The sequence below is a fragment of the Myotis nattereri genome, assembly GCF_964212035.1.
Source record: "Myotis nattereri genome assembly, chromosome: X".
In the NCBI taxonomy this organism is placed as follows: domain Eukaryota; kingdom Metazoa; phylum Chordata; class Mammalia; order Chiroptera; family Vespertilionidae; genus Myotis; species Myotis nattereri.
In genome coordinates, this window is record NC_138078.1 from 7,532,735 (window position 1) to 7,604,823 (window position 72,089).

General features: G+C 41.6%; 2 protein-coding genes and 1 pseudogene across 5 annotated transcripts in view; all 3 read right to left on the reverse strand.

Annotated features, from left to right (window-relative positions):
• Positions 1-32,733: 32,733 nt before the first annotated feature.
• ASB9 (ankyrin repeat and SOCS box containing 9) lies at positions 32,734-53,975 on the reverse strand. Of its 2 annotated transcripts, none has more exons than XM_081081198.1 (7): positions 53,726-53,975; positions 47,162-47,241; positions 44,121-44,228; positions 40,740-40,890; positions 39,746-39,880; positions 37,780-37,971; positions 32,734-33,364 (listed from the first exon to the last, which is right to left on the reverse strand). In XM_081081198.1, the coding sequence occupies exons 1-7, from the start codon at positions 53,817-53,819 to the stop codon at positions 33,240-33,242; spliced, it is 885 nt and encodes a 294-aa protein (XP_080937324.1). In that variant the 5' UTR covers positions 53,820-53,975; the 3' UTR covers positions 32,734-33,239. The 2 variants fall into 2 exon arrangements, with proteins under 2 accessions (XP_080937324.1, XP_080937325.1); XM_081081199.1 differs by having other exon boundaries at positions 37,720-37,971; positions 53,726-53,965.
• A 10,894-nt stretch (positions 53,976-64,869) lies between these two features.
• Positions 64,870-65,654, reverse strand: LOC308511096 (eukaryotic translation initiation factor 1-like; annotated as a pseudogene). Its single transcript has 3 exons — positions 65,570-65,654; positions 65,269-65,359; positions 64,870-65,121 (listed from the first exon to the last, which is right to left on the reverse strand). The product of its transcript is annotated as a eukaryotic translation initiation factor 1-like (transcript).
• Positions 65,655-67,228: 1,574 nt separating this feature from the next.
• ASB11 (ankyrin repeat and SOCS box containing 11) overlaps positions 67,229-72,089 on the reverse strand; it is a 27,227-nt gene continuing 22,366 nt past the window's right edge. For both annotated transcript variants that reach the window (XM_081081202.1, XM_081081203.1), the window contains 2 exons: positions 70,793-70,984; positions 67,229-68,075 (listed from right to left, as the gene is read on the reverse strand). In XM_081081202.1, coding sequence (XP_080937328.1) covers positions 67,951-68,075; positions 70,793-70,984 — 317 coding nt within the window. In that variant the 3' untranslated portion in view covers positions 67,229-67,950. The remainder of the gene's footprint in view (positions 68,076-70,792; positions 70,985-72,089) is intronic.

The following is a 72,089-nucleotide window of genomic DNA, read 5'->3' on the forward strand; positions in this document are numbered from 1 at the left end:
GTGACTTTTTTCCATCCCATTTGGCTCTTTCTGGAAAAAAACAATTTATGGCAATTTTTTTTTTTCTGATTGCAGATACACAACTAATTCCCTCTCGGCTCACATCCTCATTATGTAGCACAGCCTCTCCTCCTGGTCTTCTCACGGCCAAAAGTCAGAAGTGCTTTCTTAAAGCCAACTGTTAATCCATTCAAAAGAGATAGATTAAACATTTCTCCCATTCAATGCCAGCTGCATGAATATTTCTATATACGCCTGACTTCCTTTTTCAGGCAAATACCTGGCCCCAGTTCAGACAAGGTTTTTTATCATTCTTGGGACAGCACTGGGACGGGAGTGAGCATCTGATAGTTTTCCTTTATTCAGCCCCCAAGAGTGTTATGAGAAGAAAAAAATCACACAAATAGCAATTTATTTTAAATCTCAGAAGCATCCACCATTTCATGTTTTCTTCTGCCAGCATTTCCACCAAAATTAATCTCCCAGGCCCCTCAAACAAGCACCCCAGAGCCTCATAACTTCAACAATGTCAACAACTTAGAGACTGGAGTTTTAAATAATAAAACACACCCTTTCTCAGTGGTGCGTATAACAGGTTGACAGGCTAGGCAAATAGAGACTGGATATCAGCATTTGGGAGCTCCACATTGCAGCTTGACTTACATAACAGCACAGAAGAGCTGGTAAAAGCCATTGCAGAAACCCTTGGGAGCAACATACACAGCTCTGTCTCATTTACGATTTGTATGATCTTGGGCAAGTCATTTAATCTCTCTACCCCTTATTTCCTCAAAGTCAACAGCTTACTCCCTGGGGCTGTTGGGAAGACTAAAGGATGTGATGTGTATAATGGTTCATTATGTCTCCCACAATAAAAGTTAGCTGCAAAATATTTTTAAAGAGGCCCTGTCCGGGTAGCTCAGTTGGTTAGAGTGTTTTCCCGAAATGCCAAGGTTGCAGGTATGAACCCTGGTCAGGGCACAGGGGCACATACAAGAATCAACCAAGGGGAACAACAAATCTCTCTCTTTCCTGTTTCTAAAATCAATAAATTTAAAAATATTTTAAACAGTTTATAGTCTTCAGCTTTATTGAGGTATAATTAATAACAAAATGGTATAATTTAAGGTGTATAGTGTAATGATTTGACATATGTATACTTTGTGAAATGATTACCACAATCCGGTTAACTAACACAGCCATTACCTCACATAGTTACTGTGTGTGTGTGTGTGTGTGTGTGGTGAAACACCTAAGTTTTAATCTCTTAGCAAATTGCAAGTACACAATACAGTGTTGTTAACTATGGCCACCATGCTGCACATTAGATCTCCAGACTTATTCATCTTATAGCTGAAGCCTCGTACTCTTCCCCCACCCATCCACCCAAAACACCTGGTAACCACCATTCTACCCTCTGTGTCTATGGGTTGGGCATTTTTCTTAGATTTCATATACAGTGAAATCACACACTATTTTTCTTCTTGTTTGTGGCTAATTTTACTTACCATACTGTGCTTTAAAAATGTTGATACTAAAGCAATTACCTTCAAGCTTAGGTTCAAATGCTGGCTCTGCTGCTTACTAGGTTTGAGGCCTTAGACAGGTTTCTTATTTTTCTAAGACTCACTTTCCTTGACTCTAACCTGATAGAGCCAAGGTCTTGATCTCACAAGACTGTTGCTAGAATTAAATAAGGCAACATATATAACGTACTTTGCACAATATGAGCCACACATTGAGTACTGCTCTTGTCATAGTGGATTAATGTTATATTATAATATATCCATCATAAAGTTTTAAGAAGTGAAGATTAATTCTAATAGGCTTTCCTGGAGGAATGTTGATCCAACACACCAGCATACTTCAAATTCTTGCAGGTATAGTATCAATAACCAACTGGTGACCTTTGAACATACTAGTAAAAACATTGCATTTATTTTGAAAGGAACTTATGAGGATACTAGCAGAGGACACATGAGACCTTAAAGACAGGATTATTGGAAAAGTGTGTATAGTGCAACACCTTTGTGCCCAGAGCAGTAGTTAATCAGGCTTCTTCTTAGTCCACCTGGTATGCCCTGTCCAGGTTCTCTAATCACACACCCTGCCATTTGTATCTTTCACATCCAGTCTCAGAGTGGCTTTTGCTCACATCGCTCAAGATGCATTTCATCCTGATCACTTAGCTCCTGATGTTAGATAATCCTTTTGCTCTCTGCCTGACCCTGCCTGGCCATTAGCACCATATGGGCCCTTGGTAGATTTTTCTTCAGCCTCTTTAATGACAACATGGTATTTATTTCAGCAAAGCAAAAGAGGACCCTTATTACCTAGGCATCAGGAAAGCAAGATATGGCTATATAACCAGAAAAATCTCATCTCTTTGGCTTAAATTAAATTTGTGCTGCAAATGAGCAAATGCTGGCATGTGGCAACTGATTTAAATCTATCTATACAGTGGTCCCTGTTTTCCGTTGCTTCCAGGATCTCCAAAATAGTCAATGCCATTAGCCATGAAAATGCCTCTAGCAGAGGAGCAGCTTGTTAGAGGACAGTGACAGCAGGATGTACATGCAGGCCTGATGAAAAGCAGGCTTCTCAAAACAAAGGGCTTCCCCTGGGAAATTAGGGCTGGCAAGCTCAGGAGCACACTCCATATGCCTTGTCTACCATCATCAACCACAGCCACCTGTGACAAAATGTCCCCACCTCCTAATGTGCTGCAGGGCTAGGATCACCCCAGCTGTTGGCTTCTTTGTTTACATCTCCCCGTTTGTAATCTCATTTTCACTCATCTCCTGCTCCTTGTTCAGTTAATTATTCATTTGACAAACATCTCTTTAGCACTCTGAGAGACCATGTTCTCCCCATTTCTCAAAATTGCCTTCCTGGTCTACCTGAACCAAAATTATATAAGCTAAAGATAAAAATGCATATCCTGGGCCTCTTCCCAGCTCTGTTGAATGTGCGGAGGTCAGAGATTGGATTTGTGATAAGCCTTCTAGGTATTATTGTGATACCTAAGTAAGTGCATAAAGCATTCAGATGGGATTCCCTAGTCATGGAGTTCCCTTCTGCTTCGTGTACCTTCCTCCTAGTGCAGAATTCCCTTTCAGCATCAATCAAATCTACACAACACCCAGTCCCTCATAAATGAGACAAGGTAACACAAGCTGCTTTAACAGACACAACCCTAAAATTTTGCAGCTTAACACAGTAGTGGCTTACTTCTCACTCATATGAAATTTCAATGCAGTGTAAGCAGTCATGCAACATTTCTCAACATGGTGATTTAGGGCCCAAACCCCTTCCATCTATGGCTGCATTATCTTCAAGGTGTAGCTCCCAAAGTATCCTCCATGGGTTCCTTCCTTCAAAACCTGCCAGAAGAGGAATATGAAGGACCATAGTGGAGGTTTTCATGAGTCAGGCTTGAATGTGGCACTTTCCACTTCTGTCTATATTCCACTGGTCACACTCAATCACATAACCCACACTTAACCTCAAGGAATGCTGAGAAGTAGTCTAGCCATGTACAAGGAACAGAGGATTTCAAAGAAAAGTTAATGGTCTCCACTTCATACAGCTCATTCAAAGAAAACTGTTTTTTTCAACACTGGGTCATAATAGCCATAAGCCTGCAAACTGGGAGAAGCTACCGAAGTCTTGAGACTTGAGAACTTCATTCAAATGGGCTGCAACTACTGATGCCAACATGATCTTTGTGAAAGGACAGAAATGAATCAATCTACTCCATCCATTCCTTCTCCACCCCAACTCCCTGCAGGCTTCTGGGATCATGCTGGGCCCTAAAGGTCAGTTACATCCTTGTTGTAAAGCTCAGGACCAGAAATCTCAGGTAAACTCCAGATGGCTTTAAAAAAATTTACCAGTTGCAAATCTGACGACAGTTAATCTGTAAGCTAAAATAGAATATTCTTTTGTTGTTGTTGTTGTTAAACCTCATCCAAGGATATTTTTCTATTGATATTTTAGAGAGAGGGGAAGGGAAGGGGAAAGGCAGAGAGAGAAACATCAATGTGAGAGAGACACATTGTCTCCTGCATGCACCTCAACCACAGTCAAGGATCAAGCCTGCAACCGAGGTGTGTGCCCTTGACCAGAATCGAACCTGGGACCCTTCAGTCTGAGGGCCGACACTCTATCCACTGAGCAAAACTGGCTAGGGCTAGGACAGAATATTCTTGACAGACAGGAGCATTCCTGTAAGGCCTGGTCACCAGAAGTATTCAGTTAAAGGTGTGTTATACTGATAGTGATCCTGTAGCAAACCCAAAGCCCAGAATCTTGAAGGCTGTGATAAAAATAAATAAATATAGCAATCCAGAAGAGTCAAAATTCATTATCTGAGCCCCTTTACTCTGGGGCTATAAAAGGACTAGCAGAGAAGTGAAATCTTGGGACTCAGTTTTTTAAAAAAGAAAGAACCTGCCCCAGGTGAGTCTTAATCGTGAGATGGGCAGTTAGTAACAATGAAAAAGGCACCAGAGTACTGTTGTTTGATGACAATACAAACCAGGTCCTCTGGGATGAGTCTCTTTATATTGTCCCTGGACTCAAGAAGATGCTACAGCTCCAATTTGGCAAAACAAACAGGGCATATAGGGGCTTTATTTAAAGCCCAGCTGCATTGTACATGTATAAAGATTAACAAACCATGCTCCACAGCTATACTTTTGCCAGAAATGCAGAAACAGCAAAATATAATTAACTACTCAGACACACATGAATCGGCACTGCTAGCTACTTAATTTTTTGGTTGACCTTTGGCTGCAGAGATGTATGTGACAAAGGAGGTGACCCTGTATCCACCTCCATAATAATTCCTGACATTTGCAAAGAACTCTACCATTTACACAGCACTTTCACTTAACATGGGGGTTATAATAATCAAATCAGAAAAAGTGAGAAGTAAAATTTTATCTTCTTCATTATCTTTATCATCACCAACATCACCACAATCTACAACATTTCCATTTCATACATCCATTGGTCTTTATTAATCTTTGCTGGAAATGTCCCCTTATTATTCTCCACTTCACCCCAAACTTTCAAAATCATATCTATATTAAACATTCTATCAAAGCTTTCCCAATCCATTCAACTTATAATGATCTCTCGTGGAGCTTTTAATATGATATGGTTACCTGCTTATTTCTTTGTACCTTTAATTCTTCTTTAGGAATAAGATAATGGGTGATTGAATAGCCAGATGAATTTTTGAGTGGATGGGTAGGTAGATGGATGGATGGATAGATAGGATAAATTGGTAGAAGAAACAGAGCTATAGAAATGTAGAAAAATAAGTAATGTAATATTACAGTTAAATATTTGGGCTTTGGAGCCACCCTGAGTTCCAATTTCAGTTCTTCTACTTACTTGGTTAAGTTACTTAATCACAGTTGTATTTCCTCATCTGTATAATGGGGTTAGTAACACCCTTCTCTGATGTTATGACTTGGATTAAATGAATTAACTCATGTAAAGTGCTTAGAACAGCATTTCACATGTAAGCATTCAATAAACATTAGCTGCTTATATTTACTAGTAGAAAGATAAATAGACAGTGAGCTAAAACAAAACCTACACACTTGTGTTTTCTTATCCACATGTCTGTATGCATTGTGAGGGTTCACTCATGCTTTGTGCAAAATTCCAAACAAACCCATCAGGCTATGAGCTTCTCAAAGCAGGGATTAGGTTCTGTTCATCTTTTTATAGCCCGTACAGTGTCTTACACAGAGAAGAAACTTAACTGATATTTCTTGAAAATGTGACTGAACAAATGACTATTTGTTACATTTAACTCATAGCTGACCTACAGAGTGCCAAAAAATAAATTAAAAATTGTCAACTCTCTTCATTTTCTTTCTTTTGAAATAACATTAAAAATAATCTAGGGAATATGAGACGTTTATGGAAATTAATGCCTTTTACTCCAAGAACTACTAGAACTGGTTAATATTAGCTGGGAATTAAAAAACTTATTATACTGAAGTAGATTTCCTGAAATAACAAATAAAGCAGCCTGGGTGGGACTTTCTAGAAATAGATATACTTGGGCCCTGGCCAGTGTTTCTCAGTGGTCAGAGTATCAGTCTGAGCACTGAAGAGTGTGGGTTCGATTCCAGTTAAGGGCATACCTGAGTTGCAGGATCATTTTCCACCCTAGTTGGGCATATGCAGGAGGCAACCAATCCATGTCTCTCTCTCTCTCTCTCTCTCTCTCTCTCTCTCTCTCTCTCTCTCTCTCCCCCCTCTTTCTCTCTCTCTCTCTCTCTCTCTCTCTCTCTCTCTCTCCCCCTCTTTCTCTCTCTCTCTCTCTCTCTCTCTCTCTCTCTCTCTCTCTCTCTCTCCCTCTCCCTCTCCTCTTTTCCCCTTCCTTTCTCCTTTCCACTCTCTCTAAAAGCAATGGAGAATATCTTTTGGTGATGATTAATAAGAAAGAAAGAAAGAAAGAAAGAAAGAAAGAAAGAAAGAAAGGAAGGAAGAAAGAAAGGAAGGAAGGAAGGAAGGAAAGAGAGAGAGAGAATAGGGAGACTTGGGACTGGTTCTATGTTCCTTAGGATGGTATCACCAGGTCAGGGTTTTCAGGAGGAAGAGCTCTGAAGTCAGGATGTAGTACCAACTAGTCCTGCCTCTTCTCTTCAAGAGAAGAATGAGCTCTTTACTGGTCAGCAGACAGATACTCATATGTCCTCTGAAATTACTCACTATCCTCTTCCACATGCACAATGAACCATGCTACTAAGAGATAAAACCTGGGGAGAAACTAAGATGGCATAGATAAACACCGGGAAATAGTCGCCTCCCACAACATTTGAAAAATATCCCAAAGGACGGAGCAAACATCGTCCAGAACAACAGGAAGGCTGGCTGAGTGTAATTTCTACAACTAGAAGAAAAGAAAAGCACGCTGAGAGCCAGAGGAGCTGCAGAGGCTGAGTGCAGAGGTACGGCGGCGGCTCGCGTGCGCGGAAAGGGGGTGGCACCTGAGGACGCGGCTGTCTTTTTGAATCACAAGCTCCCGACTGCTCTGATCTCCGGTTCTGGGAAGTCTCTGGGGACCCAGGACTCATACGGGGAGAGGCTGCTCTGTCAGGTGGCAGCGGGCGAACTTGAGGGCGGATTTCCCTCAGAGGTGCTTGCAGCCGTTACCAGGACACTGAGACACGTGACTCCGGGCGTGGAGAATCAGCCATAGCTTCTTTCCCCGCCCTTTTGACTCCCTGAGACCCCGCCCCACCCAGGCTGCAGCAGAGGCTTTTGCATGTGAATGTACCTAACTACAGCCCAGCCAAGCAGACCCGGAACTTCCAAGAGAAGGCCCAGGGCCCCGCAGCGGCTTGCATTGCTTCACAGCTGAGCCTCTTCGTGGCTCCTCCGGCTGTGTGGCCTCAGGCAGGGGCTGAATTAGCACCTCCTTAGATCCAGGAGCCACTGTACCCAGCGGTCAGAGGGGGACCATTCTCCCACTTCAGACACAGCTGCTTCCCACAGCCAGTTGGCCTGGAGGTCAATTCCTCCCAGTGATCCTACAACAAACAAGGTACCAAGAGTGCACCAAGAGTGTCCACCCCAGGTAACTGGGGAGGCTGAGCCACTGGGCCCTACAGGACACCTGGCGCACAGGGCCACTCTATCAACACAGGGAAGCAGCCAAAATGCGGAGACAAAGAAACAGGTCACAATTGGCAGAAATGGAGGAGGGCAGATGACTGGACATAGAGTTCAAGGCCACGTTTATAAGGTTTGTCAAGAATTTTATGGAAACCACCGATAAATTTAATGAATCCCTCAAGGAGTATAGTGAGACCATGGAGGACATGAAAAAGGACCAACTAGAAATTAAGCATACACTGACTGAAATAAAGAATAATTTACAGAGATCCAACAACAGACAAGAGGATCCCAAGAATCAAGTCAAAGATTTGAAATACAAAGAAACAAGAAATACCCAACCGAAAAAGAAAAAAGAAAAGAGATTCAAAAAATATGAAGATAGTGTAAGGAACCTCTGGGACAACTTCAAGCGTACCAACATCAGAATTATAGGGGTACCAGAAGGAGAGAGAGGGCAAGATATTGAAAACCTTTTTGAAGAAATAATGACAGAAAACTTCCCCCACCTGGTGAAAGAAATGGACTTACAAGTCCAGGAAGCGCAGAGAACCCCAAACAAAAGGAATCCAAAGAGGACCACACCAAGACACATCATAATTAAAATGCCAAGAGCAAAAGATAAAGAGAGAATCTTAAAAGCAGCAAGAGAAAGACAGTCAGTTACCTACAAGGGAGTACCCATCCGACTGTCAGCTGATTTCTCAACAGAAACCATGCAGGCCAGAAGAGAGTGGCAAGAAATATTCAAAGAGATGAATAGCAAGAACCTGTAACCAAGATTACTTTATCCAGCAAAGCTATCATTCAGAATGGAAGGTCAGATAAAGAGCTTCACGGGTAAGAAAAAGCTAAAGGAGTTCATCACCACCAAACCAGCATTATATGAAATGCTGAAAGGTATTCTTTAAGAAGAGGAAGAAGAAAAAGGAACTCTTACCATTTGCCACAGCATCGATGGAACTGGAGAGCGGATAAATACCACAAGATCTCACTTATTTGTGGAATATAATGAACAACATAAACTGATGAACAAGGACTGATCCAGAGACGGAGAGGCATGGACTGTCGGGCTTTGGAGGGAAGGTAGGGGAGGGTGGGGGCAAGGGGGAAGGATCAACCAAAGGACTTATATGCAAGCATATAGGCCTAACCAATGGACACGGACAACGGGGGGGGGGGTGAGGGGATGAGCGGGGGGGGGGGGGTAGAGGGTACACATATGTAATATCTTAATCAATAAAAAAATATTAAAAAAAAGAGATAAAACCTGGATGTCTGGCTTTGATAGGATGAAGTTCAAGGCATACCAAAGCTGTCAGGAGTCAGGTGGGATGTCTCAGATGGGCTCCCACAAAATCAGAGACTGAGGCAGCTTATTTGAGAGGTAATGCCAGAAAGTAAGTGGGACATGGAGAAGGAAAAGCCTATATCAGGGTGCAGAGAGGGAGAGGAAGAGGGAGGCACAGACTAAGAAGTGAGCCCTCCAAAGTCAGGGACATGAGTAAAAATCAGCAAAAGATCCTTCAGTTTGTGGTTCTCTCCTCACCCAGCACAATTCCGCTTTGGGAAGTCTCTATTAAACTCATGACTTCTCCTGTCACCTACTGCCAGACCTTCCTGAGGTTCAGCATCAAATACCCACATGAGTGCTAGTGTCTCAGGAACTTTTTAGTTCACATAGCCAAAAGTGTACTACTTATTCCTTCTCATCCCACCACTGTAAAAGAAGCTCCTTCTCTCATCAGCATATTCTGATTCATAGAACCATCATCTAGACCAGTGATGGTGAACCTTTTGAGTTCGGCGTGTCAGCATTTTGAAAAACCCTAATTTAACTCTGGTGCCATGTCAATATAGAAACTTTTTGATATTTGCAACCATAGTAAAACAAAGATTTATATTTTTGATATTTATCTTATATATTTAAATGCCATTTAATAAAGAAAAATCAACCAAAAAAATGAGTTCGCGTGTCACCTCTGACACGTGTGTCATAGGTTCACCATCACTGATCTAGACAGTAACCCAAGTCAGAAATATGGGTATCATCCTAGCCTTCTCCATCTCCTTCTCACCCAATGTTCAGTTTCCACTGGCATGCATATTTCCTCTTTCAGACTGAGTAACATCAGCAAGATGGCCAAATAAGATGTTCCTTATCATATTCCCCGAACAACAATTTGGCATCTATCCCAGGATAAAAGTGCCTTAATTGGAGCTATGGGATCCATATAGGAGATTGTAAGGCCCCAGTGCAGTCCAAGAAAGAGGAGAATCATATTGAGAGGACAGACCCATATCCAGGTGGTTGACTCACTGACTGTAGTCCTGGCTATAGACTCATGAACAACTCCATGCCCCTGGGAACTTGGCTCTGGCCCATTTGGCCTTGGTTCTGTCACCAGCACCATATGCCAAGAGATCTGCATTGAAACAAGCTTTTTGGAGTCATCAATGATTCTTCAGACTGTAAAGACTCCCAAGACTAAAATGTTTGAGAACTGCTTATTTCTATTATAAATAAAGATTATTTTATGGAAGACTGGATGAAATAGTTAAAGGGATTAATAAGTACAAATTGGCCCTGGCAGGTTTCCCAGTGGTTAGAGCATTGTCCAGAGGACTGAAGGGTCTTGGGTTAGACTCTGGTCAAGGGCACATAGCTGGGTTACAATCTCAATCGCCATCCCTAGTCAGGGCGCATTTGGGAGGCAACCAATCAATATGTCTTTCTTACATCAATGTTTCTCTCTCTCTCTCTCTCTCTCTCTTCCACTCTTTCTTTTTTTCTTTTTCCCCCTTTATTGATTAAGATATTACCAATGTGTCCTTATTCCCCCAATGTCCCCTCATCCCCCCAATCCTGCCCTCACCCTGACCCCCTGTTGTCCACATCCATCGCTTATGCTTATATGCATGCATATAAGTCCTTTGGTGGTATGAAGGGGAGAGATCAACCTTCCACTCTTTCTAAAAATCAATGGAAAAAATATTCTCAGGTGAGAATAACAGTAACAACCAAAAATTACAAATTGGTAGTTATAAAATACTCATGGAGATGTTAAGTACAGCATAGGAAATATAGTCAATAATATTGTAATAACTATGTCTGGTGCCATGCGGGTACTAGAAATATTGGGGGGAACACTTTGTAAAGTATATAATTGTCTAACCACTATGCTATACATCTGAAACCAATATAAAATAATACTGAATGTAAACTGTAATTGAAAAAAAATTAAAAATGGGCAGAAGACCTGAATGAGTACTTTTCTAAAGAAGACATACCAGGTCAACAGATACATGCAAAGATGCTCAACATTACTAATAATCAGGGAAATGCAGATCAAAACCATAATGAGATATCACCTTAGACCTGTTACAATGGCTAGTGTCAAAAAGTTGATGATCAAACAAGTGTTGGCAAAGATGTGGAGAAAAGGAAACCCTCATGCACTGTTGGTGGGAATATACATTGGTTCAGCCACTATGTAAAACAGTATGGAAGTTCCTCAAAATATTAAAAATAGAACTACCATAGAGTCCAGCAATCCCATTTTTGGGTATGTATCCAAAGGAAACAAAATCAGGATCTCAAAGAGATATCTTCATGCCCATATTCATTGCATTATTCACAATAGCCAAGGTATGGATACAACATAAGTGTCTGGCTATAAATGAATGAATGGATGGATAAAAAAAGGTGTGAATATATATATATATATATATATATATATATATATATATATGAATACTATATATATATATATATATATATATATATATATATATATATATATGAATACTATTCAGCCATGAGAAAAAAGTAAATACTCCCATTTGGGATAGCTTGGATAAAACTGGAGGACATTATTCTAAATTAAATATGTCAGACAGAGAAAGATAAATCCATATGATCTCACTGATATGTGCAATCCAAAAAAGCCAAATTCAGCCCAGCCAATGTTGTTTGGTGGTTGAGTGTTGACCTATGAACAAGGAGATCACTATTCAATTCCCAGTCAGGGCACATGCCCAGTAAAGGATATGTAGGAGGCAGTTGATCAATGATTCTCTCATTGTTGATGTTTTTATCTTTCTCCCTCTCCCATCCTCTCTGAAATCAATAAAAAGATATTAAAAATAAATAAGCCAAATTCATAGAAACAGAGTTGAGCTGGTAGTTGCCAGAGGCTTGGGGGTGGGGAGCACAGGGAGATGCTGGTCAAAGGGTACAACTTCCAGCTGTAAAATGAATAAATTCTGGGGAGCTAATATATAGTGCATTGACTATAGTTAACAATATTGTATTAAGTACTTGAAAGTTGCTAAGAGAGTGGATCTTAAATGGTCTCATTACACCCACGAGAATGGTACTTATGTGAGGTGATGGAGATTTTAATTAACCCTGTTGTGGTAATTACTTTTTGCAATTTGTATGTGTTTCCAATAATCACATTGTACACCTTAAACTTATACAATATTGTATATCAATTATATCTCAATAAAGTTTGGGAAAAACATTTCACTTTTCACATCTATCCCCTCCTCTCCACCCCAGTGTTACAGGCTCAGTCCAGCACCTCATCATTTCTCAGGGATTAATGCTATCATCTCCTAGTGTCTCTAACTCTAATTTTTTCCTGCCATCTCATTTTCCTACTATGCTGATGACCATTTGACAGCCAAAAAATTCAGACAACTGTGCTAAGATCCTTCATAAGTGGATCATGTCAGTGCTAATATAAACAGTTGGTGCTCTTAAATGAGGAGAAATTGTTTGAATTATAGTGATTGCCTCATTCCTGTGAATTCCCTCAGCAGTAACACAATCTGTTCACCCAAAAGGGGCTTTTGAAAAGCATCCCACATTGCAAAGCTATACTTGATATGATGAATAAATTCACTCAGAAACATCTGTTAAGGTGCAGTTTCTACAAGACAGCAGTGATTTCTTTAAGTGTAGTGAATTACATGGAAGTACTTCTCTGTTTCCCAAATGGTGTCTGACATTTGAAAACCTCCTAGTTTCCCCAAAGAATATACAGCAACTACAAGAGAAAGGGGAAAGACAGACAAGGGCTAACATTTACTAAGTACCAAATATTGGTGCTTAGAGCCATTATTTCATTGGTGCTTAGATGTATTATTTTATTTCATTCTCATGATAACTACTTGTAATTTTCTGCATGTGCTGTTCTCTTTCTTACCTCTAACATTTCACATAACTGTTTATCATATTTTTATAGCTAAATGTTGCTAATCTTTTAAGACATAGATCAGGTGTCATCTCCTCTAAGAGCCTATATCCAGCTCCCTCCACATCCAGACATACCTCTATCACATTGCAATGCAGTTTTCCTAATCTTGTCTGCTTCTTTTACTGGACTAGAGGAGCCTTGCAAGGGTTACTGTCTTTGTATCTCTAGCAACTGAAACAGGAGCTCTTCCTGAGTTTGGCCTTGTAAATGCTTGTCAAATGAAGATATACATACTAGAGGCCCGATGCATGAAATCTGTGCAAGAGTAGTCCTTCCCAGTCGTGGCAGCTGCCTCAATCCCTCCCTTGCAGCCTCCTTGGCTGCCTGGATCCTGCAGCTGCAGTCCCAGCCTCGTCCAGAAGGTCATCAGGAAGGACATCCTGAAGGACGTCCTGTCTAATTAGGACATTATGCTTTTATTATTATATATGTTCTGGGTGTTCTTAGCCAGAGATCATGTGTTCCCTTTCACAACTCTGTGATGACTAATTTTAGGTATCAATTTAAGGGGCACAGGTAGGATGCTCAAGCATTTGATTAAACATTATTCTGGGTATGTCTGTGAAGGTGTTTCTTGATGAGATTACAATTTGAATGGCTAGATTTAGTAAAGCAGATTGCCTTCCCTAATGTTCATGGGCCTCACACTATCAGTTGAAAATATGAATAGAACAAAAATGCTGATTCTCTTGCAACTAAGATAGAACTTTTGTCTCACTACCTTTGAGCTGGAACATCAGTTTTTTCTTCCCTGCCTTTAGACTTGAACTGAAACATTAGCTCTTTCTGGGTCTCAAGTCTTTGGACTGAAACTATCGCATCAGTTCTCTTGGTTCTCAAGCTTTCAGACTCAGACTGGAGCTCCATTATCAGCTCTTCTGGGTCTCAAGCTTGCTGACAGCTTCTATAATCATGTGAATTGGCTACCTTGGAAACATATTAACTTGTGTTCATTCTTTATATGATTCAGGCATTTGAACCCATATGACTATTTTACTCCAACATCAGGGGAAAGGAAGCCTTCATCCTATTCTCCATCATGACAAGGAACTAAAACAAGATTTTAAAACCCAAAAAACTATTTTTTAAAATTCCACTTTCCTGATCTGTCAAGGAAGACTTAGATGACAGATTTATGAACTGTAGTATCACTGAGAATATTTAATTTTTGTGGTAAATTGTACTTTCCACCTCACAGCACCACACAGTATACACAATTCCCACTATCACTGCATCAACACCCGTGAGAAGTCAGAAAACACGGCCATGGTGTGCATGTTAATGAGGTCTCCACAGTTGGCTCATCTTTCCTTCTTCTTTCACTTGCACAGACTTACAGAGAGTTTCAATTTCTTGACTTTAAGACCTGACTTTAAAACCTGATCAGTTTTATACAGGCTGGCATCTCTTGGGAGACAAGAGAATTTTGAATATTCATCATCAAGCATCCCCTTTTTCTTGACATGATTTTCACCTTGACTTCTAATTGTAATGTACTTGCTTTATTGTTCTAACATCTCTCAAAACACCTTTGCTTTGTTAACTGAGCAGGATCTTGTTATCTCACCTACTAACCATCACCATTGGCATATCAAATTCTTAGACATTTTCTCTCAATAATTAGATAATGTATGTGTGTCAGTCAGGGTTTGGCCACAAAAACATAAACCACTCTAGGTATTTTAAACATGAAGGGATTTGTCATAGGGGATTAGAGGCTTACATAACTCCTGGAAGGGTTGAGGAATGAAAGTCAGGGAAACCAATCAGAGTACAGGAGTCACATGAACTACAACCAGCAACCTCATATGCCTGCAGTGCTAGAGTGACCAATGATCAAGCATACATCTACCACTCCTATCACTTTCCTCCAGCCACCACTGGAAGATAATGGTTTTCCAAATTTCGCCCTCATTAACAGAATGAAATTGGAGCCCCAATGGTAAGGCCTCTGGAAGTTGTTTCTAGTCTTTCAACCCCTGCAGTATAGGGCAGGGCTCAGAAGAGCTGGTATACTACTCAGTATCCACAGAGGGCATTTGGCATCACATGTGCATATGCTCAGTAAAACTCTAAAGTTCCAAAACTGTAGAGACAAGAGGTCACTCAGTACAGGTAACGAGAAGATAGAAGCAAAAACATGTGGCCATTGTAATCAGGCATATATGAGGGAGTGGGGAGAGTGGGACAGAGAAGAAGAAAAAGCAGCCATCTCCAAATCCACTTCCTCACCTACCATTTGATTTCAACCTACTGCCATTTGTTTTCAACCCCCCATGATCAAATTTCAAACTCAATAAAGCTGAGTTACAGCTTGACTATTATATTAGTGACTAGTAGCCCATTGCACAATATCGTGCGCAGTAAGCCGCCCGCAGCTCCCACGGGAACCGGTGGGAACCGCAGCATGCCGCCGGGAGCCGCACTGCTTCCACAGGAGCCATGCAGCTTCTGTGGGAGGCAGAAGCGAGCCGCTGGTGCCCACAGGAGCCTGGAGGGAGCCTGCTGCTTCCGCAGGAGGCGGGCCCACCATCTCCTTTCTGGGCCTGTGCTCAGCCACGGAGGCTGCGGGCCGGCCCCCTTGTCCCTGTCTGTGTCCCCTCCGGCTCTGGGGTGACAGCCTGAGCCAGGGCGCAGCAACTTGCCGGCCCCCCTGTTTCTGTCTCCGTCTCCGCTCTGGGCCTTACCTGCGCGCGCAGCCTCCTCCTGTCTGGTTGTGACCCGTTACTGTGTCCTGTCCTAATTTTCACGTTTCATCTTTATATATACAGAAGATTGGAAAATCAAATGATCACTTCTCAGTTCTTGTGTTTGGGAGTTATTGGTACAGAGGTGGCATTTATAGTCATGGAGCTGGATAAGACCACCTAAGGTTTTGTGGATCATAAGGAATGTGGTGTACAGGAATAAGCCATGCTGTTTAAGAGAACAGAGATAATAGACACCCTAGGAAGGGATTCTCTGAATTCACCATTTAGTCCCAATATTTGTTTTTCCAACCTACGTAAGCACGACTAGAAGCTATTCTTTTGTATTTTGAGGACTTTTCTGTTTCTCATAATCTTAAAATACTTTTCTAGAAGATATCTTAGGCTTTTAATAGCAAACATCAGAGTAGGAATAGTTAGCAGCCAGGAGACCACAAGATGGTTATATAAATGAGTCATGGATTCTATGGTAGGAAGAGGAACAAGAAGCAATTAAGAACAGCCACTCAATCAAAGTTTGCCCTACTTCGTAATATGCCATATGTCTGGTCTGAGTCCTATTCCTGTCTCTCAAAACTCTTTAAGAATGTACTTTCTTACTTCTCCCCTATCCATTGTCATTGTCCAATCATGTTCTTTCCTTGATATGGGGCAAGTCAGAGTATCTCTAACTCTAACTTAAGTCAGCACTAGAATATTGTTTGAAAATCCTTTTATCATCTAGTAGCTCCACCATGTGAGTTACGACTGCATTCAAGTTCTTTATTTGGATAGGAGCTAAAAATAATATTAATTGGAAGGAGGATGACATATATCAGTATGCAGTTTATTATGATATACAATAGATCAATATTATGATTTATTAAGATTTTAGTATAAGATTAATTGAAGAAATGAACCCCAAGTGTGGGTGCTTTTCTAGATGGTGCCAGAGCCTTGCTTTAACCTCCCCTAAGCGTGGCTGCCCCTTTTTTCACACAGGAAACATGAAAGCCTGACAGAAATGAGTAATTGCTGTGAAACAACGTGAAGTCAACAGTAGAATCATGTTGGGAAAATGTGTCCGAACAGACAAAATGATATATACCTTTGCTTCCCTTTTCTACCATGCCATTTTGCCCCTCCTTTGAGATTCTTCTCTCTGCAAGCCTTACCCAAAAAGGCAGTTATGTGCACCATCCTCTACACCAGAGTCTTTCACCCTTGACACTACTCACATTCTGAACCAGGGTTCTTTGTTGTGGGGGCTGTCCTGAACGCTGCAGGACGTTTAGCAGCATATGTAGCCTCTACCCACTAGATGCCAGTACCATCCAATTGTAACAACCACAAATATATCCAGATGTTGCCAGATGTGCCCTAGAAGAGGGGTTATATATCACCCCAGTTGAGGACACCTATAGGCCCACGAAATCAATGAGTCCAAGAGGACCCCAGAAGATTCCACTGCATTGTGCAGGGTAGAGAGAGGGCTGCTGGATTAAATGTTGGTTGTCATCACGGAATTTAGACGATTGTCTGATGTGGTTAGAGCCCAGATCAATAACTGAAAAAGACCACAGAGGCACATATTTCTCAGCATAGAGGGCATGATTGAGCAAGCCCTTTTTCATTATTTAAATAGAGCCTTCAGACAAAAGTATTTCTGAATAGCCAAGCTGTATAAACAAATAGCTGGTTACCTGAGAGAAAAATCAGCAGAGGTGCTGGTTCCCTGCTGTGTTCACACATTTCCTTAAGCTTTCATTTCGCCTTCAGCAATAAACTGATGCCAGTCCATTTGTGACCTGCTAATGGGGTGCATTTTCATATTTATCTGCTTTCACGTTGTCTGTGGTCTCTTTGGGAACGCTCCCTGATTGCTCTGCAATCATTTCCCACCCCTTTCAAGAACATTAGGTATTAATTCAAGCTTGTCAAATCTTATATGATATATTCCATTCAGGAGCTAATACCTCATCAACCTCACCTGGCACTGGAAAATTCAATTTCTCAAGATACCAGCTGTTATTCCAGAGACCTTGCATATCTGTTTGGAACAGCTAATGGGAAATTTTCTTGCTGAACTCATTTTTTTGCAGTTGGTAAAGTTCTTTGAATTGTACAGAAAGTATACCTGAACGACTCTTAAAACATGAATTAAATGAATAAATTAATGGCATAATCATTTAAGTGCTTTTTTGTAATAATTCCAAATAACAAATAAAATAATACAACACATCTGTGCAAGTTATAGAATTTTTTAAAAGCCATTTTGTTTGAAAGCTGTTGTTGCTTAGTTTCATAAAGAACATTGAACTGTAGCATTGTCTTTGAAAGGCTAGAGACACATCATGTTGACTATTCAATCAACATCATTTTTTGTTTGTTTTAATGGTTACCAATGCTAAAAAGCCAATCAACGGACATACATTATTGCACATTAAATTGAAAGTCCCTAGTTCATTTTATAAGGCAAAGCTCATCTTCCCTTGAAGACATAAGAATTTTCTAGAGCTTTCTATGTTCAAATCTGTTTGTGAAAATATTCAACTTCATCATTTGACCTGGAGACAGGAAGATCATGGCCATGTGCAATCTAGCAGCAGATTAATAACTACAGTGGTTTCAAAGAAGTGATTGAGCATAAAAGGTATTTCAGAATATTTGCAACAATTATGATCTGATATAAAAATATCGGTGAGATCTATGGATGGCAGTGTTGTGAGTACTGCTAATACTTCTCTGGTTCCCTGCATTCCTAATTGAAAGAAATGCTCAGTTTCAGTTAGAGGTTACTGAAAATAAACATTTTTTGAAACTTAAATTTACTAGGTCTCTTGAATTCTACCCATAGATTCCCAGGTTAAGAATCCTTGTTCTAATGAACTGACATATTCCATTGTAACACGAAAGGAAAAGCAAGGCAGAGTCCAGGAACATTTCAAAGAGAACGTGATTCAGATTTCCACTCAGCATCTGCTCACTTCTTTGAGATCATGTAATCTGTTTCCCCACCATGCATTTAGCCTTGACCCCAGAGACCTCTTACTTTCCCCCAAATACTATCCTGCCTCAGGGCCTTTACACTTGCTGATCTCCCTGCCTTAAAGAGGGAAAAAGCTGCCTTCATTTAGAGATTTTGTCTTAAATGTCACCTTTTTATTAAGCTCTCTCTGACTTGATATTTAGAATCTGTGCTGTGAAAGTCAATTGCAGCATGCCTAGAATTAGCCTAAACTGTAGAAATAAGAAATCCATTGGTGGCAATGACCCCTGACCAAGTCATGAAACCTATTAATTAATAGTGCTGCAGTGTAAGCATGGGTTTATAGAATTTGGGGAGATTTGTACTAGCTTGTCAGCATTGTTTACTGCTAACAGTGACATTGGTGATCTGCACTTGGTCAAGATGAGACTCTCAGAGGTCTCTGTTGTTAAGGCTGATTACCCTAGCAGGAATATGCATACATACCAGCAAAATATTATAAACTCCAGCCAAGACTCCCATTTTGAGTTCCGTTTCCCAGGGGTACTATGTACACATATCTGGCTCCTGATCAGAAAGCAAGAGTACATTCTACCATAGTTATTACAGACTCAAGAAAGTAGAGCCACATCCCAACCTCTCCAGGTCTCTTGGTATGAGACAGTCTTTGTCTATGATGCATATCCTCATTTTAATGTTCTTTCTCTATTAAATCCTTTTCCTGTAATATGTTCAGATGTGTAAGCACTGCCATTTAGAGTCCTATAAGTCTTCTTTAGTAATCAAACCCCACTTAACTGCCACTATTAATGCACAATCACTACCCCAACTCTCCCTCCCCTTTGTCTCTGTGGCACTTAGCACCATCTGACATACTATGTATATTATTTATTTTGTTGCCCACATTAAAATATTTATTACCTTGTTTATTAATTTTTATCATCCTCCCACAGGGGGGAGTCCAGGAGGGCAGGGTTTCTCGTCTTTATTTCCCCTGAAGTATCTATGGACCATAGCAGACATTCTGCATTTATTATTTGATGAATAAATGAATGAATTGAAGAAAGAGGCAGAGTAGAAAAATCACTTAGAGTTCAAGGCTGTTTGGCCCCAGCTCTGGGGTTGAAAATCAATACACAGCAGCTTAGAAAGATAGACAATGATAAAGAGTGTGTTCGCCTGCTGATTATACTCAAGTCAGTTATCATATGGGACAGAGATATTAACTGACAGTTGGCTGCAATAGGAATTGATGCACCTAATCTACATTGACTCAAAGACAAAAACTGATGCCCGTGAAGGGCAGCAAGGGGCTAAGAGCTTCTCTTTCTGACAGCTATTCCAGCCTCTGAAGGCAATCAGAATCACCCAGATGGGGCATCTCTTTCAGTTTTCTTAATACTTTCAGATGTGTTTGTGTTTCAGGGACTTTGTTCAAGGGATGGGAGAACAAAATGGCTGGCGGCTGGCAAATACTTTGGGCTTGTCAGACAGGGACATTAGCAGTGAAGTTTAGGGAGCTAAAACTTTGACAAGTGATATCATCAAAACATATTCATTAATTCTCCTCTCCAGTGTATATTGGAGCAGTTGACTATAGTCCACTGACACAGAGGTTTGGCTTATCACTGGCAACATTAATCTGTAAATGCCTCAGTCTCTCTGGACGCCCAAATGAACTGGTAATCTAGAAAACACGGGTTAATTTTGAGCACTGCTTAGCTGAGCAATCACAAAGTCCTTTTTGGTCTAGAGCAATGATTTATGAATCTTCACCTGCATCCGAATCATCAGAGGAATTTTGTAAAATACAGGCTCTGTCCTTCCTCTCCACTTCCATCTCAATTGGGATTCTAAATCATCAGGTCTGATGTGGAATCTGGAAAATCAGTATTTTTAGAACTTCTGTGTGTGATTTTACAGTTGGGGAATATCTTCTCTAAATTGTATTATAAAGAATCAGTGAATTCAAAAGTGATTAGTACTTTTAATGAGCCAATTATATTCATTTCTTTTCAATTATAGGAGAAAACTCCTCTTTTTTCATGTTCATTTTTCTCTCAAGTAATTTGTTTGTTTTTCCTAGTTGTATTGAGATATAATTGGCATATAACATTGCATTAGTTTCAGGTGTACAACATAATGACTTGATATATGTATGTACTGCAAAATTATCACCACACTCTGGTTAACATACATCACCTCACATAGTGATAATTTTTTCTTGTTATGAGAACTTTTAAAATCTCCTCTCTTAGCAACTTTCAAATATACAGCAGTGGGCAAAAGTAGATTAGTAATAATAAATAATAAAATAATAAATAATAAATAATACAAGAATACACTATTTCACATAGTCACAACTGTAAACCTACTTTTGCCCACCCCTATACAACACAGCATTGTTAACTACGGACACCATGCTATACATTACATTTTTAAGTGTTATAGTGATGTAATCCTTTCAGAGGAGACTGTGCAGTTTGCTCCAGACTTGGTGAGTTTGCTGACATCTTGTTCCTATCTTTCATTCCCCAATGGGCTCCACCCACACTCCAAAACTACGTTCTTTCCACAGTTCAGTACTGCCACAGTAAAAAAAAAAAACTGCAGTAGTCAGAGGTCACATACAAATTATCTGGAGTGGCCAAATAACTCCCATCGAATTAGATAGCTTCTGCCAGGCCTGTGTGCCTGAGTGGTGGAACATCGACCCATGAACCAGGAGGTCACAGTTCAATTCCCTGTCAGAGCACATTTCCGAGTTGTGGGCTGGATCCCCAGTAGAGGGCGTGCAGGAGGCAGCCAATCAATGATTCTCATCATCAATGTTTCTATCTCTCTTCCTTTCCCTTCCTCTCTCTAAAAATCAATATAAACATATTTTTTAAAAAAAATTAGACAGCTTCTCCTCAGCTTGTGTTTAAGCCATGAAGGTAAGGCACAGGTAAAAATGACATCATCAAAACATATTCTTTAACTTTCCTCTCCAGTGGATATTCTTCTAAAGCAGTTGACAGGTGCCAACCTTGTTTTATATGGTCTAAGTGGTTCTCAACCTTCTGGCCCTTTAAATACAGTTCCTCATGTTGTAACCCAACCATAATATTATTTTCATTGCTACTTCATAACTGTCATGTTGCTACTGTTAGGAACCATCATGTAAATATCTGATATGCAGGATGGTCTTAGGTGACCCCTGTGAGAAGGTCGTTCGACCGCCAAAGGGGTCGCGACCCACAGGTTGAGAACAGCTGGCTAAGCATTCCTAGAAAACAGTGGTGGCTTGAGCAATTGGTACTGGCTCCTAAAAGCTAATTGTGCACATTTGTTTTCAACTCTGCATTCAATGATAACACACTTGTGGCCTGAAATGGGCCACAGTGGGTGTACTTCTACCACAGAAATTAGTAAACACGATAAATCAGATGTTTGTACTTTTTCTGGAGGCCTGGATGTTAAACATTAATCGGCATACCCCTACTTAAAAGCTATTATTATCCATGCCAAGGCAGACTAAACTAAAATGTCATTATGTTGCCTCCACTGGTCAGGTAAATTGTTTGATGAAGTGGGTCATCTACCTTGAGACTAGCCAAATATAAAATATCCTCCTGTTATTCCACATCAGGAGAGGGGGCAGGGAACAAGCCTCCTCACTAATTTCCGAGTCATTCTTTTCATGACTAACAAACTCGTTCAGAGAAGCTAATCAGTCCATGACGCTTCATATAAAGAGGAACCTTTGCCCCCTATGACAAGATGAAGGTTCACAGAATAAGGCATTTGTTTTCCTGACTTCTTACAGCACGGTACAATTGGAAGTCTCACATCAGACCGAAGTTTTTCTCCCTCCTCAAGTGGCTGTCTCCAGTCCTGACCTAGAGGGGAAATCACAAGACACAAAAATTCACAGCCCAAGGAAAACTATCTGCCAGCCTCATTTAACAACCAATTTGGCATCCCCACCACTGGTGAGGATCTATAGCAGAACAGCTGCTTTCAATCCAGTTTATTGAACTAAAGACAGACAACTGCGTATTCATTAATCAGAGGGAAAGGAGTCATCATTGGCCACACATGGGAAAGATAGTGCACTGAGAGCAGTGGTTCTCAGCCTTGGCTGCACTTAGAGTCACCTGGGAATCTTTTTAAAATTCTGATTTCTGGGCCTCCTCCTCTGGAAATTGTTTCTTTGTTATGGGGTGGGGCCACATCATTAGTAACAAAGAAACAGAATTTCTGGAGGAGGAGGCCCAGAAATCAGGATTTTAAAAAGATTCCCAGGTGATTCTAATGTGCAACCAAGCTTGAGAACCACTGACTTAGAGCAGTGGTCGGCAAACTCATTAGTCAACAGAGCCAAATATCAACAGTACAACAATTGAAATTTCTTTTTTTTTAAAATATATTTTATTGATTTTTTACAGAGAGGAAGGGAGAGAGATAGAGAGTTAGAAACATCGATGAGAGAGAAACATCGATCAGCTGCCTCCTGCACATCTCCTACTAGGGATGTGCCCGCAACCAAGGTACATGCCCTTGACCGGAATCGAACCTGGGACCTTTCAGTCCGCAGGCCGACGCTCTATCCACTGAGCCAAACCGGTTCCGGCTGAAATTTCTTTTGAGAGCAAAATTTTTTAAGCTATATAGGTAGGTACATTGTTATTAACTTAATTAGGGTACTCCTAAGGTTTAGGAAGAGCCACACTCAAGGGGCCAAAGAGCCACATGTAGCTCGTGAGCCGCAGTTTGCCAACCATGGACTTAGAGCATTGGAACCTGAGACATTAGGATTCCCACTGGTCAAAATCTTTCAAAATCTCTGGTATAGTGTTTTTGCTGTAGCTGGTACTAGTACACATGTTGGTTTTTTCTCTAGAACTTCAGCTGCTAAATCCCCAAACAGCAGAGTGCATTTTCACTAAATCCAGCAGTCATAGGAAATGACTGGGTCAGAAGAACTTATTAATGAGCCCAAAGGCACACCAGGGTCTATTTTCATCAGTAACTGTTGGTAGCTAGGGGCTGTGCAGGTATATATTTTTTAAGGTTTTATTCCCCATCACTGCAGTATGACAGGTCCAGGGCATAACTGATACAATCACATTTTAAATACATTTCTTCAAACACCACAGTGAATGTCAGTTCTGGAAAATGCAAGGAGGCAAACAGCCAGCTAAATGCTCTAGTTAATAAAAATCTTCCAAAGAAACCATTTCACCTCAAATGCTCACGGTTAGCTTTGTCTGAGAGAATCCTTAGGCTATCTTTGGGTGGCAAATAATCCCAGTGGCCCTTGCTGTTTGAGTGTCAAGCCTCCATTAAGATGAGAAAAGTACATCTGTTCAGAAAGTGGGCCTACTGACTGCTTCAGTTGGGTGTGTGCTGTCAGTGGCCTTCCCAAGAGTAAAGTCTGATTTGCATTTGTGCTACTCCCTCCATATTCTTTTCTCTTTATAACAAAGGGCATTAAAGACTATTGGTCTAAGGAATACATCTTACTTGAAATCCTAGAAGAGACAAGACAATAAACCCACTTATGACTAAGAACCTGGCACTCAGACTGTTTTAGTGATCATTTCATTCTAAGGAATAGGACCTACTCAAGCTAGTTTAACTAAAATGATAAATATCTCATGGAAGAGGAATCTATATAGAGTCCAGGCTCCAGGAATGAAAAAAAAATCATTTCAAGAAGTGTAACAATAAGCATACACGGATACTTACTCTGGTGTCCCACCATTTACTGGACTCTGTTGACCATTGTCTGAGTCTTTTTCCTGCTTGATTCAAATTTTCCAGAAAAGGAATATGAGTGACCACTGGCAAGCCTCAGATTGACTACTCTGGGAATGCTGTCCATGCCTGTCTCATTATACTGGGAAAAGCTATGCAGGACAGTTTCCCAAACTTGAGACTAATAGCAAGGGACAAGGTAAGCTAGAACAGGATATTGGTTGTGGAAGACAAATCCATGAGCTCTTTATTCACCCTAACAAGCCATAAAGTAGTGCCATCGTCTGCAGTTTATTTTGGAATAAATGGCAATCTGGATTTGCATATGATGAAATTCACCTCTATAAATTTCATACATTACAAATCATGTATACTGGTTCTGGCTTACATGGAAAAATATATCCATGCACAATGCGAAAGCAGCTAGCCATTCTGACATTTCAGTCATTCAATGGGTTGATTAACTGTGAGAAAAAAAGTCCATTGAGCCAAAGTGGTTGATGAGATGACTTAGAGCAGACCCAGGCTGAAACAGAAGGATTTGACATTGGTGTGGCAAGATAAGTTATTGTGAAATTAATCGTGCTTATTTCTTACTGGGAAGTTAATGTTCTTCATTAACTTCATTCTAGATCAAGTCAGCAAACTTTTTCCTGTAAATGACCAGATAATAAATAACTTAGAATTTACAGGCTTATGGTCTCTGTCACAATTACTCAACGCTGATGTAGTGCCAAAGTAGGTATAGATATGTAAATGAATGAGTATAGCTGTGTCCCAATAAAACTTTATTTACAAAAACAGGAGGCAAGATGGATTATGTCTGCTAATCATTTTGCCAAACTCTGTTCCAGATCATTTCTCTTCCTTCTCCCTCAAATCTCTTTATTTATTTATTTATTTATTTAATCAATCCTCACCCAAGAATATTTTTTTCCACTGATTTTTACAGAGAGTGGAAACGAGGGGGAGAGACAGAGAGAAACATCTATGTGAGAGAGACACATCAATTGGCTGCCTCCTGGACGCACCCCGACTGGCAATGGGGTTTGAGCCTGCAACCCAGGTATAAGCCCTTGACAGGAATTGAACCTAAGACCCTTCAGTCTGTGGACTGATGCTCTAACCACTGAGAAAAACAGGCTAGGGCCCTTATCTCCCTTTAAATGTACACCATCAGAAAATACAACCCACCAACCCTCCTTATTATGGTCATCAACAAATGTCTGGTAGGTAGACCTGGCTACCTGTCTTCATCTTAATCTTTTGTTTGCCATTGTTATTGGCAACTATTGTGCTCTTGGAGAAAATAATTAACCCTGCATCCTCTCTTCTCTGTGCCATGCAGCCTTCACTTCCAATTATCTTTTCTTTAATCTACCTATGTTCTACTAGTCTGTCACTTCCAATAACCAACCTACCTCCAAATCTGATTTCAAGCCTCTCACTAACAATCAATCCCTCTTGCTCTAACCCACTTATTCTAGATCCCAACAACTCTTTGATTCATTGAGGTCACGAGGACTTCCAATCCACTGGCCTTACCACTTTTTCACCATGCCTGCCCTCCCATATCTTCCTATAGCTCATTGCCCTGTTTACATAGCAATCATACTGCTGTATACTCACTCCCCTTAACTCCTTTGTCATTCTCTCCCAGTTCTGCACCCATGGCATAGCTGTACCTGAGCACTGAGTATGACTGGAAGAAAAATACAGTCATGACCATGGCTCTCAAATGGGTACTCCACATATCTAATAATCCTACCATGATTCTCTAATAGAGTTAACTGTTCTGCTCTCAGAGACAACCATTTTATATCTTTTCTATCCTCTCACCTCCAAAGTGACCTCCTCCTACTCACTCTTTGTTTCATTGGGAAAATATAATATACCCAAGCCTGTACTTCCCTGAACTCACAAACATTTATGATACAGGATTGAAAGCTGGGGTTTCCTGAAAGTAGACACCTTCTGTGTTAAGTGCCCATTTTCTTTGTGTTTCTGAAACTCACTAAGGCAGTGGTCGGCAAACTCATTAGTCAACAGAGCCAAATATCAACTGTACAATGATTGAAATTTCTTTTGAGAGCCAAATTTTTTAAACTTAAACTATATAGGTAGGTACATTGTTATTAACTTAATTAGGGTACTCCTAAGCTGGCCTTTGCTAAAAACGTCCTCAATCTGAGGGGTCGACCTCAGCGAACATATCCCCACTTCTTCTAACACCACTTCTTCAAAATAGACTCGCCCAAGCCGAAAATTGACTTCTGCACATGGGCCATGAAGTTTCAATCGCACTGTACGTGTGCGCCCACACGTGGTATTTTGTGGAAGAGCCACAGTCAAAGGGCAAAGAGCCACATGTGGCTCAGGAGCCGAGGTTTGCCGACCACTGCACTAAGGGGATCATGCTAAGTTTTCCCAGAGTTCTGAAAGGGAAAGAAAACTTGGAGACATAGGATAGAATCTGCTAACATGAGGAGAAATAAATGTCCCAAGACTATAAGGGGACTGTGATTTTTGGGTGGGTGCCACAAGCTCATGTTCTTTCCCACACAACAGCTTGGGGAAGTGGTACGCCATTAAGAGACAATGGCTACAAGGTCTCTCTCTAGGGAGGCTGGGTTCCCAGTCCCACCCTGAGCATTAGGTTATGTGGTTGGCTCATTGCCTCCTGTCTCCAAGGAATCACATGGATCTGGGAAACAAACATCATCAGTGCCTACCTAGACATAAGACCAGCAGGCCCTCCCTGCATGTTCCAAGCAATGTAAGACCCTTGAGATCTCTCTTTAACTCTTCAAATAGGTCTATATTGTGACTGAGACTGAATTTATAGCCAGGCTGATGGTGAATTGGGACCACTCAATTTCAGTTTAGAGAATTAAAAGAAATGGAACATTCCTCATGTTCTATGTTGAAGAGTAAAGTGCATACCCATTACATTTGATATTGTACAATGTTCACAGGTGGCTTTCTAAAGTGCATTCTTAAATATTTAAGTAAAATGCATGGAATGTGAATTGGACAAAAAGCAGGTGATACCATCCCCAGGTGTCATGGTCATGGCCCAACACTTATGATATGAATATTTAGGTTTCCATATAGTATCTTCTAAGCCAATGGAGCTTAAACAACTGAAACATCACATTAAAATTTCCACAGACTTGTGGAACCTCCTGATTAGTTTACTCCAAAAAAGCCAAGCTTTTCAAAAGGGCTTAGAAAGTTGAAAAATCTATCACTAGGAGTGAGCAAAGAGGCCCTGAGTGGGGAAGAAAGTGAGCAGAAATCAATTTTACTTGCTTGGCCTTACAATGTATTTTACAAAGTAAAGCGTAGAAAATCAATCTTGTCAAATCAGTGAGAATTGATACACTTGAAGGAATCTAAAGGTCTTGGACGGTGTGTTAGGCAGTAGGATGTTCTCCTGCATCACATCATGGAGGATACAGCATGAAGGTTGAACTCTTTTTTTTTTGTGCTAAGGGGATTGTGCTAAGGATTTTTGCCATTTTCATCAAGATGAGCTTACAGCCGAAGCCAAACCTGAGCGTGACTGCCTCAGTCCCAGCCCAAACACCCTGAATGGGGGGAACTGGAACAAGACACAGGAAGTCTTAGGAGTGCCTGTTCTTGACTCAGTAGAACAAGCCTCCAGGTTACATCTAACAGAAAGCCCCCTTATCCTGCCTGTGATGGTGGGTGCCTCTGGCATTTGGGGGCTGTTAGGCCATCTGACAAGACAGACCTCCTGTGGCTGTAAGAGTAAGTAAAACCAACACAAAATTGATGGTTGTTAGCCATTACCAGATATGGTAAGCAGAACTGTAAGATTGCCCCCAAGATTCTGAGTCCCCGCTATACACACTCCTTCTGCCAGTTATTTAACTAAACACTAATCAAGGTGTTCGCTTGAAGAGCTTTTACAGATGTAATTAAGGTCTCAAATCAGGAGATTATCCAGGTAGGTCTGATCTAATCAGTTTCCTCCAGCTGGCCACAACATAGGCAGTCAGGGAGATGCAATCCACCTGGCCTGGAAGAAAGCCATGCTGTGAACATCCTATGGAGGGAGTCACATGGCAAGGAACATGTGGGTGATCTCTGGATGTTGAGGGCAGTCCTCAGCTGGCAGATAGCAGGCACACAAGGACCAGAGTCCTGCAACAGCAAGCAACTGAATTCTGCCAACAACCAGTGATCTTAAAGGAAGACCCCTACACCCCAGATGAGGACTGTAGCCTTAGCCAATACCTTGATTTCATCTGTGAGCAGAGAATGCAGTCACGCTGTGCCTGGACTTCTGACCTACAGAAACTATGAGATAACTTTGTGTTGCTTTAAACCACTAAATTTGTGATAATCTGTTGTGTAGCAATAGAAAACTAATACAGCAAGAAAGAAAAAAAAAAAAGAAACAACATACACAATTATCAAATCATCAGTCAGATGATTTTGTTCAAAGCCCAGGCAGCTTCCCCTCAATCCTGCCGCATTACAGATAAAGATTTTGTCACTGACGATGTCAATACAAAATACTCAACAGTGCAGGAAAAAAAATCTCATTTGCCACACTGGGCTTGTCCCCCTGGGAAGGTGTTCTGTACTCACCAGCTGACCCACCTGTCCAAGAGGCAGCAAGTTTGGGGCCTGCAAGGCTGGTTCATATGGTTAGAGCAAGGGCTGAGTTGTGTCCAACCAAAAGCTGGAACAGCCTTCTGACATCAGGCTGAGATATATGACCTACAGACTTGGCTCCACCTCCACCTCCAAGACCTTCTGGGAAAATTAGGCAGGGAGTTTTAGGACCCAGGGACCAGAGCTCTGAGGTTTATTGAAGAAAATAAAAGGCAGAGAGTGTAATGATTAAGAGGTCCTGTTCCTGCATTAAACTCTGGCTTCACCACCTACTGTGTGACTTTTGCAAATTCCTTAGCCCTTCTTCATCTTCATCTGTAAAATGGGGATAATGGAGTTGTGAAGGTTTCAGGTGAGGCTTATAAATCACTGATACATGGGACCTTCTGTTAATAAGCTTCTAAAATGGGAGTTGTTTAGTTGCTGTTGATGCTGACTGGGTCTTATACTCAATTCCCAATGCTGGGCTTTCATCCTATCTAATAAAGAGGGAATATGCTAATTGACCCTCACGCCATCACAAAGATGGTGGTGCCCGCAGCCAATAAGGAGGGAATATGCTAATTGACTGCCACATCCTCAAAGATGGCGGCACCCATAGCCAATAAGGAGGGAATATGCTAATTGACTGCCATGCCCTCAAATATGGCGGCGCCCACAGCCACAAGATAGTGGCACCCACTCCTCTCAGCCCCGCTGGGGCAGCAGGCACACAGCCGCTCCACACACCTGCCTCCAGAGTCCCCCAGTCTCCTCAGCCCCCTAGCCACTCAGGGCCAGCCCGAGGCACAGGCAAGCCTTGAATGGTGGCTGCCCAGCTGCCCAGGGATGCCTGAGGCTCAGGTAACCAGGACAGCCTGAGGCTCAGGTAACCAGGGCCGGCCGAGGCTTGTGCTGCTGGCAGTGGCAGCAGCAGAGGTGTGATGGGGTGTCACCTTCCCCTGATCACCGGGTCGCCTCCCGCCCCTGAGGGCTCCCGGACTGTGAGAGGGGGCAGGTGGGGCTGAGAGACCCCCTTCCCGTGCATGAATTTTCATGCACCAGGCCTCTAGTCATATAATAAATGCCCAACTCCATGCCCCAAAATAGACAGCTGAGAATATTTTGGTCCCTTGTTTCTGAGCTTCGAGTGTCTGCCTAATGACTAACCACTCCAGCCTAGTATATGGAGTATCAGGCCATGTCAGTCAGGCCCAAAATAAACCCAGAATAAAGCAATTGTCCTTCCCTGACCTCTTCTTGCTTTCTTCCTTTATTATAAAATAAATTGTGCTATCAATGTGTACCCAATGCTCAGCATTTCTACTGGATAAAACCAAGGAAATAATAGTAAACTGACAATATGAGAGTGAGCTACAATAAATATGGGCTGTTTGCTCTCTAAAAACAGACAAAGTAGTTACCATTTTTAAAAGATGGTTTCACAAGGCTAAATATTTACATTCCTCATTCATTAAGGTGGGGGGTCTATTAAAGTCACTGAACCAGCTTCAATGATAGAATTTATGAAATTGTGCCAAATTGTGATAAAACATTCAAAGGTATAGGCCATTTACAAATATAACTACAGCTAGACTCCTAAACACAGACTTTCCCTTTTAATAGAACCTTCTTTCTGAGCATTTCTAAGTAAGGTAATTTGAAATTTTCTTAAACTACAAGAAGGGAGGTGCTGGTAATACTTTCCCCATATGCAGATATGACCATCTATTATATGGATTTGCAAATTGGTTAATTGGAAGATTTAAGAAGAAAAATGCTGTTGTAGTAATTCTGTGCAATCCTGGATTAAACTCAGAGGATTTAGCCAAGAGCAGATTAACATAAGCAAGAGTCTGTCAAATACATTTTAGATGGGAAAACAGGCTAATTTTTAAAATAGTGTTCTCAAAAAGAAAACTATCGCAAAATGTCTACAGCCCCTTTCTCCTTAGCAAATGACTCCCCCGACTAGAATATAAGATCTAAAAAGTCAGTATCTTTGCCTGTGTTGTTCACTGTGGCCATCCTGGTGTCTAGAATAATGCTTATCACAGACACAGGCACTCACTCAATATTTTCTGAGTAAACGAATTAATGAAATTAAATGAATTAGCAAGTGGCAGGATGCTGTCTAAATTCTGAGCAGTTACAAATGCAAACATGATCAGATCAAGAAGAAAACCAAGAAAAAAAGCAGGTAGGTGAGGTTCTATAAAGCCACATTTGAATTTTGGGGTACATTGGAAAAGAAGGAAACACAGTAACATTGGCATTTATTATTACAAAGTTCTTATTCCTGGGTGGAATTTTCCAGAGTCTGTTGTAAACCATCTTACAATGGGTTATTTATGAGGAGCAAGCCTTTTGCGTACCTGTCTATGTGACAGCAGCGCCATCTGTTGGGTAGTTAGTTGGGCATTGTAGAACAACATTCTAAGTATTTTTTCCCCTGAATTTAGAATTACAGAAAATTATATCGAAAATATCTTTAGAGGTCATCTAGGCCATATGTAATCTCCCAGGTAAATATTTTCCTTAAGTAGGTACAATATTTTTTTATTTATATTGATGGAATGGAATTCCAAATTCATCTCTCGGAGAGAAGTCTGAAACTACAGCCATTCATTACTGAATTATATCACAAGTCTCATGTAAATGAGAATCTTAAAGGCAGCTAAAATCCATTTGTTGAGCATCTGAAGACCACTGTCCAAAAGAAATGTCTTCAAAAAAACTTCTGCAACAATGGAGTGAAAGAAGCTTCTGCAATGACATATATCTGTGCTGTCCAATGTAATAGCCACTAGACATGTGTAGTTATTGCACATCTGAAATATAGCTAATGACACTGAGGAAATGGATTTTAATTTTATCTAATCTCAATTTACATTTTTAAAAATATTTTTATTGATTTTAGAGAGAAAGGGAGAGGAAGATATAGAAACATAAGTGATGAGAGAGAATCATCAATTAGCTGTCTCCTTCCTGTATGCCCCCTACTGAGGATAGAGCCCATAACTTGGGCCTGTGCCAGTGACCACGTGGTTTATAGGTCGACCCTCAACCACTGAGCCACACCAGCTGGGTTCCATTTTAAAAAATAGTCACATATGGCTACTGGAGGGTTTCTCAACCTTTGCTGTGGGCATTGTCCTGTGCACTGTGGGGTGTTTAGCAGTATCCGTGGCCTCTATCCACTAGATGCCAATAGCACACACCTTCCATTCTCCCCCAGTTGTGACAACCAAAAAGTCTCCAGACATTGTCAAGTGTCCCAGAAGGGTCAAAATCATCCCATTTGAGAACCACTGGTAGTAGCTACTGTATTGGACAGTATGGTCTGCCTCATATGTATATACTATTTGGGTTGAGAAAAAGAACTGGCCCCTATACTATACTACGACAGTTGTGATTTTGTTATAAGAACAGGGAAGGTTAAAAAAAATCAGATGTAGCAAAGAAACGTTCTTCCTTCTTTATCTGCCTTCCCATGTAACAGAGATGGAACCAGAATAGTAACACTGGAAAATTCTGCCTCACTCCAAAGTCCCCAGGTTAGCATCAGCAAACCTGTACTCAAATCTGGCTTTCTTGTCCCTGCTGTAGGTAACTGGACACACTGACCTCACAGATCTCTGTGTCTCACCTGGAGAGGCAAGGATAGCACCCACCTGACAGGGTCGCTGTGAGGGCTAAATTAGATAACGTACAATGTGTTCCGGGCTCACTGTTCAGCACATAGCAGATATTTAAAAAAAACACACACAGTTGTTCTTTTAGCCACCCTCTTTCAGGAAAGAGGGGGAAAAGTCTTTATTATCAATAAACAAGTGAGATAATTATAAACTGATGAACAAAAAATAGATACAGAGGCAGAGAAGCATCAAACAAACTGTCAAACTAGAGCAGAAAGGCTGGGGAGGGTTGTGGGGGGAGGTAAGAGATCAACCGAAGGACTTGTATGCAAGCAGATAAGCATAACCAATGGATGAAACACACTGGGAGGGGGGTGAGAGCCTGTGCCGGGGGTTAGTGGAGTCTGAGGGAAGGTCAACTGGGGAAAAAAGGAGGCATATGTGCTACTATTTGTAATATTTTAAACACTAATAAAATAAAATAAAAATGACAACAGCCAACATAAAAAAAGAAAAAAGTCTTCATGTCTTTGAATCAACAATATAAAAGTACCCAGTGTGTTTCCATTGGAAAAAAACAACTACAACTACAACTTTATTTAGGAATTCCTGTGGCTACAGCACAGTGATAACGCTTGCCTTGACACACTTAAATGTGCAGGAGAAACTTTTTCAGTTCATCTGGGAGGAGGAGTTGATTGATCTTATGATGCTCCTGGATCCCAAAGCACTTCCGGATTTGAAGGCGGCATAACTGTCTCAAAGAAGGGGGCTCTGGAGAGAGATCATAAGACAAGCCAGCATTGGTTTCAGTGATCTAAGATGGCTTTTCCCTTCCTTCTTTGAAAGCATACAAAACACAGGGTGGAGCAAAAGTAGGTTTACAGTTGTGAGCATGCAAAACAGTTTATTCTTGTATTATTATTTACTTATTATTTTCCATATGAACAACTGTTAACCTACTTTTGCCCAAACCTGTATAACATTTTTTATAAGGAAATAAGGTACTGTTTAAGACCATTTTCTGTTTCTTATAGGAGGCATTTTAGGCCATGTTCTCCCTTTTCTGATCTAACTGAAATTAGTTTATTGGGTTTTAATTTAGAACTGTCTTAAAAAAATTCAAAGCTTAGTCTCACTAATGGAGGCTTAAGGAAGGTAATGTTGGAATTACAAAGCTACACAGAATTCCCAGTAATGAGAACAAAATTTGTGTTAATGGCTTTCTTGTCTTTAACCTTTACAAATAAGGTCATATTTCTAGATGCAAAAATTTTTGTAATTTGAGCAATTTTAAGATATTCTAATATAATGAATAAATCATAAGTGTGTTATCTTAAGTCATATTTGTTTGTATATTCTGCATTCAGAGCTAGTCCAGTGCTTGAATTCATAGGTGAAAAGTGAACTAGCACAAACTTTACATAGGGAACCAGCCAAGAGTTGATATTTTATAGGACAGTGGTTCTCAACTAGGGGTTTGGGGAAGGAAAAAGGACAAGCGTTTTGCTCTCCAGGAACACTTGGCAATATCTGGAGACACTTTTGGTTGTCACCACTTGGGGGAAGGTGCTACTGGCATATAGTGGGCAGAGACCGGGGATGCTGCTCAACATCCCACACTGCACAGGACAGCCCCCAATGGCCCAAAATGTAAATAGCATTGAGGTTGAGAAACCCTGTTATAGGGTAAAAAGATGGGAAATTATTTCCCACCCCCACCCCCTGTACTAAATTGTAATGGGGATTCTCTCCTGGTCATTAGAAACATTTTTAAAAAGCAAAGCTATGTATCCTCAAGAACTCCAATCCAGACTGCACTTGAGAATCACCTATTGGGGGAGAAGGGCTCTCAATTACATGTTTGGCCCTACCCCAAAGATGTTGCTTCAATTACTGTTGGGTAGGGATCATGCATGCATCTGAATGTATTAAAGGCAGGGGCCCCAGGTGATTTGATTGTGTTGCCAGTGTTGAAAATAGAACCAAAAGGATACAGTGGCTTCTGGTTTCCTGTAGTGTCACCACAAGCTGCAGGATAAAGTGGGCTGCATATTTCTCAGGTGATGAAGAACAAAGAAAGGTGGAAATTGACACATATACAATTAAAAAATAAGTGCAATATTTTCAATCAAGCCCCCACAGAACATTCAGAAGCCCCTACTGGAATTTAGGGTACCTTCCAGATTATGTTCAGTGTACTCAAGGCATATATCAGTACACTGTAAAAAGTGCACCATGGGGAAACAATTTACCTCACTAAGGAACATTGAGGGATGTGACGAATCATCTGTGCTAGATACACTGTTAGGGACAACTGTAGGAAGTACTGATAAAGAATTATGAAGAGCAAGCCTGATGGAGACTTAGGAAAAGCAGGACTCCCAAGCAAGGTCAGTGTAACTACTGATGCAAACGGGAATCTGCTGTTTCCCACAAGTTGGATGATCAACAACAGCTGTAGCCTTCATTCCATTCTGGAGCCATTTACCATACTCAATAATAAAATCATCTAATTCTATGTTGATGAACTGGAATATTGCTTTGGGTCTCAATTTCTTTTTCTTCTCCAGCAACCCTCATGATTAATAAGGCCAAAGCATATTCACAAGTGGCTCCTGTAATGCTGGGCTGAGAGAAAGTGATTTTAATTTTTATTGTCTGCCATGAGTAAACACTACTTAGATACTTTTACAGGTGGGTGGGATGGTAATATTCTTCAACTCCTTTCTGGCACCACCCAGAGACAGAAATCACTGTGTTAAATTCCCAGGTCTGGCCCTGGCCAGTTTTCTCAGCACTGGCCCTCAGACCGAAGGGCTGCTGGTTCGATTCCCAGTCAAGGACACAAACTTTGGTTGCAGGCTCCAGCCCAGGTCAGGGTGAGAACAGGATGTGTTGGTGTGCAACCAATCGATGTGTCTCTCACAAAGATGTTTCTCTCTCACACATCGATGCTCCTCTTTCTCCCCCCTCCCTCCCTTCCACTCTCTCTAAAAACAAAAAATCAATGGAAGAAATATCCTTGGGTGAGGATTAAAAAAAAAATTCACAAGTCTGGCTTTCTGCACTTGCGTGTCCCCCTTTTTCATGGGCTTCCAGCTGCTGCTGAGAGCTGACTTCACCCCAAAGATAACTCATGGAGGCAAAAAAAGGTGATTGTCTCTAATGGCAACTGACATTTTATGAACCACTGGGATCATTAGCCTCACACTCTCACCAAAATGTGAATTGATGAAATTAAAGGCAACATAGGTGTCTAGGAATGGTTTTGGGAAATAAAGTTGAAGGGAAAGTCCCACAACCCCTAAAATTTAATGTCCACACTCTGGTAAAATAAAATAGGTCCTAAGCTAGCTGCTCTCCTCCTCTAGGGACAATCCTATATAATAAAAGGGTAATATGCAAATAGACTGAATGGCAGAACAACCGAACAACCAATCAAAGCATAATATGCTAATGATATGCTAAGGCTGCTCAACTGCTTGCTATGACGTGCACTTACCACCAGGGGGCAGATGCTCTGACCAGTAGGTTACCTTGCTGCTGGGGTCTGGCCCATCAGGACTGAGTTAAATGGTCTGGACATGCCCTGGACCCCTCCCGTGCCCCTCCCCGGCCTGATCATGCACCAATGGGGTCCCTCAACCTGGCCTGAACCCTCTCGCAATCTGGGATCCCTCAGGGGATGTTGGAGAGCCAGTTTCAGCCCGATCCCGCAGGCCACTCCTCTTGGGAGGGCTCCAGACACAGGGCTCATGGCTGGCGAGTGCTGCTGTGGCAGCGTGATGGGGACTGATTGGGTGCGAGTCCACAGCAGGCACAGTGGGGCCGGGATGAATGGGAGAGGCAGGTTGGAGCTGCAGGTGGCATTGGACTGTGGGTTGCAGCCCGATCCCTGCAGGCCACCCAGAGGGACCCCATCATGCATGAATTCATGCACTGGGCCTCTAGTTAAGAATAAAACTGAGTCTGACTGTTGTCGCTCAGTGGTTGAGCATTGACCTATGAACCAAAAGGTCACTGGTTTGATTCCCAGCCAGGGCACATGCCTGGGTTGTGGGCTCAATCCCCAGTAGGGGGTGTGTGGGAGGCAGCCAATTGATGATGTTTCTCTCTCATGGATGTTTCTATCTCTCTATCCCTCTCCCTTCCTTTCTCTCTAAAATCAATAAAAATGTACAGTGGGGCCTTGACTTACGAGTTTAATTCATTCCGAGACCGAGCTCGTTAAGGAGCTTGTTAACTCAAATTACTCTATCAACTCAATGCAAAAAATTGGCCAAGAGACAGCTGGTATCTCAAAAAACTCGTTAGTTGGGACACTCGTAAGTCAAGGCCCCACTGTATTTTAAAAATGAATGAAATCAGAGGAGTCTTTGCTCCCCACCCCAACCCACCCCTGACTTGCAGCCCAGGGAATTGCTCTTACCCCCTTGCACACTGCTCAACCACAGGTTTAGTTGTTAGGATTGGGTGTGTCAGTTCTTATTTATGGAGGAATGTGGACTTGGTATTGATTAAGTTATACTAATAAATGTTTCTAGATTGCTGTGAATCATTAAAGTAATACCTTATAATGCTCAATTAGTTGCATTCTTACCCCCAGAAACCAAATGACCAGTAGTTTGGCCCACCTGTAGTGTAGTAAGACATCCTGGGGCACTGTAAAATACCAAAGAGGCTTCTGCTCATTCTAAAGCATGTTTTAGATAAAGTTAATATTAAAATTTTAGTCCTGGCGGGGTAGTTCAGTTGGTTAAGAGTGGCATCCCCAATATGCCAAGGTTGTGGGTTCAATTCTTGGTCAGGGCACATACAAGAATCAACCAATGCATGCAGAAATAAGTGGGACAACAAATAGATGTTTCTCTCTCATCAATAAATGAATAAAACATTAAAAATTTTAAAACATTATCTTCATTCTTTGAAAACTGGCCTAACCCACAAATGAATATTAGATCATCCAAACAAGCCTATCTCCCACATGTCAAACAACAGATGGTTATTTACTACATCACTAGTGTTGTATGTACCTTGTGGAGTACTAAATTATCTCAGTTCCCATGTTTGGTAACGGCTAGGAATTATCTTTTCTGTAGGGTCATAAGTCAGAATTCAGTAAGTACCTGCCTCCTGCCCATAGCACTGTACAGATTAGTGCTTAGATTCAAGCAAAAACGAAGCACCTTCTCTCTTCATGAAGAGCTGAAACAGAGGGTCATCTGGAGACACCAACTCGAAGGGACGTTTGCCTTCGGCATTCTTGGCCTGCATGTCTGCTCCGAAGTCCAAGAGCAGGGTGGCCAGCTCCTCATTGGACGCCCTAGCCGCTGCATGAAGAGGGGACTCCAGGTCTCGGCCTCGGTTCACATTTACTCCTAAAGAGTCACAACAAGAGAGTGTCAGTCAAGGAGCAGAGTCTAAGCATCCCCCTTCTCAAAGTACTATGCCTCAAAATTCCCCAACAAAAGGGCATCCATACTGGCCATGGTAATTCTGAGAAAATGAAAGATGACTTGATTCCATTTAATAACATGGGGGACATGCTATTTGACCACGTCACTGAATGTACAACATGAGCTATCTACACTAATAAAAGAGAAACATGCAAATGGTGTCACTCTGCTACATCCACCAGCCAATCAGAGCGATTTTGCAAAATAACCCAACAAAGATGGCGGTTAATTTGCATATGCAGGCACTGAGCGAAGACTGAAGACTGAAAACTGGAGACTGGAGACTGAAGAGGCTTGGCTTCTCCACTGCAGCCAGACCAAAGGCCTGGGTCCTGAGTGCTGGAGGAAAACCAGTGCCAGCAGCCAGGGGAAGGAAGGCCTATTGCACAAATCTCTTTGTGCAACGGGCCTCTAGTATAGTATATGAGGTTTAAAATCTCACCTGTGAGCACTTTCCATAGGTGTGGATACATACAAGAAAAATCCTGGCGGTCTAAAAGCTGCACATTATTAATGCAGCCCTAATATTAACCAGTACAGACCAGAAGTGAGGCTACATGCTGAAATCCCATCTATATCAAGAACTGAACAACCGCCATGGGGTTAAAAACTGGGACTTGGAATACTGTAATTGGGTCTGTGAAGAGCAACCACCTTTTGAGGATATCTCTTAGATCAGGGTGGCCAATCCCAAGATCACAGGGAAGGTGCAAAGTCTTCCTCTTCAAGAGTCAGGTGGGTTTCTAGGATCATCCCACTTAATCATACCCCTACACTCTCAATAAATCTCTACCCCAGCCTAGATGCTGGCTCACACTGTAAAACGTGGGGACATGTGGCTTTGCTTAAGCTGCGGTCCCTCTATTAAAATGGGAATCTATGTCCACTCAACAAATGTTAACTGCGTTGTTCTCAGCTTTGTGAGGGATGCCAAACTTGGCCCTGTCCTTATCAGGAGCTTAAAATCTACCAAGGGGAAAAGAAGAGAGAAAGAGAAGAAGAGGTGGAGGGGGGAGGAGATAGTAATGGAGAGCAGGATGGAGGGAGAGAGAGAATAAATATGAACGCATAAACATGACTCTCCTAATCCATGGACATGGCTATCAGGTGAGTAGAAAGAAATAAGAACTATAAAAACTTAAAGGGGAGAAAAAATTACTGGAGTTTTAAAGGACTCAAATAATTAAAGAGGGGAGGGAATGGTGTTCCAAGTGTTGAAGAACAGACTGAACAATAGCAGGAGGTGAAAAAGAATGATGCTACATAGGCATTTTCTAAGATAATATATTTATAGTGAACTAAAATGGAGAGAGTTAAATTTCCAAATTGAAGAGAAGTAGTGAAGAATGCCCCAAATAAGAAGACTCAGCCCTAATCTAGCAGCTTTGGGAGTTGTGCAGGGCCTAAAAATATGATTGGCCAGAGGAATAAGGCAGAGGAAAGGAAGAAGGAAGTATTCATTACCAAGGACCACCTTGGGAATCCACCACCACCACCACCACCATCATCATCATCACAAGAGAGAGCTAAAGTTCTAACAAGTTCAATAATTCCTATGGGAACACAGTCAATATAAATCCCAACCCAGTCTAACTCCACTGCCCACACTCTTTCCTCTGCTACAATAAAAAAAAAAAAAACTTTAAAATGCATTTAATTTACTTCTCATCAGCCCTCCTCATTTCATTTTTTTTACCTGCTTCCAGAAGCTTCTTGACACAGGCTATCTGCTTGTTTTCACAAGCCAAATAGAGTGGAGTGCCCAGGTGGCTGATATGATAGTCAATGTTACCCCCATGAGCTGCAATGGACTCGATGCACCCCACGTGGCCTGCAGCCCAAAATAGGAGAAAACAGTTACACAATGAAATCTCTTAGCTAGGGAAACATATTCCTCATTTTTCGTGTTTTTTAATATTTTAATTAAATTTATTGGGGTGACACTAATAAGTAAGATTATATAGGTTTCAAGTGTACATTTCTATAATACATCATCTTTATATTGCATTGTGGACCCACCACCCAAAGTCTAGTCTCCTTCTGTCACCACATATTTGGCCTCCTTTACTACCACCCCTTACCTCTAGCAACTTATCCAGGGGGCCTAAGTTATTTCTTTTGCTTAGAATACTGCCATCAGTTCATAAGTTGACCACAGATGTAACATCGGCTCTGGGTGGAACTGCACTTGAGTTTACTAGCCATGTTAAGCAACTAGCAACCATCCACCTTTTTTAATTGTTTGAGCTTTGCAATCAGTCCAAGTACAGAAATGGAAGTTTGAGTTGGGTAGAGGTATGGAGGAACAGAGACTGAATATGGACTTGAAGAAGAAAGGGCACAGTGCGGGCTATGGGACAGGGAATCTCACATACAACCTCACCAAAGACAGGCCCTGGGAACAACATTTTGAATGCTCTGGAAAGGTAGTTCTCAGGTTTCCTGTTCATCAGAATTACCAGAGAGGGCTTTTTAAATGAAACAAAGATGGCTGAACCAGAGTCACTGGTTCAATGGGTCCGGAGTGAGGCCCAAGAATCTACATTTGTATGTTAGGTCACACTGATGCTTCCGACCTGGGACCCGACCTTGAGAACTACTGCTCTAAAACTGACTTCTTCTTCCTTCTTTCTTTCAACAGGGAGGTCCCTTGAAGGGTTGGTGGGAAAACAAATGCTCAACAACTTTACCTCTCTTAGCAGCTTCATGGATGGGAGATGCCAGATCACATGCAGGGTGGGGGCTGGCTCCATACTGCAGAAGCAAATTCACACATTCCTGGCTGCCACTGACACAAGCATTAAACAAGGGAGTGTGCCAGTCTGTGGCAACGCCATCCACCTGTAATGAAAAGCTCCACAATGCAGACAAAGCAATGGGGTGTCCTGCATCCAAATCTACACTCCACCACTTCCAAGCTGGTATTTTAACTTCTCTGAGGCTTAAATTCCACAGCCACAAAATGGAGGCAAAAATATGAAATTCCACGAGGTTATTGTGAAAAACTGAATAAGGCATGGAATGTAAGGCACCCAGAATGTTACTGAGTGCTCTGTCTCCTTCATGCCCTCCCCAGGAACACAAACTTGGAAACCAGTTAGGATAATTTCAATACCTTACAAAGTCACCTCTTTATTTTAAACATTCCATCCTAGACCCATGCCACATCAATCCAGTGTCTTCACAGCAGCCAGAGTAACCTTCCAAAATTGTTTAAAAAATTTTTAAAACATGACCTTCATACAAATAGAGAGTTGAACACAGGCCAAATATTTTCTCTCAATTCATTCATTAATGAGGGAACCAGTAAGATGGAAAGGCTGGCTGAAAGGAGAATTTATGTAAGTCATTCAATGGAATGCTGAAATCAATTTGCTAGACACAAAACTGATTAATGCCCTATTGGGGTATAAAAGTATAATCTTTGGGGATATTTTTTCTAATGTTGGAAATCAGATAGAAACCTACAAATTAACATCTCTCTTCACAGGGTTTGGGCTATCATTGAATAGGAAAGAGCAAAGCCAAATGCAGATGCATTTTTCTATATTGTTAATAAATTCTTTGGTGAACTGTTAAACAATAATATTGTGAGACAAGGCCAGGACCAGTGACAAAAGACACTCAGGGGTATAAAATTTAAGGAGACAGCCACTCCCAGGGTCACAAAAGAGCTGCATGCCTCTAAAAGTGGGCAGCTCTTTAAAGTTTGTGCCATAGGCACCTCTCTTGCCCGTCCTTAGTCATGGCCCTGTTTACAAGTTTTGGGTGCCCTTCCTTAACCAAAATATAAATCTGATGATGCACTCTCCTATAGCTCTCTATTGCTGTCAGGACAAAGTTCATTTTCTTGGCATGGACAACAAGGGTGTTTGTATTCTGACCCATCACACCCACTTTATTCTCCTGCTATAAGGAATGATTTGAAATCACAAAAATGTGCTTTTCATTTCCAGGCCTTTGCATTTGGTATTCCCAGTGGAAAGGAAGCCCACCATTTTCCCCAACCCACCATTTAGCTGAGTAACTCCAATAGGTCCTTGAGGTTTCAGCTTAGACATCATTCATTTCCTACAGTAAACCTGTTTTGTCTCTCTCCCCATCAGAAATAATGAGTTGGGAGCACGTCTATGTGCTCCCAACAACCCCCTTACAATTAACACTTAGTACATTGTAGTTTGCAAAAAGGCCACAGGTTCTCTGCATGGTATGCAGTGTGGCTTTGCAAGTCTTCATAAGATGGAGGCTATTTTTTCCAGTCCTTGAATCTGGGCTTGCCCATGTGACTTGCTTTGGCTGATGGGACAGTAACAAATGTGTTACAAGCAGAGACCTTGCCCTCTTTTGCTTCCCTTGGAATCCCTGCTACCATGTAAACAAGTCCAGGCAGCCTGCTAAAAGATGAAAGACCACATAGAGATGTTTCTGGCTCCCCAGACATCTCAGCTAACCCAGTCAAGGTTACCATGAACTTGCCTGCTCCAGCCAATCTATCAGCTAATCTCAAATGCATAAGTAAGCCCAGCTGAGGTCAGCTGAACCATCCCAGACCAAAAGAGCTGTCCAGCCAACACAAGGAATTGTGAGATAAACAATGGCTGTTGTCTTAAGCCATTAAGTTGGGGTGGTTCGCTACACAGCAAAAACTAATGGATAAAAATAGTGTATTGTAAATGCTTTCTGTGGCTGAGATGCTATTTCTTCTCTCTTGAGCATACAACCATACTATATTTCCCAGCCTCCCTGGCAGTTAGATGTGGCCTGAGTTCTGGCCAATGGATGTGGGCAAAAGTGATCTATGTTACTACCTAGACTTGTTTTAAAAGTTTCTATGAACAAATCTCCACATCTTTTCAACCACCTGGAATGGAGATTACCCCAAGAGCACACATGGAAGCCACTTGTTGAAAATAGTGGAGCAGGATGGAAGAAGCTTGTATTCCTGAATAACCCTTGGGAAAGAGCCACCCACCTGGCAACATCCACACTGGAATTTCAGTTGAGCAAAAAACAAACTTTCATTGTGTTAGGCTACTGTTCATCTACTGAAGCAGCTAGTGTTACAGCCATTTAAAACACCTGTTTATTGGGTTGTCTCCTCATTTAGTTTAAGAGTTCCTAAAAGTCTTATCCACAGTTAGGTATATAATAAATGCTCAATACATGCTCAATAAATATAATAAATGCTGGTTAAGAGAATATGAGAAAGTCATATACAATTTTCAGATCAGATTTTCCTATCACTTTTGAGCATGAGAAGACTTAGTTAATGGAAGACTTACTCAAATTAAATGGCTTTGCCTCCTTCTTCCTCTAGGATCTCTCATTATGCTATCCTGATTCTCATTCTCCAAATGATAATCATATACTGTATATATTTCAATCCTTGAAATAGCACAATAAGTTACACAACTCTTTGTTATTTCTTCCATTTTTAAGATGTAGACTCTAAAGCTCAAACAATAAGTAACTCGTTCAAGTTTTCAATGTTAGTAAATGGTAGAGATGGCCTAGGACAATGATGGCGAACCTATGACACGCGTGGTCATTTTTTTGGTTGATTTTTCTTTGTTAAATGGCATTTAAACATATAAAATAAATATCAAAAATATAAGTCTTTGTTTTACTATGGTTGCAAATATTAAAAAATTTCTATGTGTGACACGGCACCAGAGTTAAGTTAGGGTTTTTCAAAATGCTGACACACCGAGCTCAAAAGGTTCTCCATCACTGGCTTAGGACCACTACTCGGATCAGAAGCCAAATGTTGTGTGTTTTCTACAAATATTTCACTACCTTCAAGCCATTAGAATGAAGACAGAAATCTAACAGCTATTTAATAGTACTGAGTATCAAAGAGAATGAGATAGACAGGAACTATTACTTTCTAGCTGAAAATTCGGTACATCTATTGCTAATGCAGACAACCTTGATGGACATAATACTTTTGAAAAACATCCCTCTTCACATTTCAAATCAGGCTAATCAAAAATGCTGGAAATTATTCTGAAGGGATAGAAATAGTAATTTTTCATTCATGGTTTCTAAGATGTTATTTGAGCAGCACTTACCTGAGCTCCATGCTTTAATAAAATGGATGCACAAGCGGGATGACCTCCAAGGCACGCCTCATGGAGTGGGGACACACAATCTGCTGTGAGGATGTTCACACCCCACCCCTGGAGGAAGGAACATGAGCAGAAGAAGGGGATTTACTCATGTTTATTGCATATGCAAAGCATCAGTTCTGTTAAGGTTGGTTTTCAGCCAGGAACCCAGTACTATGACAATTCTTTTAAAAGTTCACCTGACTCAAAATCTGACAATATACAATGATGCAGAAAAACAAAAACAAAAAAGGATCTTTCATACTGCTGATGGGAATGTAATATGATACAACCATTCAGGAAAAGTTTGATGGTATCTACTAGAGTTGATGATATAATACTTATGACCCAACAATTTGACTCTTAGGTACCTATACTCAAGACTGACTTTCATTTTGCTCTCTCTCTTGTCCTCTCACTTGTTGGCTTATTGTTTTGATGAGCTCCATGGCAAGGAATTATTCCTGCAAGTACTCTTGCATTGTTGGGCTTGCCCTGCTATGTTCCAGTCTTTTGCCATGAGAGGAAAATGTCTCATGTAGCCAGTGGTCAACGAAGGATGGGAGACGAATGCAGCAGAGCTGCACCCAACCCACAGCTTGAAATCAAACCCAGACTAGATCAGCTGATGTAAAGACTTATTAGCAAGAAATGTTTACTGCATATGCCACTGAGTTTGAGGTGGCTTGTTACACAGGAAGATCTGACTAATGCAGATAGGTATTGGAATGCTCATTTTATAAAGGTAGAAATTCAGGTTCCACAAAGATAACTTGCCCAAATAATGAGATAGAGCTTAGATAAATGCCGGAAGCCGATTCATGCTTGCTGTTTCAAGGGACCTGCATATATGGCATACTGTTCTTAATATGTTTGCTCACCTTCTTGGCACTATGTGTTTTAACCAAGGCCTCTGAGAAAGGTTGTTTCCACAGGTAGGGATTTTCCCCTGAAGTTAGGGAGGGAATAAAACCTCTTAACTAAGTGCCAGGTGGGTAATTAATCACTTTAACTACGAACAATCATGCTTAAGCTACATAATCTTTACTCCCTGGAATGGAGATAAGAAACGCCCTAACCTTTGAAATAGAGATTGATAGGATTGGAATCAACTGGTATAAATACAGATGTAAGAAGACAGAACCGAGAGAGAGACAGAACCTAGGCACAGAACCTACACAGAACGTTCTCTAGAGACAGAAGAACTTCGCTGGAGAGAACATGGCAAAAGATCCTGGACAGAAACTGGCCTCAGAACCTAGAGACAGAACCTAGCGAGAGAACATGGCAAAAGATCCTGGACTGAACCTGACTACAGAAATTGGCAAGAGAACCTGACTAGAACCTGGTGACTGAACCTGGCTGGAGAACCTGGACAGAACCTGGCTGGAGAACCTAGCGAGGGAACATGGCTACAGAACCTGGCTGGAGAACCTGGAGAACCTAGCAAGAGAACATGGACACAGAACCTGGCTGGAGATCCTAAGCAGAACCTCTCTGGAGATCCAGACCAGAACTTGGCTGGAGATCCTGGCTAGGCTGCTGATCAACTGAACACTCTCCGTGTCCTTCCTTCTTCGCCGACTCCGCCTACACCTTTGGGGACCCCTGGACCTGCTGGGGCAGGACCCCGGCAGATAAAGGCATAGATCTGGCTGATGTTCAGTAAATGCATAAATACTGAATATAAATGAGTATGAGTCCAATTTAATAAGTGACATATAAAAGCTTCAATGATCATTTTTCGTCCTATTAAAATAAGGTAAATGTCACATTTTATCTGAGAAGAAGCTTAACTTCTTTTAGCTAGAGTTACTATCTATATTTCTACTTATAATAAGCTGTTGCTATCAAAAACAGCTTAAGACAGGGGCTTAGGGTAGTCTGAAAATTTTCTTTAGAAATTGCTTTCTACTAGGAGAGCTATTTATTCTAGAAAAATCCGTGAAATTGGAATTTGTTTTGAAAGCACATTTATTTTCACTAACCACTATCTGAAATGTATCATGTCCTTCAATTATTTATTCAATTATGGATGTAGACAATAAACCACAGTAGTAATAACAGTTTATAGGACTATCATGGAGAGGAATCACAGATAATTTTATTATATACCAATTCTTACAAATATTTAAAATAGCCAAAATATATGTTCATCCTACTTAGAAATTATGGTAGTCATTAGAATCACCACTAAATCTTCTTTGATGCATTAATGAAGAAGTGTCACACATTTGTCATGTAATATCTTGATAGCTTTTCTCTGTATTATGTCTTGTGTATTTAAAACATTAATCTGAGAAGGGGTCTATAGACTTTGCCAGACTGTCAAAGGGGATTATAGTCAGAAAATGTCGAGAGCTCCTAATTTAAAAGATCTATTTTCTTTTCAGAAAACAGAACATACTGAACAAAAACTTTAGAATTTTGAATGGTGACTTAAAATTAATATCAAACTGGGCAGAGCTACTATCAACTAAAGATTCAATAGAACTACTAACATTTTAGGCTAGATAATTTTTTGATGTGCAGAACTGCTCTGTGCAATGTAGGATATTTAGTGACATCCCTGGTCTCTATCTGCTATATGCCAGTATCACGTTACCATACCCACTCCCAGTAGTGAGCACCAAAAACGTCTCCAGACATTGTCAATTGTCCCTTATGGGGCAAAATCACTCCAGTGAAGAACCAAAATTACATGATAATTTTAAAGAACATAGTCTATATTGAATAAAGTAAAGACAACTTAAATGCACTAATTTCCCCTTTATTCATTTAATAGATACTTATTATAGTACCTATTATGTGCATAGAATTGTGCTAAATTCTAGTATTATGCCAGCCTCCAAATTTTAAAAATAGTTGGATAGGATCAGATTCGCTTCACTTTGCTGAAGAGGAATTTATATCTTAATATCAGACTATGATTTTTTTTTCTCAGTGTGGTGAGTGATAGGATGTGCTTAATGTTTATCTTTTTTTTTTCTCAAAAAGCTACCTACCTGGGTGATGAGGCTCCTCAAAGAGAGCAGACGCCCATTGACTGCAGCTTCATGCATTGGAGACCAATCAGACTCAACATCTGTATGGAAAGGGAGGAACAGGTTACATCCAGCTTATGTACTTTAGACTGGAGGCTCATCCTTGTCCATCAAATAAGAGCCTAATGGGCATTATTGGTTGGAGTCAATCAACCAAAAGCCCTATCAGGACTTCAGCATTTCTCCCCTTTATTGATGTTTTTTGTACACAGTTTATTAGAAATGTCTAGGTGGCTAAAGAACTACATCCAGTATCCAAACTAAGGACAAAAGAGGTAGACTGGGATGACAGATGGATTACTGTACTTCCATTTACACACTGATTTCAAATGGTCCATTTAGTTAAGTTAGAGCTTCACTAATTACCAGCATTAATGTGTTAAGCTGCGGTTGCCAGTCTAGTTTCCTACATGAAATACAAACTTTGGCATCTCAGCAAACAGTGCCATATACTAATAGTAGTAATCAGGTAATTACATACACCATTAGGTATGGAATCAAATCTAAATCTACATCTATACCTCCTGTCCCAGTATCAAGTGCAAATCAGAGCTCAGTCTGACTTGTAACAGGGACATTATTTACTCCCAAAGGCAGTGTGCTAATGTGGTTAGGAGAAAGATCTGAATTCAGATCCACTTGGTTTCTTCTGAGCTGTGGGTCCCTGGACAGGCCCTAAGCTTCAGTTTCCTTCTCTGTAAAGTGAGAACAGCAATATACTTAACCAAGGCTCAATACCTATTAGATACTAATATTATCATGCCCTAACACTAAACAGAGAGTCTTGATTACACCCCATAATCACTGCTATTTAAAATAGCACATTTGTTCCACAACCATTTGGAAGGAACACACATTCTTAAGAAGGAAGCCTGTAAACCCTATCCCCACACATTAAATGCTTTCCTCTTTCTAATTGAGTGTGGATCTAATCTGAATGAGGCACAGACATGAATTTTTCTTGTCTTAAACTGCGACTGATTTCCAGAACAAATGCAGGAAGTCAGAATGTGAAAAAGCTCTTCTGAGCTTGCTTTAGCTCCAGCTCTGCCCACTTCAGTTCCAGCTCTGCCCACTACTGCACACAGACAAGGCGGAGTGGTCTAATGCCAGTGACATCTTGTAAAGGAACTGCTGTTTCCTAAAAACTGAGAAGACCTGGAGAACCTGGGTTACTGATGCTTTGCAAGTTGAAAGGCCATAAAGAAGGAGGCAAGAATGTTTTGTACTTGACACGTGTTGGCTGAGGTCTGCCTGCTCCATAGAGCTAGCAATGTCCCGGAAAATCTGTCCCAGTGAGCAAATTACCATCTTCCCAGATGGATTCATGGAGCATGTAATAGGTAAGGGGAAGCTGAATGAGTCTACCTACACACTGCCCATCTAATGCTTTCCTTCTGAGCTCACTGATGTACATGAGGCACCTTAAGAGAAGTGGCTTTTCCTACCTCAAAAACCTTAGGCTCAGTAGAAACTCGGTCTCCTCAAAGTCTTCTCTGAGTTTCTTACTTCTCTCAGAAAAAAAAATATTGCTGCTCCTAGCACTTAGAGCCTACAATCTACACTGTAGAAACAGAAATATTTTTTTTCTCAATTAGAATTAAAGGACAACTAATTCTGCCCCGTTGGTGCTATTGCAAAATACCATCCACACCAAATCTTGTGAAAAGAGCTAAAAATGTAAAAAGGTTTTGAAAATCAGTTGTAAATAGATTTGCAAGTGGACCCTAATAGATCACCCTGTGTGATGAGTAATCTGTTTTTCCTTCCAAGTGCTCAGCTGCCACACTTCTCAACCTTTCTTAAGGCAACCTCAGGTAATTAGAGGTGACAGACTAAACAGTCCAGACAGGTAATTTGGGTCCTAAATGGAAAATCTGTTTAGGTTTCATTAAAATGATGCAATTACATTATCAAGTGTAGACAAAAATGGGCTTTACTTTCTATTCATTCATCATGGAATCATTACTCCTTCTATTTAGTGTAAATTAAGAATTATGTACTTTTTGAAGAGAAAAAAAAGCTACCTGAGGTCTTGTACCCCTTCTTTAGAATGTAGCATTTATAGAGCATAGACATATGTGTCTTTGAGAGGCACCGGGTATTGTCCTGATACATGTGGTAGAGGTTGACAATATCTATCTAACAGCTTTATTGAGTTCTAGTTCACATACTGTACAATTCACTCATTTAAATCTACAATTCAATGGTTTCTAATACATTCAGAGTAGTGCAACCATCACCACAGTCAATTTCAGGACAACTTTATCTTCCCCAAAAGAAACCCTTGCCCATTAGCAGTCACTCCCCATTTCTAATTCACCAACCCCTGGAAAATATTGGTCTCTTTTCTGTCTCTATGGATTTACCTATTCTGGACATTACATATAAACATAATCATACTAGAGGCCCGGTGCATGAAATTTATGCACGGGGGGGGGGTGCATCCCTCAGCCCGGCCTGCACCCTCTCCAATCTGGGACCCCCAGGGACATCCCTCTTGCAATCCAGTACTGCTGGTTCCTAACCGCTCGCCTGCCTGCCTGCCTGATCGCCCCTAACCGCCTCTGCCTGCTGGCCTGATTTCCCCCTAACTGCTCTCCCTTGCTGGCCTCATCGCCCCTAACTGCTCTCCCCTGCTCTCATCGCCCCTAACTGCTCTCCCCTGCTGGCCTCATCACCTCCTAACTGCTCTCCTCTGCCAGCTTGATTGCCCCTAACCGCCTCTGCCTTGGCCCCCACCATTGTGGCTTTATCTAGAAGGACATCTGGGAGAGGCTAAAGTCCTTGTATACATTTGAGATGAATTTTGCCTTGGGTCCTTGTAAAGGCAAAATTCATCTCAAATGTATACAAGGACTTTAGCCTCATGGGTCGCTGAACAATTGAATGATTACATAAAAATTTAAAATTGTGACAATGAAAGGTTGATATTTTTCTAGCATTGAGAGCATGAATTATGTATGTATATATGCATATACATATATGTGTGTGTGTTTGTAAGTATATATGTACATTTATATGTATATATACACATACCAGTATATGTATACAGTTTAGCAAATGGTATAATTTGCAACATGGGTTAGTACACACACTTTAGCTCTTGAAAAACACTGAAGAGCTATCTGAGAGATTTTTCTCCAGGGTTTTCTAGAGCCCACACCCCAACCAGGCAACTCATATAAATTAAACCCAGAAGCTGCCTTGCCTGCCTTCCTGCTGATAACTGGAAAGAGGAAAATCAATGGGAAAAGGGACATTTTCCTACCAGAACATGGGCGATGCTCACAGTAGGAGACTATGGAAGAAAGGGAGATTCAAGGTCACAATCCCCTTTCCACTGACCCCAAACTCTTTGAAACTCAAGAGCCATTATCAGTATAGAACACATTATCCAAGCCCTGATGTACCAGTATGTTAAAGATTCTTCCCCAGCGTTTGTTCAGCCAGGGTTTTACCACCAAAAAATAGATACTAAATGAGGTCAGTGGCAATACCATAGATCCAAAATGGGGCAGGAAGCTGTCCTAACAAAAACACTGCATAAGTCCTCCAATTAGCGCCATTAAACTTACCTTTCTTTCAAATTGAGTCTCCATCAAACCCTGCAGCACATTAGAAAGGCTGCCACTTCATTTTTGTTGCAATTTCTGTAATCATTTTTTAAATTTCCATTATTTCAGAAGAGATTTAAAATGCACTAATTGGTACATTCTAAAAAGAGCTATTAAAGAAGCTCCGAGAGCCCCCAGTGAATGCCAACAGAAGCATAAATGTTTCCATCCTAAGAAACCTTTTGCAAGGTCAAGGGGGAAAAAAGAGATGCTCCAAGAGAGTGGAAACACTTGCCTTCAGTCTTTGGAACGTGATAGGGTAGGGCAGTGGTCGGCAAACTGCGGCCTGCGAGCCACATGCAGCTCTTTAGCCCCTTGAGTGTGGCTCTTTCACAAAACACCGACTTCTGCGCATGGGCCATGAAGTTTCAATCGCATTGTACGTGCGCGCCCGCACGTGGTATTTTGTGGAAGAGCCACACTCAAGGGGCCAAAGAGCCGCATGTAGCTCGCGAGCCGCAGTTTGCCGACCACTGGGTTAGGGTCATTCCTACCCTATGATTCAGAGCCTTCCCTGTAATCGTTCCCCAGCCTCAGTCCCACATCATCAGGCTGTGTATTGGCCATTGGAACTTTTATGGTCAAAACAGATCTCCCTTCCTCATTCTGCTACCAAGCAGCTCCCCCTCCCAACTTCTCTTTTGTCTAGCCCTCTTATCTGACATTAATTTAGGCTTGAAAACTTTACAATTTGGGCTGCTTTCTCTCCTTTAGCCCTAATATTTAATGAAGCAACATAGTCTGATTTATCTTTCTTTTGAAATGATCACTCATATTTTCCCTTTCTCTGTCATTTCTAAGTTTGATCCAAATGTGAGGTTCATGCTTGGATTAGTGCAATGGTTCTAAAGGTGCAGTCCCCAAATAGCAAGATCAGCATCACCTTGTATAAACGTAGATTCCCAGCCTTATCCCAGACCTACCACTACATCAGAAGCCCTGGGGGTGGGGCCCAGCCTCTGCATCTTATCACACCCTCCAGGGGATGCCGGTGCACATGAGAGTTTGAGAACCTGTGGGTTAGCGCAAGAATTTTCCGTGATCCCACCATAATCCATCCTGATTATGGCTACCAGTTTCATTTACTACAGTCTTAATTATTGCTGGATCCCTGTTCCAGAATCACTGATGGCTCCCAATTCTCTGCCTCATAAGCTAACTCTGCCACCTACCTTTTGAAGCTTCATTATTGGGCTTCATCTCTCCAAACTTGTTCTCACTAGACTTTCTAAGAAACTCTGCATTCTAGTTGTGACAGTGTGGTCACTTTAAGTATTTTTATTGATTTTTACAGAGAGGTGTGAGAGAAAGAGAAACATTAATGATGAGGGAGAATCATCGATCGACTGCCTCCTGCACGCCCCCTACTGGGGATCGAGTCCGCAACAAGGTACATGTCCTTGCCAGAATCGAACCTGGGACACTTAAGTCCACGGGCTGACTCTCTATCCACTGAGCCAAAATAGTTAGGGCTGTGTTCACTTTTTAAGTATTGTATTTTGAAGTATACTTACACCTGTCCACTCCCGCCCCACTCATCCAGCCCCAACCAGGGTTTGGATTGGGACCTTTAGAAACCCTCAAAAGTGAAAAGTGTTTGTCACCTCTCTCTCATATGAAAATAAACATAATACTTAACTATAAAATAATCCTATGGAAGTCAACCACTAAATTACTGATTCCTTCCCATATTGATTGGTTTACTATTTCACAAATATATTTATCAAATTCATTTTAAAAAGTGATTTTCGGTGCCACGCTGCTTTCTACTGCTCCAAGTCTATGCTCAGCCCAGAAGATTAATCCAGTTCTGCCTTTGTGGATCCAAATCCCACTCACTGCTAAGTGTTCTGCTCACTTCACATGCAAAATGGGAAAAATGAATGAATGAATGAATGAATGAATGAGCAGTCTTATCTGTTCAATTAATTCAGAGGAAAAGCATTTTGTGTCATTACTTCGGGTTTTTCCCCCTTTCGGCACTTATATAATAGGAAGTAAATAAGTTATAGTTGACTGCAGGGTCCCTGCTTACTGATTGCAAGTGTTATGAGCAGTCTACCAGGGTGCTGGATATAATAATCTTTACTCAAATGCCTCCACCATTTTTTCAGAATACTTTCAGTTAGCAGGAACCTGATGAATTCTCACAGGAAATGACTGTTTCCTGGAGGTGTAGACTCTATACATTAACAAAGACACCACCTGACAGGTGATAATCATTCCTGTAAGATTTGTCTCCAAAGTTTTTAAAAATCAGGTTCCTTGTATTTTTAAATATATTTTTATTTATTTCAGCCAGGAAGGGAGAGGGAGAGACAGAAACATCAATGATGAGAGAGAATCATTGATTGGCTGCTTCCTGCACACCCCCCACTAGGGATGGAGCCTACAACCTGGAATTGTGCCCTGACCAGAATTGAACCATGACCTCCTGGTTCATAAGTCGACACTCAACCACTGAGCAACACCATCCGGGCAAGGTTCCTTTTAAAGTGAATTAATCACTTCAGTGCTCAATGTTTGAACATCCTTTATTAACCCAGCCCCATGTCAATTCCAAATACCAAAAACTTCTTAATAAATGTTTTGGCAGTAAAAATGTTTCTATTTATAAGTAACTTTTAAACCTCCAATGTAATGTGATATATTTGACCTTTGGAGTTAAAGTTTTTACCAGAAAATAAACACTGGCAGCTCTCTATGGTCTATAGGACTCTGCAGATAATGCTGGACACATTTTTGAACAATCGTGTAAAGAATATATACTAGCAAGCCGTGTGCATCTGCCTAGCAAACTGCCCCATGGACATATCTCCTAATGAGCCACTAAAATTGCCCAGCCCTCTTCTCTCCTCTCCATTAACCAACCTCCCCAGCACTCTGATTCCACAACCCCTAGACTCACCTCCCATCAGTGGATTTGAGAGAAACCTGGTGGCAGTAAACTCTCCTAGACCTGAGGGCTTGCTGCCAGTCCTGTTTGGTGGTTCGCGATCCATTGTGCTCTCCTGGGTCAGTCAAGCTCCCTGTTCCACTTCAGTTGGTCAGGAAAAGTCCAAATTCCAGGCTCCCCCGGCTCCTGGGAAATTTCAGTGCTGTGGCTGGCTGAGCTGCACCGTCCTGGTCAGATGGTAGGAATAACCGTCTGCAACAGAGAAAAGAACAGGCACAGTAATCTGAGTACTACCTGTGGTTGTTCTCTCTCTCTCTCTCTCTCTCTCTCTCTCTCTCTCTCTCTCTCACACACACACACAGAGAGAGACTCAGATACACGCACCACCTAGCTCTCTGGAGGCTGGCTAAAGCCCACAACAGCCCCCTAGTCCCAAGTCTATAAAGCTGCTGATGTCACGTCCTTTCTAAAACTGAGACCAATCAGTGAGGAAGGCTTGGGGTTATCAGGAAGGAAACTCACACTTTGTAACTTTTGGAGAGCGAAGGAACAGGGTGGGGGTGAAGGAAACCTTGTTCCTGGCTGCAGCCTCATTCCCCTGCTGGGATCCTTTCGTTATTTGGGGGCTTCCTGTTGAGACAAGTCCCAGAACCCAAGAGCAGACAAAGCTGGTGTTGCTGCAGCCCTGCTGAACTGCTTGCACAGCAACATGCCCAGTGCGCCCTGGCCATCTGCACATGTGGTTTCAATTTTTCTGGGAGTTTCTTATGGGAAAATGTGTCTATATGTTACAAACATGCAAACTTAGAAAGAACTTTTATTTTCTTCCTTCCAACTGCAAGGATTTCATTAAATGCCCTATATCACCCTTCCTCCACACATTATACATTAACTTCTAAGTAAATAATTAATGGTTACTATTGAAAAATGAATTGCTGGCTGGTATGGGGGCATGAACGAAGCCTGCTATGTTATTGTTAATTATAAAGTTTTAGTTTGTGAAAGTCTTGCCTTTACAAAATATTTGCTTTTTGTACATGTGTCTTTGCAGATATGCCCTGCTTTGCCGCACCTCTGGGTGCTGGTTCCAGCTGACGGGCATCCCTAGACTCCAGCTACTCCTCTTCCAGAAGGGAGTTTTGCTTCCCCATCAGGGAAGACTGAGTGAATATCAAGCAGAGTCTAGCTGTGAAATGATTGCAGAGTAGCCTCACTGTTTCAGACTTATGGATCCTCAGTTGAAAAACATGGTGGCCATTGTTAGCAGTTTGAGGAGAGTCATTTATATTTCGTAATACATTTCCATGTATACATATACATTTATCCCCTTGTAATTTTCACATAATTATAATTATCTAACCTAATAATAGACAAACATGGTAACTGACCATACCTTTGCTATGCCTCCCATTGGCTAATCAGTGTGATATGCAAATTAACTACCAACAAAGGTGGCGGCTAATTTGCATACTGCAGGCAGGGCGGGCCAGTGCAAGCCGCCATCCGGCCCCTGTGTGCCACCTAAGCCCTGCCCCCAGCCGGAATCCCCGTGTGCGGCCCTGGGCGGAGGGGCTTGGTGGGATGAACGAGCAATGAACGAGCTGCCTAAGCCCGTCCCCCAGCCGGGACGCCTGTGTGCAGTCCTGGGCAGAGGGGCTTGGCAGAGTGAAAGCACCGACGAAGCCCCGCTCCCAGCCAGGACCCCTGTCTGCAGCCCTGGGCGGAGGGGCTTGGTGGCGCGATCAGCCCAAGGAAGCCCTATTCTTGCAGGAATCCTCCTGCAACAGGCTTCTAGTATTATCATATAGTTCTGTGTTTTTTTACACTTACTTGGTCTTGGAGTTCTTTACATTTCAGCATATAGAACTATGTCCCTGTTTTTAGTCACCACTGGAAGTATCCCATATTGTTCCAAAACTATTTTATCATTTCCCAAAGATGAAGGTAGAATGTTACCATTTTATTTATGACTAGAGGCCAGGTGCACAAAAATGTGTACACTCAGGGGGGTCCCTCAGCCCAGCCTGTGCCCTCTCACAGTCTGGGACCCCTCAAGGGATGTCCACCTGCTGGCTTAGGCCCACTCCCCAGGTGATCAGGCCTAAGCTGGCAGTCAGACATCCCTCTGGCAGCCTGGGACCCCTCAGGGGAAGTCCATTTGCCAGCGGGGAGCAGGTCTAAGCTGCAGTCAGATATCCTTAGCGCTGCCGAGGAGGTGGGAGAGGCTCCCGCCACCACCGCTGTGCTGGCAGCCGTCAGCTTGGCTTGTGGCTGAGCAGAGCTCCCCGTGTGGGAACACACTGACCATCAGGGGGCATCTCCTGCATTGAGCACCTGGTGGTCAGTGTGTGTCATAGTGACCAGTCATTCCCAGTCATTCTGCTGTTAGGGTCAATTTGCATATTACCCTTCTATTATATAGGATTACAAAAATACTGAGTCCCTATTTCCTTACAAGCAGCGTTGTGCACACATGCAAATATTTCTGGAGGAGAGAGTCCTAAGAGTGGAAATACTGAGTCAAAGGTGTGTTCATACACGTGATAATTTCTCTAGAACTAAAGACACACACAGGAGTACAAATCAAAATGAAGAATTCTGAACGAGATTAGTAGAATGTGTTATTAGCAGAATAATTTCCTAGTTGTGATATTGATAGGGGGAAGGGCATGTAATAAGAAAAGCCACAGTTGTCTAATAATCATTCACCTTACTAACTATAGATGAGAATTTTTCTTACAGGCCCTGGGAAGCTGGAGGACGAAACAAGGCTGTAAAAAGATAAGATGCCTCAATGGGTCCATTATTCAGAAAAGAAATACATTTTGAGAACAGAACAAGGACAGGACATGATTTGATTTTGTTGCTGTTGCCAGAGCCTGACCCCCTCCAGTTTTCTCAGGAATGCTGACCATGCTCTGGTCCCAGGAACGGGCTGATCTGTTTGTAACATCACAGAAGATTAGCTACCTTGTTATCAGGCTTTGAGCTCCTGAAAGCCAGACGGCAGACCCTATCCTCCCCTTTCCATGTTACACTTTGCAGCTCGCAGCTGCACGTAGCTATCTTCTTCCTCAACCAACCAGCAAGAGGGGTCAGAGCAGAATTTCCAGAGTGACCAACTGCTCTCCCCATACTGCCGGCATTATTGGAATAAACACTCATATATGATTCAACCTTGTCTCTGCTTAATTTGGCTCAAGTAGTGACAGGCGACCTCAGACCCATTGTGCCCAGTTTCAATATTATACGACAGTTTTGAAAAAGTAAAACTGGGCAAAGCCACAGGAGATCTCTTCATATTATTTCTTACAACTGCATGTGAATTTACAATGATCTCAATAAAATTTTCAATTTGAAAGAAGGGTGTTCACTTAAAATTGAGATCAGCACTGCCAAATTGCCCTTCAGCTCTATTTGCAGAATTAACTGAGAAGTCCATTAGCATATACATGGTTCACTACTCCAACAGGAAAGATATGAAGAACAATAAAACATGCATTTGGAGAAGAAGGAGAAATTTACTCTCAACTAGACTGTATGACAAGGAGTTAACAAAGGGGCATAATGGAGGAACTGGATGCCATCACCCTTCTTTCTGAGTAAAATCTTCATAGTACAGTTTCTTTATTTACCTTTAATTAAATTCCAAGAAGATAAGGTTGTTCCATACTCAAATTTAAGTCTGTTGTCCAAAATGACAATAAAGAAGATGTCCAGGTTGTTCCCTTAGTACCTGAGAGGGAGTTAATCAGCTTTTAATCTTATTATATTTATAATGTTGATCAATACTTGTGAATATTAGAGGATGGGAACTAATTTTTTTAACCATTTAACAACAGTTCTTTTAGTTGGAAATTAGAAAACCATTACAATAGAAGCTCATGCATTTTTAAAGATCTGTCTGAGGATAGAGTTGAATTACGTAAGTATGAGCTGTGCTTATAGAAAAATAGTTACAGTGAGCCACAAGAAAACAATCTTCTAGTCAGTCCTCGATGTTTTATGTCTGCATGTTCAGGAACCTTGGCCCAGGTTAGGTAAGAATTATGGCCTGCAGCAGCATAAGGCCACAATCACTTCTTATCTAGTGCAGTCCTAACACTAGCCGCATCCTCATCCCCACCCCTCATCTAGCTGTCCATGGCAGACATCATTAATGGTGACTCTTTCCTCTTGAGGCCTTGGGAGGCCTTGAATGTCACCTCCAATCAGCCAAAGCTGGCCTAGGAGCTGAAACCCCTTGTCATTCTAGTCAGCAATTTTTCTAGCACAAAATCTCTAAAACCTAAAAGAAATACATTTCCTCTGATAATTTGGAATGAACTACTTTTCCAGAACAAATCCCATCTGTTTCAGTTGTTCTCACATAACTGGCTCTGCACACTGAGATATCTTATGTTGCTACTTTTAAAAAGCAACATCATTCATTACAAAGCAGTCACTCATTCCTATTCCATCTAGCTGTACAATAAGACTTGAACAAGAATATGTTTTTAAAAATCTGGCATGATGAAGTATTCTTGAGGAAAAAGGCAAATAAAAATTGAGAGATAGTCTACATAACAATGGAGCTGGACTCTTCAAAAATGTCAATGGTGTGAAGGACAAAATGGGGGAGGCTTTCTAGATGAAAGGAGAATAAAGAGACTTGATAACTAAATGTAATGCATAAGCTTTTACTGGATCCTGATTTGGGGGGGGGGAGGGGACAAGGCATAAAAGACATCAGTGCCACAATCATGGGAACTTAAAATGGACGTATATCAGATAATCATAGTACATCAATGTCAAACTTCCTGCATGTGGTCACTGCACCAAGTTATATAGAAGAATCTCTGTGTTCTGGGGAGATGCACACTGAAGTGTTTAGTGCAGGGCCATGTGGGAGCATGATACAAATGGAGACATGTGCGCCCCTATGTGCACATTTTGCATCAAAAAGTTAATGCAAGCTCTACAACCAAAACACGTGAGTATATATAAAGCCCACATTGCCCAATCTGTTTGAAAGCCATTGTCATTCTTCTAAAACCCAACAGCTACATGTCCCACAACCGCAGGCCGATTGGAAACACTATTATCATTGTACAGTTATGCAGGGTGATAAAACAAACAACAGCTTCTCTTTAAAATTTTTAATGTTATAGTCATCATGGGCTTTTTTATTTAACATTGAATTTTAAAATACTGCACTAAAATATTTATTTTGATGAATGAGTTTTTTTGGTGACCCTTTAAATTTTCTGCCTCACTCACCTCATCCTAATCCCAGCTCTGGTAAAGAATCATGAGGCCCATGGTTTATTCACAAAAGGTTCATTTAGAAAATATTTTATATGTATTAATTACACATGTGCATATATATATATATATATATATATTATGTAGGTGTGTGCACACACATGCATATACTATGTGTATGTACATATACATAAACCTGTGTACATACATACATAGAGTGATAAACAAATATGGCAAAATGTTAATTGGTGAACTGAGATGTTGGATATACAAATATTCATTGTATTATTCTTGCAATTTTTCTGTAAGCTGGAAAATTTTCAAGATACAACAATGGTGAAGGAAGAATAATTAATAAATGGAAACAAAAACCTGGTATAAAATTGTTTCAGGTTCGCCCTAACTGGTTTGGCTCAGTGTATAGAGCGTCGGCCTGCGGACTGAAAGGTCTCAGGTTCAATTCCTGTCAAGGGCATGTACCTTGGTTGCGGGCACATCCCCAGAAGGAGGTGTGCAGGAGGCAGCTGATGGATGTTTCTCTCATCGATGTTTCTAACTCTCTATCCCTCTCCCTTCCTCTCTGTAAAAATTCAATAAAATATATTTTAAAAAAATTGTTTCAGGTTAAACTCATATTAATATTTGAAGTTGCTATTCTGAATGTGGCCATGTATTCATCCTAGTACTCTGCTAAAGGAAGAAGATGATATATTCTGTATGCAAATGCCCATGCAGGAGCCGCCCCTGGCAATGATTTGTGATGGGAGCAAACCTAAGGTACTCCAGTGCAGAGAGCACCCTCCCCTGACAAGCTGTGACTATTCAAGGTTTATCCCTCACCATGACAGCTTCAGGCAATGTCTCTGAAACATCAGCTGTTCTCTTTGTGTTAAGTGCATAAAAATTTCTTGCAATGAGTACTGTTACTGAAAAATGAATCATCTGTAAACCTCGGGTTTATGTGACATGGCAATATTAGAAATATCAGGAAGAAGAATTACTTTGGGTAAAACAGTTCCTTAGTAAAATGAACAACAACAACAAAACTTAGAGATGTTGAATGACATACCCAACTATATAAACAACTTAAAGGATTTTAAAAGAATTGAAGCTTAAATCTTCAAGTGACACAGGCAAACTTATTCTTTTAAATAATGAGTCAAAGCAGATGATGGATACAGTCAAATAAATAATGAATGGATAGATGCTACAGAGACACATGGTATATGAATAGGTAATATTGGGTATTTGGTAATTAAAATATTTTCCCTTCCCTCTGAGGTTCAACAGTCTGTTCATGCTTCTATGTCTCTGGGGTCTATTTTTCCCCCTCAGTTTATCTGGTTACTTAGATTCCACATATGAGTGAAACTATATGATAGTTGCCTTTCTCTGACTGGTTTATTTCACTTAGAAGGCAGGGGAGGGTAGGTGGAAAGAGATCAACCAATGAATGTGTATGAATATATGCACAGATAATGGGGTAGGGAGGGCCTGGGCAGGGGCAGGGGGAGGGGTGAAAGGGGGGAAGGGGAGTGAGCTGGAAGAGATTAATGGGGGTGGGGGGAGGAGGACCTATGTAATACTTTCAACAATAAAGATTAAAATAATAAATAAAGGGGACGGAGACAGAAAAAAATCATTTTCCCTTAAAATGACTCATTTTGTGTATATATAAAATGGTCTTTCAATGATTATTTTATTTTTTAAAAATATATTTTATTGATTTTTTACAGAGAGGTAGGGAGAGGGATAGAGAGTTAGAAACACCAATGAGAGAGAAACATCGATCAGCTGCCTCCTGCACACCTCCTACTGGGGATGTGCCCGCAACCCAGGTACATGCCCTTGACCGGAACCGACCCTGGGACCTTTCAGTCCGCAGGCCGACGCTCTATCCACTGAGCCAAACCAGCTAGGGCAAATGATTATTTTAAATAGTCTTCTTAATCAATAAATACCACTTTAAACACTGTCTAAGAAATAGAATTACCGCGGGCAGCCGTCAGAGCGCAGGCCTACCTAGCCGCTTCGTCCGCGTGCGGGCTGTGCAGAGGACTTGGGCTTACCGGAACCTCCAGAGGTGTCCTCTGGACTCCCACTGGCTCCCTCAGATGTGCGGGCACCGTGTCCAGCGTCGGCAGATGAGCTGAGGACAGCAGCAACTGCAGGCTTCCCGGCGGGGGTCCTGCAGCCTCGGTCTCCCCTACTAACAAAGACGTTGCAGAGGGAGGCTCTTAAACCCAGTGCACCAAGTTAGAAGATGATTGGACAGGGCCCCAGCCCGCCAAAAGCTAGAAAGATGATTGGACAGGGCCCACCCTAGACCGGCAGGGAGCCTATCGGAGTCTCCTCAACTGGCCAAGATGGCGCAGAGGGCGGTTCTTGCACCCAGGCACCAAGTTAGAAGATAATTGGACAGGGCCCCAGCCCGCCAAAAGCTAGAAAGATGATTGGACAGGACCCACCCTAGACCGGCAGGGAGCCTATCGGAGTCTCCTCAACTGGCCAAGATGGCGCAGAGGGCGGTTCTTGCACCCAGGCACCAAGTTAGAAGATAATTGGACAGGGCCCCAGCCCGCCAAAAGCTAGAAAGATGATTGGACAGGGCCCACCCTAGACCGGCAGGGAGCCTATCGGAGTCTCCTCAACTGGCCAAGATGGCGCAGAGGGCGGTTCTTGCACCCAGGCACCAAGTTAGAAGATAATTGGACAGGGCCCCAGCCCGCCAAAAGCTAGAAAGATGATTGGACAGGGCCCACCCTAGACCGGCAGGGAGCCTATCGGAGTCTCCTCAACTGGCCAAGATGGCGCAGAGGGCGGTTCTTGCACCCAGGCACCAAGTTAGAAGATAATTGGACAGGGCCCCAGCCCGCCAAAAGCTAGAAAGATGATTGGACAGGGCCCACCCTAGACCGGCAGGGAGCCTATCGGAGTCTCCTCAACTGGCCAAGATGGCGCAGAGGGCGGTTCTTGCACCCAGGCACCAAGTTAGAAGATAATTGGACAGGGCCCCAGCCCGCCAAAAGCTAGAAAGGTGACTGGACAGGACCCAGCAGCACCCCTTCCCCTCCACCCCCCCACCCCCGCCTGCTGTAGACCGCAGGGAGCCTCTGGGAGTCTCAACTGATCAAGGTGGCACAGGGGGCAGCTCTTACACCCAGAACGCCCCCCCACCAAATAAAATGATTGGACAGGGACTCAGCCCGCCAAAAGCTAGAAAGGTGACTGGACAGGACCCAGCAGCACCCCTTCCCCCAAACCCCCCCACCCCTGCCTGCTGTAGACCGCAGGGAGCCTCCGGGAGTCTCCTCAACTAATCAAGATGGTGCAGGGGGCGGTTCTTGCACCCAGCACGTCCCCCCCCCCCAAAAAAAAAAAGATTGGACAGGGACTCAGCCCGCCAAAAGCTAGAAAGGTGACTGGACAGGACCCAGCAGCACCCCTTCCCCCAACCCCCCCCCCCCCCGCCTGCTGTAGACCGGCAGGGAGCCTCTGGGAGTCTCAACTGATCAAGGTGGCGCAGGGGGCGGTTCTTGCACCCAGCACGTCCCCCCCCCAAAAAAAAATGATTGGACAGGGACTCAGCCCGCCAAAAGCTAGAAAGGTGACTGGACAGGACCCAGCAGCACCCCTTCCCCCAAACCCCCCCACCCCCGCCTGCTGTAGACCGGCAGGGAGCCTCTGGGAGTCTCAACTAATCAAAAATGGTGCAGGGGGCGGTTCTTGCACCCAGCACGTCCCCCCCAAAAAAAATGATTGGACAGGGACTCAGCCCGCCAAAAGCTAGAAAGGTGACTGGGCAGGACCCAGCAGCACCCCTTCCCCCCCACCCCCCACCCCCGCCTGCTGTAGACCGGCAGGGAGCCTCTGGGAGTCTCAACTAATCAAAAATGGTGCAGGGGGCATACTTGCACCCAGCATGTCCCCCCCAAAAAAATGATTGGACAGGGACTCAGCCCACCAAAAGCTAGAAAGGTGACTGGACAGGACCCAGCAGCACCCCTTCCCCCCCACCCCCCACCCCCGCCTGCTGTAGACCGCAGGGAGCCTCCGGGAGTCTCCTCAACTGATCAAGATGCCGCAGGGGGCAGCTCTTACACCAAGCGCATGGAAAGCTAGAAATATGATTGTACAGGGCCCTAGCAATCCCCCTAGGCTGCTCTAGACCAGCAGAGATCCTCGGAAGCCTCCTCAACTGGCCAAGATGGTGCAAGGGCGGTTCTTACACCCAGCAAGTCAAAACCTAGGAAGATGAATGGCCAGGGCTCCAGCCCGCCAAAAGCTAGAAATATGATTGGATAGAGGGGCGAAAAAAAAAAAACAAAAAACCTTCTTTTCCTATACTTATAAGAATAGCAGCCTTGAGCAGGAAGGGGAAATGGTCTCTGAGACAGGAGTCCAGTTTTTTGCACGAGCATCTGTCTCATGAGTTTGGCTCTCATTGTGGTCAGCTGAACTCACGTTTTCAGTTACAATACTTAAAACATTTAAAAACATTTCTTAACAAATTACAAAGTTCAAGCTAGTGTCATTTATAATAGCAAGAAATTAGAAATAAGTATCCAGCAATATGGAAATAGCTAAGGAAACGATACAACCATTTAAAAGGATAGTTCAAAGGATTTGAAACTTAGAAAATCATTGCAATATGGTTTATTGGAAAACCAGAAATCAAAAATACTTTCAGAATAGGATTGCTATATTAAATCAGGCAAAGAAACAATAAAACAGTACCACGATGTACTGAAAAAAAGTCACTAAAAGTTTAATAGTAAAAATTAATAAATATTAGATATGTACATGAATAGTTCTTTTTAAATGAAGTCACCCCACCAGTCTTTGCTTAATTACCTTATCTAAAAATAGTAGCTCTATTACTCTTTACCCTAATCTGCTTTATTTTTCTTATCAGTTCTGAAATGATGATATATATGTACATGTTGCTTATTTCCTGTTGCCTCTACTAACACATATACTTTTCACAGCCTCAAAGAGTGTCTGGCATATACTAGATGCTGAGTAAAAATGTGTTGAATGACTTGAGAAGTTAGCCTATAGCACTTCAAATAAGATTGAAATTGGAAAAAAAAAGTACACCATTTGTGGAATAAAACATATCACATCCTGTGAAAAATGAAATAATTTCTATTGTGTTAAGAACCGCCCCCCCTCAAAGAAAGCAATATAACCTCACATAAACCAGATGATTCCTCTGATGGTCTAATTCTAGCTTGATGGATGTAGGTTTTAAAGTGAAATTAAAGACTGCCTCCTGACCAATCTCTAAATTCATAAATCATAAAACACTGACCGCAGCACTCTGAGAAGTAGGCACTGGGGCCTGTTCTGCTTACACATATTTCTGGAACCAGAGGAGCAGCTCTGGAAAGTGGTCTCTTGAGACTCAGTTCCGGATTGGAGTGTCCCACTCCACACACACAGACACACATTCACACATACAGACACACACACCTACCAGAGTTGGGAGGTCCATACACATGATTCGTGAGATCCATGGTCTGCTGATTCAGGAAGTGAATGGAACGGAAGGATTCTGTAGTTCCTTGGGGTCACAGATAGACTGAATATCCTAGGACACCCTGAGACTTAACACAGAGCTCAGACATTCAGCAAGAAGCAGGTTGACTAAAAAAATGCCCTCAGGATAACACTTTAAAGGTACAAAGCCTCTAATTCCTGAATGTTACATGATATGTATTTTATTTATTTATTTTTTGGCTCTTCTCAGTTTATTGCATGAAGGAGTTACACTAGTCCAAGTTAAAAGCAGGCCCCAAATGCTCACATTCTACAAGCTGTGAAGTTTTTAAACTTGTGAAAATGGACAGAAAGGAACTTCTACTCATTGCAAGAAAATCCTCACTTTAGCTTCAGTGATCCAAAAGCACTTAAAACCCGTGAACCTTCAGCTGGTTATCCTTAGCCAGTTCAGTCTCTATGAGGAACCAGAATTTGTTCTTGTGGTGGTCACCCTGTAGCTGAGTTATTTCTCCATGTATTCTAGATGTTCAAATACAATACCATTGCAGGCAAATTTCTTCCTAGAAGCCATCACTAGTTTCTTTTTATCATCATCAGCAGCAGCAATCCCTTGGACAGTAGTAAGGGTCTCCCTGCTGCTCCTCTGTTGAATTCTTATCCTATATAATAAATGCCTGATATGCAAATCAACTGAACAGTGGAATGACTGGTGGAATGACCGGTTGCTATGATGTGCACTGACCACCAGGGGGAAGACGCTCAATGCAGGAGCTGCCCCCAGGCTCCAGGCCAGCCAAGGCGGGTGCCAGTGGGGGCCCCCAATCACAGTGGCAGAGCAATTGGGGGGCAGGGCCAGCGAGCAGGCCGGTGCCGCCCCCCGTTTGCCCTGCAGGTCACCTACCACAGAGGGAGGCGACCGGCGGTGGCTGCAGGGCTGGCAAGCGGGCAGTGCCAGGCCGGCCAAGGCGGGTGCTAGCGGAGGCTCCCCCCAACCCCCGATCGCTCCGCCAGTTGCCCCACAGATTGGCCCTGATTGCCAGCCAGGCCTAGGGACCCTACCCGTGCACAAATTTCATGCACCAGGCCTCTAGTATAGACATAATCAACCCTCAGTGCCAGCAGGAAGCAGATCATCACCCTTACTTGCATCATCAAAGGGATCAAAAGAGTGGAGGTTGTGGATAGTGGACATACAATAGGATTCCTTTTCCTTTGTGTAAATGGCTGGCCTTCACCTTTGGAAGGCTGCTGAGGAAGAAGGCAGGTGTCTGGGACAGAGCATCAGAAAGTGAGGGGGCTCAAGGTGCTGAGTTCTTGACAGGCATCTTAGTGACTGGGGCTGATATGTATTTTAATTTATCAGTATTTTCCTTTAAAGTTTCTCCCTTTGATATTATGCTTAGAAAAGACCTTCCCTTTCATGCATATTTATGGACATTTTATTCTAGTATTTTATAGATTCAGTTTCAATTTTTTAACATTTAGAAAACGAGATTTGTTTTTGAAATATGATGTAAAATAAGAATTTAATATTTTCCCCAAATAGTTAACTAATCAAGATTAACTTATTTCACATTCCAAAGTCATCAAAATGAGAAAAAATGGTCTAGAACAGTACTAACAGAAATATGATCCTAATGACATGTGTAATTTAAATTTTTATTGTAGTCACATTTAAAAAGTAAAAAGAAGTGGAAATAATTTTAATGATGAATTTTATTTAAGCTATTATTTTGAATATATGTGTAATCAAGATCAAAATCATAATAAAAATATTTCATTCTTTTTATTTCTACTGAATCTTCAAAACATGGTGTGTAATTTATACTCACAGCACTTCTCAATTCAGCCTCACTACATTTCAACTGCTTGAGAGGGTAATGGCTAATGGCTTCTGTACTGAATAGCATGCATGTAGAGCAGTGCTTCTCAACCTCAGCACTGCTAACATTTTGGACCTAATAATCTCTGCTGTGGAGAGCTGTCCTATGCCTTATAGGATGATCAGCTGCATCTCCAACCTCTATCCACTAGATGTCAGGAGCATCCCTCCCCCAGATGTTACAACCAAAAATGTCTCTAGACTTTGCCAATTGTCCCTGAGGCTGGGTAAAAGTAGGGCAAATTGTCCTCAGTTGAGAATCAATGGTCTAGAAAAACTAGGAAAAAAACACGTTTGGGAAAAACCTTAGGATCGTCCAAGAGAAAATTTTCTGTTTAGAAGCTAATATTACTATAGTCACTGAACCATAATAGGAGTACTTACAATAATTAAAGTCTGTGCAATTTTCATGTTTTAAATTCACAAAAGAGATGAGGGGAAGAGGTTGGGAAGAAGAAAAAGGAGAGGGAGAAGAAGAGAAAAGGGAAGAGGAAAGCTGTTTCTGAGTATACCTTTTTGTTTATTTTGGGCCCCTACTTAAAGAAATAATATTGACCCACAAATGAGTCTATTTTGGTGACTGGCATCAACCTGTAATTATTTCAAACACCCTGGTACTCTTGATTTTGAAAATATGTTGATGGAAGCTTGGGTTGAAACATGCATCAAACTGTGCCCGTGGGTTCAGGTAGTAAGAACACTCAGTGTTGCTGGATCCTAGAACTGTCTACCTCACATAACAGCATCTAATATAAAAAGTGATGGGAAACAGACCCCCAACTTCCAGGTGAGCTAATATCTTCCAACAACTCTCTTACCAACCAGGAGCTCCAAAACTGCAAGCCTCAATTAATTGTGGTGTTTTTAAAGTATTTCTCTTTTTTATCTGTAAAAAAAGGCAAGGAAGGCAGCTATGCTAACCACTATACAAAAACTCATAGACACAGACAACAGTATGGTGATTACCAGAGGGAAGTGGGTGGGTGGTCATAAAGGGTAAAGGGGGTCAAATATATGGTGATAGAAAAAGATTTGATTTTTGAGTGGTGGGTACACAATGCATATACAGATAATGTATCCTAGAATTATACACTTGAAAACTATATAATTTTATTAACCAATGTCACCCCAATAAATTTAAAAAGGCAAGAAAATCAAAATTATAGCAGAGATTTATTCATAGAAGGAAAGAAAGGGGGAAAGAGGGAGGAATTAAATCACATTTTATAATATTCACATTCATCATAATCTTATTCAACCTGATTTACATGTATCTACATGATACTCAGAATGTTGACCCTTAGATAATTGAAGATAATGAGACTTCAAAAATAGCTTATTATTTTCACTCTACTTCATAGTTTTTTAAAAGTTTATACAAGTGGTAAAAATGAAAGGTTTCTGACTGTCCCTTGGTTAATGAGAACATTAAACTAACCACGAGTTTCCACTCCCTACATGTTTCTGATTCATCAGGGATTTAATCTAACTGGCTTAGCTCATTTGATGATACTGAGATGTTAGCTGCTGGGCATCTACATTAAGTACCCTGCGTACAGCAGGCAACTACCTGATTATTTCCAAGACCTTCCATGGAGAGTTGGGACTACTGGTAGAGGAGGAATCTTTGCAGTGGCTCCGGTAGATGTAGCTTATGGATGCTTTGATGACACGCTCGACCCAAGCACTTTCGGATACACAGGCGACAGAGCTGGGAAAGAGCAGGTGGGCCTAAGGAAGGAATTAAAATGGTGTGAACTTCGTGCTAGTATGGCCAGGGTTGAGTAAAGACTAGAAGAGGCGTAAACTTTCTAGAAGATTAAGAGAAGCTGCATCTGTATATGAATTAGAAAGTGAGTTAGCATACACTCAATACACCCAGGATTCTGGTTTATCCCTTAGACAGGGTCATGTTTCTTTAAGTTGAACCTCCAATGGTAATTATATTACCGATATTTAAGAATGAGGCTTACTAATATGACAAACCTATAGCCAACATCATATTCAATGGGCAAAAACTAAAACCATTTCCCATAAGAACAGGAACAAGACAGGGATGCCCACTTTCACCATTCCTGTTGGACACAGTACTGGAAGTGCTAATCATAGCAATCAGACAGGAAGAAGAAATGAAAGGCATCCGAATTGGAAAAGAAGAAGTAAAATTGTCATTATTCGCAGATGACATGATACTGTACATAGAAAACCCTAAAGACTCCATCAAAAAACTACTAGACTTAATAAATGAATTTGGCAATGTAGCAGGATACAAAATTAACACCCAGAAACCTATGGCTCTTGTATACACCAATAATGAACTCACAGAAAGAGAAACTTAAAAAAAAATCAAATCCCTTTTACCATTGCAATGACAAAAAATTAAGATACTTAGGAATAAACTTAACTAAGGAGGTAAAAGACCTATACTCAGAAAACTATAGGACACTGAAAAAAGAGATAGAGAAAGACATAAACAAATGGAAGAATATACCGTGTTCATGGATTGGTACAATCAACATCATTAAAATGTCCATACTACCCAAAGCAATTTATATACTCATTGCAATCCCCATTAAAACACCAATGGCATAATTTAAAGACCTAGAAAAAACTCTCCAAAAATTCATCTGGAATAAAAAAAAAAAAGATCCCTGCACAGCAAAAGGAACCATCAACAAAACAACAAGAAAGCCCACTGCATGGAAGAACATACTTGCCAACGTTATCTCCTATAAGGGTTTAATCTCCAAAGTTTACAGGAAGCTCGTACAACTTAACAAAAGGAAGATAAACAACCCAATCAAAAAAATGGGCAACAGACCTAAATAGACACTTTTTGAAAGAGGACATACAGAAGGCCAAGAGACATATGAAAACATGCTCAAAGTCACTAATCATCTGAGAGATGCAAATCAAAACAATAACGAGGTACCATCTCAGAATGGCTATTAGCAACAAATCAAGAAATGACAAGTGCTGGTGAGGATATGGAGAAAAAGGAACCGTCATGCACTGCTGGTGGGAATGCAGACTGGTGCAGCCACTGTGGAGAACAGTATGAACTTTCCTCAAAAAGTTAAAAATGAAACTTCCATTTGACCTAGTAATCCCACTTCTAGGAATATATCCCAAGAAATCAGAAACATAAATCAGAAAGGATATATGCACCTCTATGTTCATAGCAGTACAATTTACCATAGCTAAGATTTGGAAACAGCCTAAGTGCCCATCAGCAGATGAGTGGATTAAAAACGGTGGAATGTCTATACAATGGAATACTACGCTGCTATAAAAAAAAAGAAGGAACGTTTACCATTTATAACAGAATGGATGGACCTGGAGAACATTATGCTAAGTGAAATAAGCCAGTCAGAGAAAGATAACTATCACATGACCTCATTCATTTGTGGAATATAATGAACAACATAAACTGATGAACAAAAATAGGTCCAGAAACAAAGAAACACCAAACAGACCATCCAACATCAGAGGTTGGTTGATAAGAGATCAACCAAAGGACTTATATGCATGCATATTAGCATAACCGATGGACAGGGACACTGGGGCAGTGGGGGCTTGTCCTGGGGGGGTGGGAGTGGCCAGGGAGGGGTCGATTGGGGGAAAAGGAGACATATGTAATACTTTGAACAATAAAAAAGAAAAAAAAAAGAATGAGGCTGACCAGAGGCAAGTTGGAAATGAGGCATGTGGTCTAAAGGGAATTTGCTTTATTCATGTACCACATGTGCTAATGGGTATGAGCTGAAGAGAAAATGCAAATAGAAGCACTGGGCATGCAAGACCCTGAGACAGACCTTCAGAGCAAGGGAAAACAGCCAAGTGGATGTCAGGAGGAAACCCAGTCTATATGGTCACAGATGCTGTATCAGGAGATATGCGGGATGCCTCGAACTCAGGGTCCTCCTGTATTGCCTGGCTCTAGCTTCCGAGAAGGTGGTGGTGCCTGAGTCCTGACTCACACTTGGAGGGCCCCCGATTTTCACAAGGAGATCAGTATAAAGGACCCAACTCATTAAGACCCCATTATAACCTGATTCTTTGTCTCATGGAGTCTCATGGAGTCATCATGCCTCTGACATTGAGCAGCTATGAGTCCTAAGGGCAAGTAAACTAATGAGAGTCCAAAATATGGTTGAGTAGGATGAATGAGCTTTTCGTTGGAATACTAGTTATACAGGGGCATTTGTAACATCCCATTACTTTGTAACCTGACTCTGTCAATAAAGATGTAAATGCCCTTTTGTTATAAGTGAATACATATAGCATATAAAATCCCACCTCAGTGATGCTAGGACTTTCCACCTCCTACATGTCACATCCAATAAAAAAGAGAAGAGGGAAAAGGTAAGAAAGCCTAGAGACTAGATAGAAAGGAGAGAGAGCAGATGCACTTAAGGAAGAGAAATGAACACACAGCCATTCCTTACCTTCCCAGAGCAGGAGCACCTGCTCCACTCTGCTTTTCGGGGCCGCCAGATCAAGTGCACTTTTCCCCTGAGCATTTCTGCACTTCAGGTTAGCCCCATAGTCTACCAGCAGGTGGATGACTTCCACACTGGACTGCTTCGCTGCAGCATGGAGAGGGGTGTCCAGCCATTGGCCGTGGTCAACACTGGCTCCTTAACAAAGCAGATGGCCACGATTTAACAATAAATGTTAAATGTAGAAACACAATGAGCCTAAAATATAGTAGCTGCATAAAGACATCTTAAATACCATGACAGTTTGACAAATATTTAAAAATGTGACGTAAGCCTAGAACCTCAGCAATGCCTATTAAGACTGTTTCAAAATATTTGAAGAGCCCAGCCAGCGTGGCTCAATGGTTGAGTGTCTACCTATGGAGGTCATGGTTAAATTCCCAGTGCCCAGGTTGCAGGCTTGATTCCCAGTAGGAGGTGTGTAGGAGGCAGCCAATCAATGATTCTTTCTCATCATTGATGTCTCTATCTCTCTCTCCCTCTCTGAAATCAATAAAAATGTATTTTAAAATATTTTGATGAGAAAAGTGAATTAAAATATTTTTAGTCATTTAAAATATTTTACTTACTCTTCCATATGAACTTTGTGACATATAAAATTAAATATTTGAAACTCCTTTTACATAGAATTATTTTCTTTTTGGCAGAGAATAAAGCTGTTTATCTAGTAATTATATTATTCAGAGTTCACAAATAATATTTCGGAACTACGGAGTAGTATATGATGGCAGATAAAAAGAAAACACAAAAAATCTTGGAGAGAAAAATTCTTATTTTAAGGCTCTTACTACAATTTCCACCTTTGTGTCAATGGCCAAGTTTGGGAAATCTGTAAACAAATAATAGTTTCAAGACATTTTACTTTTCCCTAGACTCTCAGTTTCTGCACATGCCTTTTTTTATTTTTTTAAAATATATTTTATTGATTTTTTACAGAGAGGAAGGGAGAGGGATAGAGAGTTAGAAGCATCGATGAGAGAGAAACATCAATCAGCTGCCTCCTGCACACTCCCTACTGGGGATGTGCCTGCAATCAAGGTACATGCCCTTGACTGGAATCGAACCTGGGATCCTTGAGTCCGCAGGCCGACGCTCTATCCACTGAGCCAAACCGGTTTGGGCTCTGCACATGCCTTTAGAATTAAAAATATTGCCAAAACCGGTTTGGCTCAGTGGATAGAGCATTGGCCTGCGGACTGAAAGGTCCCAGGTTCGATTCCGGTCAAGGGCATGTACCTGGGTT

What these genes read in the sequence shown, in the direction of transcription:
- ASB9 (XM_081081198.1), bottom strand. Translation starts at nt 53,819, where the DNA reads ATGGATCGCGAACCACCAAACAGGACTGGCAGCAAGCCCTCAGGTCTA. An exon ending in CTCAAATCCACTGATGGGAG is followed by an intron (nt 47,242 to 53,725) that starts GTGAGTCTAGGG and finishes CTTTCCATACAG; the next exon opens with ATGTTGAGTCTGATTGGTCT. An exon ending in CAAGAAGCTTCTGGAAGCAG is followed by an intron (nt 37,972 to 39,745) that starts GTAAAAAAAATG and finishes GTGACTCTTTAG; the next exon opens with GAGTAAATGTGAACCGAGGC.